Genomic DNA, 72,089 nt, shown 5'->3' with positions numbered 1-72,089 from the left:
CCCAGGGATACACAGCCCTACAGGAAATTCTTTAAAAACCAGAGGGTGGAGAGGAGGAACAAGATGGCGGAGGAGTAGGAGATCTAAATTTCATCTGGTCCCAGGAATTCAGCTAGATAGGGATCAAACCATTCTGAACAACTACAAACTCAACAGGAGATTGAAGAAAAGAAGAGCAGCAACTCTCTGAACAGAAAAGCAACCACTTTCTGGAACGTAAGACGTGTGGAGAAGTGAATCCGAGGTGATATTAGGGAGGATAGATGTCAGGGGAGTGGGTCTCCGTCCACCGCTACTGGCAAGTGATGGGGAAGTGGAGCACAAAATCGGAACTTTTAGAGGTCTGCTATGCTGAGGGATGTCGCTCCAGTGGCTAAGCCAGGGGGTGGAACACTTGCTGGGACAGTGTGGTCTCAGGACCCTTGGGGTCACAGAATGACAGGGGGCGCCTGAGTGCAGCAGAGCTCCCAGGTATTGGAGCGGGGAAGCTGGCTGCAGAAACGGAGCTGAGGAGTGGGCTCTCAGCTCGGGGTTGCCATAAACCGTGATCCCTGGCACAGTTGGGCCACTGCGCTTCCAGCGGGGACCCAACAAGTGGCAGATCCAGAGAGACTCCCCTTCCTCCCCTGGGAGAAGCGGCACAGGAGCACACTGCAGGGATCTGCTGGGTTTGGAGACTCCACATGTGGTCGTGTGCCAGAGATAGAAACGCTTGTCACAGGTCGGGTGAGCACAGAGTATGGCCGGAGACCGGGGAGATGGGAGTGATTGCTTTTCTCTGGGGGCTCACTGAGGAATGGGGACCCGAGTTCTCAGCTCCTCTGGGGCAGAGATTGCCAGGCTACCATTTCACTCTCATCCTCCAAAGCGGTACGGAAAGCTTGCAGGGAACAAAAGCTCCCGAAAGCAAACCCGAGCTGATTACTTAGCCCGGACCCAGCAAGGGCAGGGCAATCTCGCCTCTGGCAAAGACATTTGGAAACCACAGAAACAGGCCCTTCCCCAAGAAGATCAGCAAGAACAGCCAGCCAAGACCAAATTTACAGATCAGTGAGAATGGCAGAACGCCAGCACTAGGGGAATACAGCACATAGAATTCATGGCTTTTTTCCCCATGATTCTTTAGTCTTTCAAAGTTAATTTTTTAATTTTCTTTTTTTCTTTTTCTGTTTTTTTAATTTTTCTTTTTCCCTTTTTCAACCAACATCTTAACAATCTGTTTTTTAAAAATCTTTTTTATTTTTCATTTCTAGAGTCATATTCTATTCTTTCATTGTAGTTGATCTTATTACATACATATATATATGTGTGTATATATAATATATACATATATTTATTTCTCCTTTTAAAATTTTGGGATACAGTTTCTTCTAATAGACCAAAATATACTCTAAATCTCTAGTGTATGGCTTTGTTCTAGTCTCCTGCCTGATCACATTTTCTTCCTTTTTTTTTATTTCACTTTTCTTTTTTCAACCAACTTTTTATCAATTCCTTTTCTAAAATCTTTTATAATTTTAATCTTTATAATCATATTCAATCCCTTCATCGTATTTATGCTTATTTTTGAAAATATATAAGTTTTTCTTTCTTTAAAATTTTGGGAGGCAGTTTCTTCTAACAGACCAAAATACACCCAAAATCTAGTGAATGGCACTGATCTATTCACCAGCCTGATCATATTTGATCATATCCTTTTTTTCTTCTTTTTTATTTTCTTTTTTCTTTCTTTCTCTTTCTTTTCCCCACGTTTTGGGTCTCTTCTGATTTGTTCAGTGTATATATTTCTGGGGATGTTGTTACCCTGTTAGCATTTTGTTCTCTCATTCATCTATTCTCTGGACAAACTGACAGATGGAAAAACCGTCTCACCTCAAAAAAAAGAACAAGAGGCAATACTGACTGCCAGGGACCTAATCAATATGTACATTAGTAAGATGTCAGACCTAGAGTTCAGAATGACGATTATAAAGATACTAGCGGGGCTTGAAAAAAGCATGGAAGATAATAGAGAAACACTTTCTGGAAAAATAAAAGAACTAAATTCTTACCAAGTCGAAATCAAAAAGGCTATTAATGAGGTGCAATAAAAAATGGAGCCTCTATTGTGGACATTTCTGCTTTAACATAGGGGTGCACATACCCCCTCTGTTGAATCACAGACCTGTACCTCTGAAACAAATAACGCATTATACATTGAAACAAAAAAAAAGGAAGATAGCAGAAAGGGAAAAATGAAGGGGGGAAATTCAGAGGGGGAGACGAACCATGAGAAACTATGTACTCTGAGAAACAAACTGAGGGTTCTAGAGGGGAGGGGGATAGGGGGATGGGTTAGACTGCTAATGGGTATTAAAGAGGGCACGTACTGAATGGAGCACTGGGTGTTATACACAAGCACTGAATCATAGAACACTATATCAAAAACTAATGATGTAATGTATGGTGATTAACAAAACATAATAAAAAAAGAAAAAAAAGAAACTTCAGGAGGAACCAACCTTATAAACACCTTAATCTCTGACTTCTATTGCCCAGAATTGTGAGAGAACACAGTTCTACTGTTTTTTTTTTTAAAGATCTTATTTATTTGAGAGAGAGAGTGAGAGAGAGAGCACATGAGAGGGGGGAGGGTCAGGGGGAGAAGCAGACTCCCTGCTGAGCAGGGAGCCCGATGCGGAACTCGATCCTGGGACTCCGAGATCATGACCTGAGCTGAAGGCAGTTGCTTAACCAACTGAGCCACCCAGGCACCCCAGTTCTACTGTTTCAAGCTTCTGAAAAAAAAAAAAAAATGAGGATCTAATTGCTAGGGTAAGTGTGGCAGAAGAGAGAATTAGTGATATAGAAGACCAAATGATGGACAATAAAGAAGCTGAGAAAAGAAAGATAAACAACTACTGGATCACAAAGGCAGAATTCGAGAGATAAGTGATATCATAAGATGAAACGATATTAGAATAATTGGGATCCCAGAAGAAGAAGAGAGAGAGGGGCAGAAGGTATACTGGAGCAAATTATAGCAGAGAAATTCCCTAATTTGGGGAAGGAAACAGGCATCAAAATCCAGGAGGCACAGAGAACCCCCCTCAAAATCAATAAAAATAGGTCAACACCCCAACATCTAATAGTAAAACTTACGAATCTCAGAACAAAGAGAAAACCCTGAAAGCTCTGGAGAAGAGATCTGTAACCTACAATGGTAGAAACATTACATTGGCAACAGACCTATCCACAGAGACCTGGCAAGCCAGAAAGGACTGGCATGATATATACTAAACGAGAAAAATATGCAGCCAAGAATACTATATCCAGCTAGGCTGTCATTGAAAATAGAAGGAGAGATCAAAAGCTTCCAGGACAAACAAAAACTAAAGGAATTTGCAAACATAAAACCAGCTCTACAAGAAATATTGAAAGGGGTGCTCTAAGCAGAGAGAGAGCCTAAAAGTAACATAGACCAGAAAGAACACAGACAATATACAGTAATAGTCACCTTACAGGCAATACAATGGCACTAAATTCATATCTTTCAATAGTTACCTTGAATGGAAATGGGCTAAATGCCCCAATCAAAAGACACAGAGTACCAGACTGGATAAAGAAACAAGACCCATCAATATGATGTCAGGAAGAGACTCACTTTAGACACAAAGACACCTCCATATTGAAAGTGAGGAGGTGGAAAACGATTTACCATGCTAATGGACATCAAAAGAAAGCTAGGGTGGCAATCCTTATAACAGACAAATTAGATTTTAAACCAAAGACTATAATAAGAGATGAGGAAGAACACTGTATCCTACTTAAAGGGTCTATCCAACAAGAAGATCTAATAATTGTAAATACCCCTGCCCCTAACATAGCAGCAGCCAATTATTTAAGCCAATTAATAACAAAATAAAAGAAACACATCGACAATACAATAATAGTAGGTTACTTTAACACTCGCCTTACTGTAATGGACAGATCATCTAAGCAAAGTATCAACAAGGAAATAAAGGCTTTAAATGACACACTGGACCAGATGGACTTCACAGATATATTCAGAACATTCCATCCCAAAGCAACAGAATACACATTCTTCTCTAGTGCCCATGGAACATTCTCCAGAATAGATCACATCCTAGGTCACAAATCAGGTCTCAACTGGTACCAAAAGATTGGGATCATTCCCTGAATATTTTCAGACCACAGTGCTTTGAAACTAGAACTCAATCACAAGAGGAAAGTCAAAAGAACTCAAATACATGAAGGCTAAAGAGCATCCTACTAAAGAATGAATAGGTCAGCCAGGAAATTAAAGAAGAATTTTAAAAATTCATGGAAACAAAGGGAAATGACAACACAACTGTTCAAAATCTTTGGGATGCAGCAAAGGCAGTCCTAAGCAATACAAGCCTTTCTCAAGAAAAAAGAAAGGTCTCAAATACACAACCTAACCCTACACCTAAAGGAGCTGGAGAAAGAACAGCAAATAAAACCTAAACCCAGCAGGAGAAGAGAAATCATAAAGATCAGAGCAGAAATCAGTGAAATAGAAACCAAAAGAACAGTAGAACAGATCAACGAAACTAGGAGCTTGTTCGTTGAAAGAATTAACAAGATTGATAAACCCCTGGCCAGACTAATCAAAAAGAAAAGAGAAATGACCCAAATAAATAAAATCATGACTGAAAGAAGAGAGATCACAACCAACACCAAAGAAATGCAAACAATTATAAGAACATATTATGAGGAACTCTATGCCAGCAAATTAGATAATCTGGAAGAAATGGGTGCATTCCTAGAGATGTATCAACTACCAAAACTGAACCAAGAAGAAAGAAAACTTGCACAGACCCATAACCAGTAAGGAAATTGAAGCAATCATCAAAAATCTCCCAACAAACAAGAGCCCAGGGACAAATGGCTTCCCAGGGGAATTCTACCAAACATTTCAAAAAGAATTAACACCTATTCTTCTGAAACTGTTCCAAAAAAAAAAAAAAATGGAAGGAAAACGTCCAAACTCATTTTACAAGGCTAGTATTACCTTGATCCCAAAACCGAAGACCCCATCAAAAAGGAGAATTACAGACCAATATCTTTGATGAACATGGATGAAAAATTCTTACTAAATTACTAGCCAATAGGATCCAACAGTCCATTAAAAGGATTATTCACCACGATGAAGTGGGATTTATTCCTGGGCTTCAAGGTTGGTTCAATATCCACAAATCAATCAATGTGATACATTAATAAAAGAAAGAACAAGAATCATATGATCCTCTCAATAGATGCAGAAAAAGCATTTGACAAAGTACAGCATCCTTTCTTAATCAAAACTCTTCAGAGTATAGGCATAGAGGGTACATACCTCAATATCATAAAAGCCATCTATGAAAAACCCACAGCAAATATCATTCTCAATGGGGAAAAACTGAGAGCTTTCCCCCTAAGGTCAGGAACACGGCAGGGATTCCACTATCACCACTGCTATTCATCATAGTACTAGAAGTCCTAGCCACAGCAATCAGACAACAAAAAGAAATCAAAGGCATCCAAATCAGCAAAGAAGAAGCCAAACTCTCACTCTTTGCAGATGATATGATACTTTATGCAGAAAACCCAGAAGACTCCAACCCAAAACTGCTAGAACTCATACAGGAATTCAGTAAAGTAGCAGGATATAAAATCAATGCACAGAAATCAGTGGCATTCCCATACACCAACAACAAGATAGAATAAAAAATAAATAAGGAGTTGATCCCATTTACAATTGCACCCAAAACCATAAGATACTAGGGATAAATCTAACCAAAGAGGCAAAGAATCTGTACTCAGAAAACTATAGAATACTCATGAAAGAATAGAGGAAGAAACAAAGAAATGGAAAAACATTCCATGCTCATGGATAGGAAGAACAAATATTGTGAAGATGTCCATGTTACCTAGAGCAATCTACATCCTTAATGCAATCCCTATCAAAATACCATCCACTTTTTTCAAAGGAATGGAACAAATAATCCTAAAATTTGTATGGAACCGGAAAAGACTCCAAATAGCCAGAGGAATGTTGGAAAAGCAAAGCAAAGCTGGTGGCATCACAATTCCGGACTTCAAGCTCTATTACAAAGCTGTCATCATCAAGACAGGATGGTACTGGCATGAAAACAGACACATAGATCAATGGAACAGAATAGAGAGCCCAGAAATGGATCCTCAACTCTATGGTCAACTAATCTTTGAGAAAGCAGGAAAGAATATCCAATGGAAAAAAGACAGTCTCTTCAACAAATGGTGTTGGGAAAATTGGACAGCCACATGCAGAAGAATGAAACTGGACCATGTTCTTACACCACACACAAAAATAGACTCAAAAGGGATGAAAGACCTAAATGTGAGACAGGAGTCCATCAAAATCCTATAGAAGAACACAGGCAGCAACCTCTTTGACCTCAGCCGCAACAACTTCTTCCTAGAAACATCACCAAAGCCAAGGGAAACCTGGGGAAAAAATGAACTATTGGGACTTCATCAAGATAAAAAGCTTTTGCACAGCAAAGGAAACAGTCAACAAAACCAAAAGACAACCGACAGAATGGGAGAAGATATTTGCAAATGACATATCAGATAAAGGGCTAGTATCCAAAATCTATAAAGAACTTATCAAACTCAACACCCAAAGAACAAATAATCCAATCAAGAAATGGGCAGAAGACACGTAGAGACATTTTTCCAAAGAAGACATCCAAATGGCCAACAGACACATGAAAAAGTGCTCAACATCTCTCGGCATCAGGGAATTCCAAATCAAAACCTCAATGAGATACCACCTCACACCAGTCAGAATGGCTAAAATTAACAAGTCAGGAAATCACAGATTTTGGTGGGGCTGCGGAGGGTTCCCACCCTCCAACACTGTTGGTGGGAATGCAAGCTGGTGTAGCCACTCTGGAAAACAGTATGGAGGCTCCTCAAAAAGTTGAAAATAGAGCTACTCTATGACCCAATAATTGCACTACTGAGTATTTACCCCAAAGATACGAATGTAGTGATCTGAAGGGGTACATGCACCCCAATGTTTATAGCAGCAATGTTCTCAATAGCCAAACTATGAAAAGAGCCTATATGTCCATCAACAGATGAATGGATAAAGAAGATGTGGTGTATATATATATATAATGGAATATTATGCAGGCATTAAAAAAACAACAAAATCTTGCCATTTGCAACAATGTGGATAGTACTAGAAGGTATTAAGCTAAGCGAAATAAGTCAATCAGAGAAAGACATGTATCATATGATCTCACTGATATGAGGAGTTCTTGATGTCAGGAAACAAACGGGGTTGCTGGAGTGCTGGGGGTAGGAGGGATGGGGTGGGGGGGTGATTGACATTGGGGAGGTTATGTGCTATGGTAGCACTGTGAATTGTATAAGACTGATGAATCACAGACCTGTACCTCTGAAACAAATAATACATTACATGTTTAAAAAAAAAAGTAGGAAGGGAAAAATGAAGCGGGGGAGATCAGTGGGAGAGATGAACCATGAGAGACTATGGACTCTGAGAAACAAACTGAGGGTTCTAGAGGGGAGGGGGGTGGGGAATGGGTTAGCCTGGTGATGGGTATTAAAGAGGGCACGTATTGAATGGAGCACTGGGTGTTATATGCAAACAATCATGGAACGCTACATCAAAAAATAAATAAATAAATTAGTTAAAAAAACAACAACAGAGGGTAAAGAAAATCCCAGGAAAAGAGGTGATTCAGTGCTTAGAATGTAGATATGTGTATGATTGTTTAGTACAAAGGTATTTATATTGCCCTGGCCTCCCCCAATAGATTATGGCCTGCCTGATTATAAAGCAATCACTGCTTCATGATCTGCTGTGGATGCACACAATGGCTATATTTTATCAATATTAGCTATGAAGCTCACATACCTGGAAAATACATTCTGAAATAAATTAGGACTTGGAAACTTGACAGAATTGTGCTACAATTTAGCTTATTTAAGGTTAAACAAATCATCCCATGTACTCCCAAAATACAAGAAATTAATAGAACATAAATTCCAAATAGACCAGTGAGGTATACACTAGCTCTAGCACTATCATTCATTTGTCCAATACATGTTTATCAAGTAACTGTTATGTACCAAGCACTGTTCTAGGCCCTGAGGTTTCAGTTATGGACAAAGCAGACACATATCCATGCCCTTCTAAGGCTTATACTCTAAAGGGGAATTGTCAGACAATAAACAAGATAAGGATGTAAAATATTGTATGTACACAGTAATAAGGGTTAAAAAGAAGAATAGAGCAGGGATAGAAGATAGAAAGTGTCAGAGATGTGGAAAATTTTAATAATGTAGCCAAAGAAGTATACATGTTAAAAGTAAAATCTGGGTAAAGACCTAAAAGAAGAGAATGAGTTGTGCAAATATCTACAGAAAGAACATTCTAGGTAAAGGCAAAACCAGATGCAAAGCCCCTGGGGCAGACTTCTGCTTCATATGTTAAGGAACAGCAAGGAAGCTAGTGTGGCAAAACTGGGGAGAGAGGAAGTGATGTCAAGGGATAGTACAATCATGTGGATTCTTTTTGGACTTTAACAAACTGGGCTTTATTATCACAGGAGAGTGATTTTCCAGAAGAGTTTTCAATAGAAGACAGACATGCAATGACCAGCATTTCATCAAGAATTAGGGCACAAAGGCAGAACTGAGGGGGCAGTTAGGAAATGACTGCAAAAATCCTGGTGGGAGAGATGACAGGGGCTTGGATCAGGAGACATGGCCCTATCAGTGGAGAGAATTAGTGGAAGATTGGGCAGAAAAGTATGCGGTCAGATCTGACTTGGGATGTGAAGGAAAGATAAGGCTCAATGAAGACACTAAGGTTTTTGGCAGGAGCCAATAAAAGATGGTACCACGTTGACTGAGGTGGAGAAACCTGCGGAGGAGCAGATTTGGGTGGACTTAACAGAAATTAGTTTTGATGTGTCAATTTTTAGATACCTCTTAGAAATTCAAGAAGAGACATTTATAAGCAGGTGGATATAGGAGGCTAAATTTCTGAGAGAGGTCTGCATAGGAGATATAAATGGGGGAAGCATCACTATCCAGGTACTATTTTTTGTAAACCATGAAACTAAATGAAATCACCTAGAAAGTGCAGATAGAAAGGAAACTAGTTGTGAGACTGAGTCCCAGGGAATTCTAATGGTTAAGTTCCCAGAGATAAGAAGAAACCAGCAAAGGAGACCAGAAAAATTTTTGATATAATTTAAAATATAAATATGATATAAATATAAAATACTGAGTGTGTACGCATGCATGGAATCTGGAAACATACACACTGACATTAATAGCATGTTCTCTGAGTGGTGGGAATATGTGTAACTTTTCATTTCTTCTTTGTCTTTATCTATGTTTTCTAAATTTCTACATTTACTGTGAAAATATATTATTTGTGATATTAGTTTAAGTGTGGGACTGAGGGATCTGCCTTCTAAATTTCTGCCCCAGTGTCCCTTGTGGCTCTTATCTCCCTTGAATCTGCCCTTCCTTCAGAGTCTACTAGTCAAGCAAATTTGTGTTCCTTCCAGGTATACACTGCTTTACCCAATGGTTTTGTTCATGCTGCTTCTGATCCCTGACCTACTCTTGCTTCAGTAGCCTTTATGGCAGTTTTTAAGAGCATGGGCTGGAATCAAGTGGACCTGGGTTTGAATCCTAATACTGCCATTTGTTGGCTATGTGCCCTTGGTCACTTAGCCTCTCTGAGCCTAATTGGAATGACAATAGTATCACTTAAAGAGTTTTAATGAGGATTGAATGAGATAATATTTTAAAATAGTCCTTTTATAAAATCATCCCAGATCCTTCACCTTGTAGTATTTGCTCTATTCCCTGAATTCATGTGACATTTTTATTGATACTAAGCTAACATTATAGCTATTTATACATGTTTTATCTTCCAACAGACTTTGGATCCCTTAAAGGTTAAATTGGTACTATATATAGCACCTGGTATAATCCTTGCACAAAACAGATGTTCAATAAATTCTGCTGAATGAATAATATAGTGAATTGCCTCCACTGGGCTTTCTGGTCAACTACCTGATTGAGGTTCCAAGATAGCATCCCTCGCCCCACCCTGGAAAATTGAAAGATGGATAATAAAACTCCCTCATCCAATGGGTTCAGGCAACAGAGGTCCTCAAAAAGAGAAGCAGGGACTGACAATGTAGCAGGCAGAAACCTTCAGTGTTCCTCATGGCTTTTCAAAATATTAAAGAAAATAGCATCACAGAACAGAGAGAGCCCTGTAGATAATTCAGTTTAATTGAGACTCACAAAGATTAAATGATTTTTGGCAGGCCTGGGACCAGAACCCAGCAAAATGCCATCTCAAAACCCAGGTTTAATCACATTCTACAACTTGGTATCTGCTCTTCCATTATTTGCTAAGCATATAATTTTTTTTATCATATTTTAAAATCCAAATAGTGTTAGTATGAAATCTATATCAATATATTTTATTCTTCTCTATATATTGTAAATATCTTTCCATAATGGTTCATTTTGTTGATGGGGATAACAATAATTAAAATACAGAGAGAGATTACCACATGCTAGGCACTATGTTTAGTGTTTCACGTGAAATATCAATTGTCATAAAAAGCTGTAAGATAAATAATTTTATGCATATTTTATAGATGAGAGATCTGAGGCTCTGACAGATGGGATGGTTTGGTTAATATTCTAAAGCAAGTGACTGTCAGAGCCAAGATTCACACTCAGAACATCCATTTCTTTTTAACAACTGTATAGCATTCAACTATATTATTATACCAAAAGTTATTTAATTATCTCCTATTAGTAGATATTTAGATTGTTTATAGATTTTCCTACTGTTATAAATAATATTGTACTTAACTTACTTTTGAAAGTATTTCTATAGGACAAATGCATGATATTGCTGGCATAAGCATTTTCACATTTTACTATCAATTTAGATTTTAATAGGTAACATCAACTTCCTACACAAGTTCATGGGTGAGGCCATTTCTCCTTAGCTATCTCACCAGGAGGTATATTCATTTACTTAACAAGAGTCTTGGAGAAAAAAAAAAGGGATGGAAAATAGTAATACCACATTACTTTTTCTTCTTTTTTATACTTTTCTTTGTTTTTTAGATTTTATTTATTTATTCATGAGAGACAGACAGAGAGAGAGAGAGAGAGGCAGAGGGAGAAGCAGGCTCCCAAGGAGCAGGGAGCCCGATGCAGGACCTGATTCCAGGACTCTGGGATCATGACCTGAGCTGAAGGCAGACACTTAACCATCTGAGCCACCCAGGTGCCCACCACATTACTTTTTCAATTTATAGAATCTTTTCCCATTATTAATCCCACTTCAACCTACAACAAAATTACTGCCAAGAACATCTGATTATCCCATTTCATATATCAGGAGATAGAGTCTCCAAGAGAATAAATTATTTGCTTTAAGTTATAATTCTGAGGTGGTAGAGGTTATAGATGGGTAGCAAAAAAAAATTAGGTTCTTGTTATAGATAAGGAAGAGGATTTAAAAAGCTTTCAAAATGTTATAGATCTACAACCTAAAATATGGAGAGCTTTAATTCAATCAAAAGCAGTAAATGATAGTTTACATAAATAGTGTAACTTACATAATAGGTTGGTTTAGGGTCTTATTTTCAGAACCACCAGTCTGCTGTGTTCAATAGTATATTTCTTGGCTCATAGCATAAAAAAATTAATCACTACCCCATTATAGAAAACAGTAGACATATACTTAATATGCATAAAAGTATTTTGCTTCCGGTAATCATACAGTCTTATTGTATCCTAAATAAAGAAAATTGTTGGTGGGTAGAATCTGCATAAATGGCAACTTACACTGCAACCAGATTCACAGCTCACATTGTCTTTTATTTTCAACAATCTTCTCAAACATTGACCATCTTTCTGGCACAGATGTCTCTTATATAACTTAATCCCCACACAAGCAAATCACACAGTTCAGGACATCAACACTAAAATGATTCCTTCTGCCTGAGCAATAGCCTCATCCCAAATAGACAGGGGTGTCAATATTGCATATGCCATGAATGCATTTGATGTATTTTCCTGAAAACAAGTGCATCCCATAGATAAGAGACACTTTGAGGTATGACACCATATAGTCTAGGAAAGCTCTATTGTTGTAGCTATCGCAAGCACACATCTGTGACCTTGTAAACAAGAAAGCCCAGCACTCTCTCTGTTTAGCCCAGATCCAAAAATATGCCATATTTTCAACAAAACCCTCTTAAACCAAAAAGGGCCATAAAATAACATTGTACAAAAGTGAAATCTGTTATTTTCTGTATTAATTAAAAGGTGCTGGCACTAGAATAAAACTCACTAAATCATTGTAAATCATTAAATAACTGGTTTAGTAGTCTATGAAGACCCGAAAGAGCCTTCTACAGCAAAGCAATAAAAATGATGTAATCTACTGTTAACTAGTCTCAATTTAATTATCAAGCAGGGATTCCAGGCGTCTTCCCATTTTGCAGCCTTCAGCTGCTTTCTTGTTATTTATGGCATACCTCGGAAGACTGTAAAGCATTATCGTGCATATTATATCATCAGGTGCTTGAAAATGTGCTTTTGCATTTCTAACTCGATCTCTAGTTACTTATTAATAGCTAATATTTATTGGGTGACTACTTTGTGCTACATAATATATAAGCGGTATTTAACGTAAGTCTCAAAATGACCCTGTGAGGTAGATATGACTACTACCTACATTAAATATCTGTAGAAACCGAGGTTTCGAGGTGAAGAATCATGCCAGGAGTCTCATACCTAATATAAATGGCAGAACCAGGACATGAACCCAATTCTCTCTGGCTCCAAAGCCCACACTCAACATAATCAGATGATAATGTCTCCCAAAAGACCAAATGGGTTGGCTGGTTAAACCTTACGCATTGATTGCAAAACATTCTGTAGACTCTCTCTGCTTTCCATTACAAGTTTATGTAATGCCAGCCAACTACATTTAAAAGCCATACAAACCAACTAAATAGAGGTAACTCTATTTCCTGGAATCATTTAGATCACAGTTCCCCAACCTTAGCACTGTTGACATATTGTTGTGGAGGTTTACTGTCCTGTGCATTGCAGATGTTTAGCAGCATCCCCACTCTACAGATGCCAATAGCAAACACACCTCCTCTTAGTTGTAACAAATGAAAATGTCCCCAGACACTGCCAAATGTCTCCTGCAGGTCAAAGTCATCCAGCTCAAAACTGCCGATTTATATCCTGGCAAGGTCTACATAAGCATCAAAAAAGAATATAACTAAGAGCTAATCATCTGGATTTGTCAGTCCCAGAAAACTTTTTCCTGAAACATCCTAATAATTTAAGGAGAGTAGTTTGGAATAGGTTTGTCTTATCCCTTCTTTACTTTGTAACTTGTTTCTGGCTGTATTATATTGTTTTGAACTTGCAATTTCAATTTGAAAAATACAGATTAAACCCTGAGAGTGAAGGATGATACTGCCTTACATTAAATAAGTATGGTTCTGAGTAGCCATAAGTTGTAATAAATGAATGAGAAGAGTATCCTGTGATACACTTTATCGTTTCAAAGACCATTTTTAATATGAAATATCAAGTTCATTTTAATTTTAACAAGACAAAGAATATTTTATACAGTAATTATACATTGGTTTTTCAAAATCTTTTTTATTTTTAAAAAGGTAATTATTATGTTATTTACTTTTTTCTCAGTCTTTAAAGAGTTCTACGTTATTGTGCAAATTGATTTTTAAGAAATATTTTTCAATTATTCCTCTGTAAAATATTATAAATGTAAACAGGCTACATTATTATTATTATTATTACAGTGCCCATTAGCAGCATTTTGATTATGATCTTTTAATTTTCCTTAGAACATTTATGTTTAAAAGCATGAAGTTTAAGAGCAAAGTTTAAGAGCAATGGCCTACAGCCAGTTACTGTGAAAACTGATCATTAGGGAATTATTCATAGGTCTGATATTTTTATAAGACCAACAGAATAATATCTACATTAAATACATTTTTTCACATCTAAATCTTTCCTTCAAATTTCCTAACTAGTTTGACCAAAATAAGAGAAGATATTCGAAACAGCAATTATGTACCAACTACAGGGTTGCTGAGAAGATTAAATTCAGGAACAAGGGAAAGCTAGGAAACATTTGATATTCAAAGGCCTGGATGAGATTAATAGTCACAACTACCATTTCTACACTGTTAATTGTGGGTCTGGAACTTTGCTTATATTTGTGCAATTAATTCACTGTAATTATTCAATGTGCCTTAGAGAACAACCTGTTCCCCATTTTTTTTTTTTTTAAGTAGGCTCCATACCCAGCATGGAGCATGGAGCCCAACGTGGGGCTTGAGCTTATGGCCCTGAGATCAAGACCTGAGCTAACATCAAGAGTCAGATGCTTAACTGACTGAGCCACCCAATTGCCCCCTCCCTCCCTAAGCAACCCCCACTCCCCATTTGAAAAATGAGGAAAGCAGAGGCAGAGCAATGTTAAGTAACTCACCCTAGGTTACATAGCTAGTAATCTCATACAGAGATGGGATTCAAACTCAGGTAATCTTGTGCAACGGTCTGCCCTCCCAACCATACCACAACTCACTGGAAACCACAACGAAACAATTCCATGATGTTTAGTCACACCATAGATGAAAAAAGTTACCTAATGTAACGAGAGAGGGTAAGTTTGATTTCCAAACCAATCGGATGTGTGTATTTATTTATTTTTTCCATTTCCTTGTCATATGACAGTGGAAGAAAAAAAACAACTCATTTTTAACAACAGAGAACTAGGAATATTGCCTTGCATAATTGTCATGAGGATTAAATAACATCAATGCGTGGCATGATGCCCGACATACTCAAGAAAGGGTAGTTGTTGGAGCAGGGATGAGCCTGAACCAAGACTTTTGCTTGGTTCCCCTTCTGACTAAAGGTAGATATATAATTCAGACAAGACTAGAACTGATAAAATCTAGATTTTTTTTCTTCCTCTGTGAATTTAAAGGAAATGAAAGCAAGCCTATGGCATAATGTTTTTTAGAACTACGTTTTAACTGACTGAGATGAAGAAATACGAAGAAGATATTGCCTTTTACAAATAGTTGAAAATTCAAAATCAAAATTCAAATTTTATTTTTCACATCATGAACTAAAAAATATTTCTTTTGATGCTCCTATCTTATGTCCTCCTTAGCTCCACTCATTAATGAAAATGATTAAATGATGGTTCGGGAAAGCATTAATATTTCTCTGAATTTTAAAAATAACACATATTTTTAAACTATAGGATGTTCCTCTTTGTAGTAATACACCTTCAGCATAACCAAACTCCAAACAAACTGATTAGCTTTAGCATATCCCAATATAAATAAAAAATAGTTCTCAGTATTTTATAAAGTTAGTTTATAGTCTATTAAAATAACAGAGCAAAGAGTATAAGGAAGAATAGTTGGATGCATCTCTTTCTTCATCCTATGAAGACAGAAAGTCTGGGAGTGAATGGTATACAAATAAGTACAATATTTTTCATTATTAGTGTTATCTCATGTTTTCTACCTGTAATTTCACCTATGCTTTATTGGCATTTACTTTAGTTTTTTAAATCTAAAATGCTCTGAAAAATTCCATAAAAGATAATGTAAGACTCCTATAAAATCTTTAATGTGTTTTGAACAAAAATGAGAACATTAGAATTATTAAAATCCTTTAGTCACAAAAGTAATCCATATTTTGTGTTGGTTGGACAAAGTTTTCACTTTGGTGTTTGTCACCATGTCTATACATGGACTATGAAGTGATGGCAGAGGCCTTTGTCTCCCTATGGAAGTAAGTACTTGGATTGTTCAAACATCACCCCTTCTCCCAAATAATCTGAATAAATCCTTTAACAAATCAACATTGCAGTTTGGTTTCTCTTTGAGTTCAGTCCACAGCGAAAATACTGCCATGTGATAGCAGAGATCTAAGGGGTGCAATGAAAATATCCAAATGATACATTTTGTCAAGCAGAGTGTAAATGACTAAGGAAAGCTTTTCTCTTAAAAGAAGCAGTTATGTGGAAAGTATTATACCCACATTATTGTCCTAAGAAACCCTGAAGGATCTGTCCGGAGTGCTGAAAATGTCCCTGCTGGAGAAGGCTTTATAGGATGTGCCTGATGAGTTCAGGAAGCAGTATTTTTAAGTCCCAAACTAAACATCCTTTTAAACAGAAACTGAAATCTATAAAGGACAGAAATAGTCACAACTGATTCTTAAATGTGTAATTCATAGATATAAGAGAGAAATTAAAGGAGAAAATTCCTTGTGTTCTATGATGGTAATGAGGGGCACAAAGCACACCTAACAAGCCATAGCATTCCTGAACATGCCAAAACCCAAAAGAATGTCTAGAATGTTTTATAACTAAGAGAATTCTACAGAAAACCTTGGCTTAGCCCCACTCGGGTAAGAGTCTGAACATAGTAAAAGGCAATGTTAACTTGGCTGTCTCAAATGGCCAGAACCTAACATTAAGAATACAGATTAGCTCTGTCCCAGTCTCAAGGGACTCAGAACAATAAAACAATATGTGGGGAATGAAGAAAAAGGTGGAAGGGAGATAGTGCCTTCCCACCAGCCTGTGTCAATTTCTTAGCGGGAAGTAAGGTGTTGGAGAATCTATCTGTCTGGTTACTCAAGCTTACAGTTCAACTGAGGCAGCACCAGGATTGTTCCTAAATAAGCACAAGTTCTTGTTAACCTCTCCTCAATTTCCCTTCCCCACAGCACCTGCTCCGGAGGGAAATGAGGGCAGTTGGAAATTCGAGCACTAGTTCCAAGAACCTTCCAGGCCGACTCTTCACTCCCCTTTGTGAGGTCCCAAGTCTGGGTTAGGCTCTGGTCACCGGCTAGCTCATGGGCCTGACTGGGGTTCTTTCCCCAAGTCGCTGTAGCCTGGGTTCCCTCCTTGGTACGATGCTCATGCTGCCACTCCCGGGTAACTAGCAGGCTGTGTTTCCAAAAGGAAAGATGCATCCACAGGAGAAGAGCGGGAGGGCGCAGACTGGGGTTCAGAAAGAAGCACGCTAGGCTGAGTGAGAGCTGTTGCTTTCAGCACCACCCGCTGTTCCCCCTCCTCCTGCCGCAGGCGCCACGGTCGCGGCATCTTACCGATCTATTGGGAAGCGATTCTCCTTCCTTCCCTCTGCACCTTTGCTTCTCCCAATTCAGAGCCCTCCGGTGCTTTGGGGCAGCACAATCTGCATTCTAAACACGCACACCTGGCCTTAGGGAGTGAGAACTCGGATCCAAAGGCATGCAGGATCCCTTTCTCAATCCTTGCATTCATTCCCTCCTTTATACCCCATTGCTCTCGCCTTTTCTCCCAACAGGTTTAGCTAAGGCCATCAGCAAATGGAGCGGACTTCAAGCTCAAGGTCTAGCCAGCCCTGCTCCACGCTCTTCCCACTCCCAAACCAAACTGTGAGCTACCCAGAAAGCTGATAGCTCCTACATCCTTCCCGGGAGCGGGGACACTTGGGCACACAGACCCTTATCAAGCTTACCCCCCTGTTGGCTGCGCAGCGGGCAGTGAGATGCAGTCTAGCTAGCTCCCCATAAAGTTGGGCTGTGCTGATCAGCGGGGCAGAGCCGGCCTCTCCATTCCCGGGCTCCCCACCAAGAAGATCTTAAGCTCATCTCCTGTGCTCAGTGCGCATAGAACAGCAGAGCTGAGGGTGGCGTGTGCAGCAATCTCCCTGCTACTGAGAAAGGGGGAAAGGGGGGAAGGGGAACTCGAGGAGGAGGGAGGGGTGGTAGTTTGTATTTATAGAGAACAGAGTTCTCAGCGCAACTTTTTGGTGCCACCAAGTGGCACAGTGAGTTCCTTTAGGAACACAGACTTCGGGTCGAATCTGGATGGGTGAACCAGCTCTGAAGCCAGATGCTCATATGATAAAGGGATCAGGGGCAGCCCTAGGACTGCTGTACAGGACATGTGCACCTTCATATCTCAGCACCTGGGATGCAGATCCCTGAGTTCTAGGAATGAGCTTGCATTGAGGGGAAGAAGAACCTGTACCCGCCTCGGACAAGTGGCAGAGTTGTCAAGGACAATGAGCAGATGCCAGTTGCCTCCTAGGAGTCTAGGAACCCTTGTCTCAGGAAGAATAGACATTCTCCTTTCCCTCCTAACCCCTCTGCCCAGATTACAGTATTCTCAGATCTCACTCTAAAACCTTCCTGCCATCTGGAGTGCCCAACCTTTCAAGTAAGATGCCATTCATTTTCGTTGTTTTAGAATCAATTCCAGATTATTTCCCAAACCCTCAGATTCAAAGAACTTCACAGCTTGCCACCAAACCTCCTTCTTTATTTGTTACCTTAAAAAGCAAGTGACTTTGAATCTCTCCAAACAGCACTCAGAACTCTAGGTTCCCTTGGTTATAGTCTAGGTGTCTGATTGTCCTTCTCAACCATTTCCACAAACCTCTCAGCATGCATTACACCAACAGTACAGCCAGGAGCTTGCAAATGTCTTTGATACTTTGAGGGAGAATGCCCTGAAGCTTCATTTTATCTGGATTTTCTGAGTGCTCTTCCTTCCTTGTATGCAGATCCAAAAACCCATATGCTCACGGACAGACAATACTGCACGGAACTTTTGTGCCCTCAAACACAGAAGAATCTCTACATTTTACAGAAATGGAGGAAATGGAGAAACTGAGTACACAAAGGTTAAGGGACTTTTTCAAGGTCACACATTTTCCTAGAGACCAACCCAGGAACTACCCAGGGTGGGACTAAATGAACACAATGATGCTAAACCTGACTTCCAGGCTTCCACTCCTTCTACCACCCCATCCACTCATACTCAACTCCCTTTCCTCCCCCACCCCCACCCGTCCCTCTCTCTGACCCCATCCTTTGCCAAAGTTCCATAAAGAAACCTAGTGTAAGGATGTTTCCTTATCCCCATTGGGAGTATATGAACCTGAGCTTATAGGTCCAGAGTTACAGTTGTACCCCCTTAAAAATGGCCCCCTGTTCTAGAAAACCTCTCCCTCCTCTAATGCCGTCATGGAACTGTCATTTTAGAAATGGAACACTGGCATTCACACCCAACCAGGGTACTCTTTTCAGGGTAAAGCATTAGCAAATGCTCTTACTAGCCTCCAAACACCTAATGGTCTCAAAGATAGATAAGCGCCCCCCCGCCCCGTTATGCACCCTTTTGTGCACATGTATCGGTATGCTAGAGAGGGAGAGAGATCGAAATCCAAACGCCTCCTTTGGCTCAGATCTCTATTTTCTCCTCTGATTTTTTTTAGTTCGTTTTCTATGGAAACAAACCCACTTAAGTCCCTCACTTATGCAAATAAAAGCAAAATTATCTTCATAAACCTTTCGTTGGAGCGACGCCGCGGTAGCCTGGGCTGCCGACTAGAAATTCGTGTCTGATTCACACAGCACACGTCCTTGCAGGGTGACTTTTCTAAACTTGCAAGGACCTCGCAGTGTCCCTGGCTCCACCAGTCCTCCACCTGCCCACCACCTGCCCTCCTGGGTCCCTTTCGCCCGCGCTCCCGCCCCTCGCCGGAATGCTCTCAGTCCCTGTGCTGGGGGAGGGGCTCCGGCGGTATCCTACATCCGTGGTGACTCTCGAGCTGAAAGAAAGAAACGGCGCTGTGCTTACCAGGTGCGCGCCCTGAACCTGGCGCCCCCCCAGCCAGCCTCTCCTCGCGGGCTTCCTGTGCTCGCGTGCCGGCCTGGGCTGCAGCTGGAGCGCGAGTGGCGGCGGCTGAGGCAGCGGCGGCAGGAAACTGAGCGGCTCCGGGGCCCGCGGCGGTGGCGTTCGCTCTCTCGCTCCAGCGCCGGGAGCACGTGCCGCGCTCGGGCAGACGCAGCTAGAAGCGCAGCGCAGGGCCGCTTCCTACTCCTGCAGCGCGCGACGGGGGGCCGGGGGGCGGACCAGAGCACAGACTCTGTGGGTAACCTGGAGCCTGGAGCCTCGTAGTCTCGGGGTGCAGGCGACAGTAGCCTCGGGCTCCCTCTGCAGCTCTTCAGCTTCCCTCTGGGAGCCGCGGAAGGAGAAGAGCTGTGCGTGGAGGCGTCGGTGGTGTGTCACTCAGAGAAAAACCGGGGAAGCAGGTAGATAATAAGCTTCATCCTGACGATGACACTTAAACTCCTGACAGTGATTGGGAGAAGGGGCGTCACTGCTGGAGGGTACAGAGAACCAGGAAGTCAGGGAACCCCAAGATGATTCGGAGGTGTGAGTGCTTAGAAAGAACGGTCTCTTTAATGGCATTACTTATTAATAATGCCATTTCACATTTGTCTGCACTTCTTACAAACGATTATTTCTACATCCATTAAAATTTCTCTCTCCGTAGTAGTTAAGTATGTTTTACTTATTCAAATGACTTTCCTTTCCCTCCCCTCCACCCCCATAACTACCAAGACTGCAAAAAATGCTGAAGTTATCTTTAAATTCCAAAAACAGACTTCATTTCTGCCTCTGAAAAAGAGATTGGTATAAATTAATTGCATGGCATAATTTAAAGAAAAGAAAGACATTGCAGTAATAGGATTATTACTATTCCCATTTTATTTCCCTAGCTGAATTTTAGGAGCCAGGTGCTTGCAGCCCTTGGATGAAAGACTGAAAGCTGAGGACACTCAAGTTGAGGGGGTTGGTCCTGATGAATACATTACTAATGTAGATTCCCACCAGACCCTTGAAAACAAAAGTTGTTCTTTGATAGCTTCGGGATTCAACAAGGAAAAGATATGTTATCTACCACACCTTGTTGATCTTCACAATGGCATCTTTCTTCTCCACATTTTCCTGTGTACTCTGCTGGTGGCATTGTTAATTTCTCAGATTCTTTGATTGCAATCCCGGAAGCAAGCTTTAGTACTTTGTAGACAGGCTAGCAAAGTTGTGGTTGATCTTCCTGAATGAGAAAGATGAGAAAGATGGTGAAATACAAAATACAAAATATAAAAATAGTGAGAGTTCCTAGGAAAATAATGGGGAGCTAGTGGCTAGCTGAATTCTGCAGATGTGATTAAGTTTGATGTACAAAATGATTTGTTAGCCCAGCTATCTGGGGCACTGATGATAAGGACAAGGTCACAAATTTGATCTTGGCCTGGACTACTTAACTTTGAGTAAGCATAGGACACACTAAGTTCCCCATCCTTCTTCATCAATTGGAACTAGCTCAAAGCACATCAGTGAGTGAGCTCAAATCTAAGTAAGAAGGGGTTCTCATGGTGGCTACTCAGTTACTTAAACTCTTCAATTTCCTATGCATATTTCCTGCCCAGCTATCTGCCAGGGTTGTGGAGAGTATGGGATGAAATAAGACATGTCAGAGCATGTCAGAAATGATAAAGTACTCCATAAATGGAATACATAGTTTACCAAGACATATCCACTTCTAAAAGTTAAAATGCAAAGGACATTCCCCATGTTGAACAATAGTGATATTTTCAGCTGAGAAGGAAAACACAGTTATATAATCATGAATTGCTCAGTGACATTTTACAATATAGCTTTACCTCATAATGGTAATGTGCTGAATTAGGCAAAATAAAAATTTAAAGAAGCAAAGAAACAATGTTTTAAGCCCCCCAAATAAGTTTTTATGGTAAAACATTCAAAGGTGTTTCTTTTGCCTTAGGATGAGCTATTAATAATCAAAATATTGTAAATCTTATGTAGAATAGTATAAAAGAATGAAAAAGTTATTTATACTTATAACTTATTAAGTATAAAACTTGGAATTTTCATTCATTCCTTACTTTCTCTCACACATGATAATTGGTCAGAAAATGGCTCTACCTTTGAAATGTATCCAAGAATGTTATCACTTCTAACTACCTTCAGAGATACTGTGTTGAATCAAGCCATCATCATCTTTTACCTGCTTACAGCAATAGCTTCCAAACTGGTCTTTCAACTTCTTCACTTTTTCTCTATAGACACAGCAGCCAGAGTGGTTTCTGTTTGTTTGTTTGTTTTTTAAGGAATTTAGCTTAAATCAAAACCCTCCAATAAATTTCCATTTTACTCGGAGTCAACACCCAAGTCTTTACCATGACTCCACATAATCTGTCCCTGCTTCATTACCTTTCTGACTTCATTTCCTAGTACTCTTCCCTTTTCTTTGCTCCTTCTGCTCCAGCCACCAAGACTCCCTTGCTATTTCTTAAACATGCTTGACATGCTCCAATCTAATGGTCTTTGCATCATTAGCTGTTTCTTCTGCTTGGAATGCTCTGTTCACAAGTAATCATTGAGCTAAATTCTCTCCTTCAAATCTTTGCTAAAATCTTATCCCAAATAAGTCCTTCCCAGACTACCCTATTTAATACTACAGACTATTTTCCCTCATGATCTCGGTGTCTCTGATCCCCTTTACCCAATTCTGTTTTCCTCCATAGCTCTTAATACAGTCCAGTGTACTATATAATTTCTCATTTGTTAGGATTATTCTTTATTGTCTGCCTATTCCCCTCCCTCCCATTAAATGTAAATGCCTCAAGAAAAGGAATCTTTGTTATTGATATATTCCAAACACTGAGAAGAAAATTCTAGCACATAGAAGCCACTCAATAAACATGTTTGAATGTTTAAATGAATCCGTAAATAGAGGTATACATTGCACACACTGCCCTTCATTTTCCTAGTAGGCATCACTGATAGTAAGTCATGGGAATGTTTGCAGGAGATCTGCAAGCCTACTGAGGGACAGCCTTTGTGCCCAACCTGGGCACACTTCACCTCTTACCCTCTTCTGTCTTTGCATTTGTGCTTCTTAGACTTAGCCAGCTCATGTTCTAGACTCCAGAAGGATTAGTGTAATCCTAAATGTTTCACAACTATCTGGTTATCTGAATCCATCAACTAACAGATCATAAGTAGCCTTTTAAAATAATTGGTCCAAGTGAATTTATTTTCATTCCTTTAATGGTAACTCATCAAGCATCTATTTTTTTTTTTTTTGGCCTGTTACTATAAAAAAGACTGCAATAGAATGATGAACAAAATACTGGCTTGACTTTAGAAAACCTAAAGTTCTTAAGTATGTGTGTATGAGCATATATATGTTTATTGATTTGTTCATACCATTTATTGTATATTTATTAAACTACAATGTACCAGGCATGGCTAAGTGTTAGAGATGCAATGGTGAAGGAACTATAATGGGTCTTTGTCCTTATGGAGCTTAAAGTCAAGTAAGGGTTGGGTCACACAAACAACCTAATATGTCTTGCAACTTGTGGGACAGGCAATGAAGAATTGAACAAGGTAAGTTATAAAGAATAGCATGGCATGAAGAAGGGCCTGGATATCTTTCTATAGAACATTAAAAAATAAATGAAACATAAAAAAATTCTCTCTGAGATAGTAATATTAAAGATCCGAAAGAGTCATCTATGCAAAGAATGTTGCATGTGTGTTTGTGTTTGTGTGGGTTGGAGGTAAGGGAGAAATGGTTGACCAGTGAGAGTGAAAAAAGGAAGGGGTTTATAGGCATAGGGAACAACAGCTGGAACTTCTGAGGCAGGAGAACACTTGCCATGTTTTAGAAACTGAAAAGACATTGGTGTCAGTGAACTAGAGCTTGGAAAACCTTCACTGTATCTCAGTATGCTCAACTGCAAAATGGAGGTTGTTATTTTATTGAATAAATTTCAACTATTTTCTTTTTTTATTTTGATTTAAATTTAATTAATTAACATATAATGTATTAGGTGTTTCAGGGTACAGGTCAGTGATTCATCAGTCTTATATAATATGTAGTGCTCATTACAACACATACCCTCCCTAATGTCCATCACCTAGCTACCCCATCCCTCCCACCCCCTCCACTCCAGCAACCTTCAATTTGTTTCCTAAGATTAAGAGTCTCTTATGGTTTGTCTCCCTCTCTGGTTTCATCTTGTTTTATTTTTATCCTCTCTTCCCCTATGATCCTCTGTCTTATTTCTTAAATTCCACATATCTGTGAAATCATATAATTGTCTTTCTCTGATTGACTTATGTGAACGAGGCAATTATATATAAAAGTCATTAGAAATAGAAAATGAAAGCCATGCAGAAAGAGGAGGTGACACACACTCCAGTATTTTTGACTAGTGCAGGATCTGTGGTCTACCAGAAAATACTGAATTATGAGTTCACTAGGAAACAAAAAGAAGAGGGCAGATGTCTTACCTAATTATTATTATCTAATGTAAGAACATGAGTTTGTTCTTCGAAAAAAATTTTTATTAGTGAATGCTAATATCATTCCATAGACACTTGTATAAACTGTCCTTAAAGACTCAAGGCCTTCAACAAGGATTTTACAACAAAAATACAAACCTTTTTCGTATTACATGGTCTTAATATAAAACTCCAATCTAGGTTCCAGGCAAAATAGGGAAATTTAACTCAAAGAAGTTGTAACTTATGGGTCTAGTGTTACTTATCTATTCTCTAAGCAGGCCAGATTTAGAATATGGCCCCAGGAATTTTTTTTATTTGTCTGATACTGGGTTAAAAAATAATAAAAGCTTTATTTCTCAGTACTTGAGAAACTATAAGTATTTCAGTCAGTGTTTTCCAGGACAAAGTCCTGTCCAACCAGTGTTCTTGGAAACATCTCCACTCTGTGATCATTGGCCATGCTTCACTCTGTCATCATGATAGGCAAAACACTTTCTTTCCTGGAAGCCCAGAGTGAATAACCAGATCTAATTAGACTTTGAGCCTAAACCGAAAAGGTGTTTCATAGTGCTTTCTGGATTTCAAGCCTAACAGATTCACACTTGAAAACTGGCTCTGGCTTTTTGGGCCAGAGGGGATTGGGCATGCTACTAAACCTCATTTCCTAATGTGGAAATGAGAAAATGGAAAATATAATTAAAAAAATACCTTGTTCTCTCGGTTATATATGTAGTCACTTTGCAAACCAAAAAGTATTATAGCAAATCATGGTTCTTTTTTCTCACATTACTTTACAATCTGACTTTATTGTTCCAGGACAAAAGTATGCATAGGCAAGATTTTTGATAATGGTGTCGGATTACTAGGGTCTTAAATAGCAAAATAAAATTCCTCTCCGAGTTATCTTTTTATACTGACTAGAAATTTCTTATTTCCCCTCTCTATAATATAGATAATAATATCTTTCTAGTCAGGTTGCTGCTAAGATATTAGCAATATTGGGGTAAGGCGATTGTATAGTTCCCGAAACATGGTAAGTACATGGTATTTGGTGATGTAATGATACAAATGAGGATTCATTAATTTTAATTTCCAGTTATTTACATCCTGTACATTAGAATGGGCAAAGCAGTAGACATATCGCTTGGAACTTGAGGCTCACTCTTGAAGACACTTGGAAATTTGAAAACCACTTTCTAGTCTGGTGGGGTTTGTTTCTTTGTAAATGTATTTAAATTGCAGGGCAAGGTCTTGGGGTAACTCTTATTAGTTAATACTTTTGGCAAAGAAAGTGATTTGTTTCAACTACAATCAAAAATATATTAAATATAATGGCAGCATTCTCATTCTGTTTTTTTTTAATTTTTTATTGTTATGTTAATCACCATATATTACATAATTTGTTTTGGTGTACTGTTCCATGATTCATTGTTTGTTCATAACACCCAGTGCTCCATGCAGAATGTGCCCTCCTCAATACCCATCACCAGGCTAACCCATCCCTCCACCCTCCTCCCCTCCAGAAACCTCAGTTTGTTTTTCAGAGTCCATCATCTCTCCTGGTTCGTCTCCCCCTCTGACTTACTCCCCTTCATTCTTCCTCTCCTGCTATCTTCTTCTTTTTCTTTTTTCTTAACATATGTTGCGTTATTTGTTTCAGAAGTACAGATCTGTGATTCAACAGTCTTACACAATTCACAGCGCTCACCGTAGCACATATCTTCCCCAATGTCCATCACCCAGCCACCCCATCCCTCCCACCCCCGACCACTCCAGCAACCCTCAGTTTGTTCCTGAGATTAAGAATTCCTCATATCAGTGAGGTCATATGATTGGCGGGGATGTGGAGAAAGGGGAACCCTCCTACACTGTTGGTGGGAATGCAAGCTGGTGCAACCCCTCTGGAAAACAGTATGGAGGTTCCTCAAACAGTTGAAATTAGAGCTACCATTCGATCCAGCAATTGCACTACTGGGTATTTACCTCATTCTGTTTTGCATTTAAATGACCAAGTAAAGTTACACAGATTTTATCTTTCAAAACAGGGTTTGGAATCATTGCTTAATAGAATCCCTGGAAACTTTGCATCATATACATAACAGACAATTATGCTCTTAATGGTATGCATACAACTGTTGCAATTATTCATAATACATTTAAATATAAAGAGTCCTAACCACTTAAAATCTAACATTATATCTAACATTCACCGTAGTGATTTAGGAGTTTTCTGTTGTTTTTCAATGTTTCATCTTCTTATAAGTAGTTTATTGAGCTACAATCAATAATTTAAAGTTATGTAGTAATCAGTGCAATGCCAGAAACTTGAAAATTGATGAACTGACACTTCTTTTATTCTGCTAAATATTTGGTTTTTGTATCTCTTCAAGATTTAGCAGGAATGTTGAGCTGTGCTAGGCATGTGGATCTATCAAGAATATTGACTGATGGCCCAAGAGCCCATGTGCTAGAGTTGAAGGAATAAAGCATTCACTTCTGCTCCTTAACTTCCGCAATCTATAAAATGGGGAAAATACAAGTTCCATGGGTTAATTGTGAAAACTCAATACGCTATACTTGTAAAGCACAGATATTGGCACATGGTAAGCATTCAACACATTGTTAATCATAAGTACTGAAGATGAGAAGCCAGATAGGCACTACCTGAGTAAGAGCACAATCTCTGGTTTCAATCTGCATGGATTTGACTCTTGGTTGTGTTGCTTACTGGCTGTGTATAAAGTAATTATTTAAACTTTCTGTGCCTTAGTTTCTTTATTATAATGTAGTAAGAGAGGAATGGTAACTATTTCATAAGACCATTGTTAGTATTAAAGGAATTAACTACCGTTAAGTTTTTAGAACAGTGCCTTGCACATTAGTTACCATGTAGTATTCACTATTATTGGTATAATTTAGTAAGCATTTTAATCCATAGTTACTCATTTAGGTTCCCATCTTCTCTGATATAATGCAAACTTTTGGGAGTAGGCATCATATTTTATGAATTCCCCAACCTTAGTATTGTGCCTAGCATGCAGTGGTTACCAAACATATTTAATGAATAAATTAACAAATACGTTCTATCAATCCATCCAGATTCTCATAAGCTAGGTTCTAAAGCAGCCTAAAGTGAATTCAGATCCATATACTTTTGAGTTTAGGGGTTCACACATTAGAACGTAGGCTACACATTAGAATCATTTAGGAGAGCTTTTTAAAGCACTGATTTAATTAGTATCATGCGGTGGGGACCCAGGGAATTCGTTTTTTAAGAGCACCACAGATGATTCTAATGTTCAGCCAATATTCAGAACAACTGCCCAGTCTATTTAAGCCCTTTATGTTCATTTTATTTTATTTTATTTTATTTTTTTTATTTTATTTTTTTTACTTCGGTCAAGCAGGATTTATTTTCATTTTTAAGACAACCCTCCTGAAACAGGTAGGTTTACTCAATTCTCTTTAAAAAAATGGTGGCATTCTTTTAAAGTATTCTTTCCAAAGCCAGTTAAATAAATGGAATATTGGATTCAACCTAAAATTGTGGTTCCTACTTAACACTGTTCTGCATATGATCATGATTAAAGACTAGAATACTCTTCACACTTCCAAGCAAAATCCAATTTAAAAAGCTCTTTCTTTCCAAACCCCTAATAACAACAGCCATTTGAGAGTAAACCAGAGCATTACATCACCCCAATGAAGCTGCAGGTTTCATTACATGCACCAACAAATCTACATGGCTAGCTTCTGCATTCCACTTTTACAGAATTTATTTTACACCTATTATACCAAACAGCATTTTAAACACTGACATATAAACTCCCTAATAAGATAAAGCAAAGACAAAAGCATTTATCTTATTAGAAACAAGATACACCATCACTTAAAGTCTTCAAACATTATTGCACTTTAACTTTCATAATTTGACAATGCATTCATGGAACAATGTGCAGACAACTCAATTTAACAGACAAATTAAAGAACACTTTTAAGCAGACATGACTGTCCTAAATTGTTTATTAGGTAAGATTTTTTACAAACATTACTTATATTAGCGGTAACGGTGGAGCTGGAGAGTATTGCGTCTTCTCCATGCCGCGCGGCGAGAACCACCAATAGTGTGGTGGAACTTGTGACCCTTTCCAAGGCCACGGCTCTTGCGGCCTGCAGATGTCAGCCCTCGCATCTCCCTGTGCTTGTGGACTGGTTTGGTGATCCACTGGGTGTCAGGATTTCTTCTGATAGCTTTATGGAATGGATCAATGAGGATGACCTCAAAGAATTTGTACGTGGAATCTTCGCCAACCCAGTAAGAATTCAAGACTCTCAGAGCCCCACAGTGGCGCCCAGCTCTCTCCTCTGCAACAGACTGAAGGCTTCGGGCAAACTTTAGCTGGTTAACACCATGATGGACAGGCTTGCCGTAGGTAGCACCCTTAGGAACTGGGCGTTTGCGGCCACCACGACGCACACGAATCCGATATATGACATAACCTTGCTTGGCCTTGTACCCCAGCCTGCGCGCTTTATCGGGCCGGGTTGGGCGGGGAGCCCTGTGGAGCGCAGAGAGCTGGCGATATTGCCAGCAGCGCACCCTGAGAAGAAAGCGCATTACATCGGACTGCTTCTTCCTCCATAGCTCCTGGATGTACTTGTAAGCGCCCATCTTGGCCTACCTTTGAGCTGATGGCTGCCGCCGGACGGAAAGCCCTTTATGTTCATTTTAAATTAATATGGCATAAATTATATCATAAATAAGAGTAATAAGAGTATAGGTACCGTATTTTAAGCAAAGCATAATTTGAAAATAAGTTCTATGAGATTCATGGCCTGTTAGCCCTTGTTGAGAATGGGAATCTTTTAAAATAAACTCCTGAATTTCACATTTATAAAGACTTTAAAGGCATACTTTATATCAGAAACACATATATCATCTCCAGATATTCTTCATACCAATTGTGGGAAATAGATGGTAAAACCCAGAGAAGTGAAGTAGCTTGCCCTTATCACACAAATTTAAAATAGCTACTTGAAAAAATAAAATAACATCCTGAAACCCAACACTTGTGCTATTTACAGTATTTCATGCTGCCTCTTATCCCTGCAAACACCCCTATACTTGGACATATAAATTGTGTAAATTGTGGATATTGACATACTTGTTTCATATATTCTAGAACAAAATGTTTTTATTATAAAATCTCAATTAAAGGGGTACCTGGATGGCTTAGTTAGTGATGGATCTCACTCTTGATTCCAGCTCAGGTCGTGATCTCAGGGTCATGGGATCAAGCCCTGCCTTGGGCTCTGAGCTGGGCTAAGAACCTGCTTGGGATTCTCTTTCTCCCTCCCCCTCTGTTACCCGCCCTCCACACACACATGTGCACTCACTCACATGCTCTCTCTCTCTCAAGAAAGAAAGAAAGAAAGAAAGAAAGAAAGAAAGAAAGAAAGAAAGAAAGGAAGGAAGAAAGAAAGAAAGAAAGAAGGAAAAAGTCTCAAACAGGTATCACTGCACTTCTAGGAAAATAAAAGAAAGCAAAATAAAAACATATTAGCAATTCATTTTATGAATGTACATTCAGGAATAATTGTGTTGAAAATATTGCAAGATCATTGATTCAATGTTGTATGTAAAGACAAAGAAACAAAGAAAAATATTTTTATTGTCCAGTAACTTCAAAATCAACTAGCTTTATTTATTTGCATTTTATTTTCAACTTTTTAAATTATATATATGTGTGCATGCATGTGTGTATATGTTTTGATGTATTTATAGACTCTCAAGCAAATATTAATTGAGCAGTTGTTACATGTCAGAATTTGCACTGTGTACAAAGGTTACATGGTACAACAACCTCTAGGTTCTGAAAGTCTAGTTAGATTTATATGATACATGAATATAAATTTTATTCTGATTGTCTTATTTGAAATTTTTCTAAACAATTTCCTGTATTAGTAATTATACTGGATGACAATTATTTTTCCACTATATTCTATTTGTAATCATATGTAATTATATAAGGAAATCCTCAAGAAAGGGTCAAAATTTTAGAAAAACTGTGAGTTCACTCTTACTAGCTGGAATATTCACTTAGAATATTAAATGATCTATTTTCTAATTATTGCTCTCTTTTTAGATTTTAATGTTGTATTATTTTTCTTAGTTCTTAGTAATATTCTTCAGTTAGAAAAGCCAGTGGAGGGCGCCTGGGTGGCTCAGTCATTAAGCGTCTGCCTTCAGCTCAGGTCATGGTCCCGGGGTCCTGGGATCGAGCCCCACATTGGTCATGATCCTGGGGTCCTGGGATCAAGCCCCACAATGGGCTCCCACATTGGGCAGGAAGCCTGATTCTCCGTCTCCCACTCCCCCTACTTGTGTTCCCTCTCTTGCTGTGTCTCTCTCTGTCAAATAAATAAAATCTTAAAAAAAAGAAAAAGAAAAGCCAACGGAGTTTTGTCCTACCTTCTTTTTTTCACATTTCCCACCATAGATCTTCACCCAAAAAATAAGATGAAAAAAATGGAGGAAGAGAAGAAAAAAAGAAAAAAGAGTAAATAAAGAAAGGAAGAAAAAGAGCTAAGGAGAGAGAAAAAAGGAAGGGATGGAAGGAGAGGAAAAAGAGAAAGAAAACAGTACAAGTAGAATTTTACAAAAATTGTCAAGTCTCAAGACTGCATAATCTAAAATAAATCATATAACTTATAAAGAAGTTATCCTCAAATGAAGGTTAAAATCTATGTCAGCATTCCAAATTTAAGACTCAGCTCAAGACCTCTCTTCTTGATCTCTTAATGTTCCATGGACTCATGTCTGGTTTCCATGGTGACCATTTTCATGAGTCCTTTAAATAATAAGAAAAATTTCTTTTCTCTCATCATTTATTTCCAGAATCTTTGAATTAGAATCTTTCCTCTCTTCTTGGCATCCCAAGGAAGACTGTCTTTAACTTAAACATTAAATTATCATCTCAAGAAAGAAGTGCAAGAAAGAGAAATAAACATGCATTGGGCATTACAAATTAAAGTTTTAGACAGATAGATGATAGACAATAGATGAGTGGACCAGCCTTATCTTTATTTCTCTGATGAAATGCATATAAACATATATCTCCTTCCATGGAAACATAAGATCTGTAACACCAATAAAGAGCTAGGGAGGAAATAGAACTTAAGGGCATAAGCTGAGCTTCAGGGGAATTAAGTTAATAACCTATAGCTGATTTCCAAGTTCAAAACATTCTAAATATTACTTTCTTGCACCAAATAATATGCAAAATATAATTAAGAAGTTCCCTAGAAACCTTGGCATTTTCTGCTATAAATATATTCTACCTAAATTTAAGCTCTCAATTTTGTCAGATCCATTATTGTTACTTCAAAATTTTAATCCAATCCTTTTTTATTTGATTATATTATGTATTTTATTATGAATTATTGATTTCCAATTGGAAACAAATAATACATTGAATATATGAATATATATGTTTTTGTAGTTTTATATATATAAAACTATATATATATAGTTTTTATTTTTATGTATAAATGTAAGTATAAAGGCAGAATTCCCAGACAACAATATTTGATAATAGGATTGGTATAATGTTGATTTTTAAAATTATCATTGCTAGTGATTAAACTGTGTCCTTTAGTTAAATAACATTTAAAGACAGAATTATAAAACCTTCAGGTTATAAGACATCTTTAAAGTAGTGTTATCTGACAAAATACAGGAAACCAACTTAAATTTGAATTTCAGATTAATGAATTATTTTTTCTAATATAAGTATGTGCCAAATATGTCATGGGACATACACTAAAAAACTGTTTTTGTTTTCCTAAAATTAAAATTTAACTGGGTGTCCTTTTTTTTTTTATTTGCTAAATCTGGCAAACCAATTTTTAAGCCATATACTCAAACTGCCCTGTGTTCTGAGAATCTCACAGTGGAGTGGGGAACATGGGGGAGAAAACAGTGACAAATGGTTGGATGAGTGCTAGGATAGAGCATTGTATAAGCTGCTACTTGAGGGCTGTTTATAGGGGCTTTGAAAGCCCCCAGGAGACACAAATTTAAGATCTGGCGATCAAATGTTAGAAAGTTACAGTTATACACTGTTACATGTTCTAAAAATCAAATAGGTGTACATGGGAAGCAAGAGCAGGATCACAAAGGAAACAGCCCTTTTTCCTCTTGAAGATGCCTCCTGGGCCTACAGTTCATGATATCAAAGAGCCTCCATCCTGCCTTAATTACTTACAGTAGATATCAAAGAGGCATCATCAAAAAGCAACACCCAGACTAATACAACGTAGCTGTTGATGATTTTTTTTAATGCATGTAAGTATCAGTTATGAAGCCTCTGGCAGTTTCTATGAAAATCTGAAACTAATTTTGATAAAAGTTTAATATATCTGAGTGCTTGAGAACAGCAACTGGGCCTTACTCATGTCATATTTCTAACACAGCACAGTGTCTGGCAATCAAAACATTTTAGAATAAATAAATTAATACCTCTTCACTCCCCTAGTGATTCTGCTTATCTGTTCCGCTTTATCTAATTCTTGGCCTGCTTCCTTTCTTATGTTGGCTGGTATTCTTTCAGCCAAGAGGCTAACTCAGAGACTGTAGAAGATGATCATGTGATAAAGCTTGCCTCAAGGAGTCAGTACAACTAGAATCTCTTTCTACCATGACCAGAGAAGGGTAACAAAGTCATGTGGGATTTGGGTGGGCATCACCATCTAGCCGTACCTGTCTGGCATGTATATAAGGGCCACCTGAAGTGTCTGATGATCCTTGATGTAAGGTAGATGGACACAGTCTAGTGTCAGATGATCTACTGGGGCTCCGAAGAGAAGCAAACATCCTGTATGCCTCTCCTGAAAATGGTCGAGCCAGGGTTACACAATTGTCACTATTAGACAGGTGTAGTGGGATTCATGGCAAGACTCAACCTAGCAAGAAACTTCAGTATGGATACTACATAGGTAATATGACATGAAGGTAGAGGGAAAGAATGTCATCCACTGGATACTGTGTGTGACAAGTTACTGCAGGATGAATTAAGACCTAAAAAGGGTCTCCAGAGAATAAAATGATTAAGGTGTACACCCATAAAAGACTCAAAATAAGATCAATAACTATCTGTAAAAACAGTGTGAAAAGTCCTACAGAGTTCCTATTTATTCCAATGATAGCTGCCTCAACATTTATTTTCCTAGAGCAGGTATAAAATATAAAATAAATTTTAAAGAAGGGTGGATATTTGCCATGTCCCTGAAATGTCCATAATTAGTTTTCCATTTGAGTAACATAAGACTGGGTCTAAGATGACAAAATTAATTGTATCTAGTAAGTCCCTTCCTACTGACGAAGTGACGGTAGTAAGATGACCCCTCCATTGGTTAGGGATGACTCTGAGACAGGTGACTCCAATCAGAGGGTCAGCAGAACAGCCACACTGGATATACTCAGTTTGCTGACTCTGGATGATTTCAGCTACTATGCCTTTATTGCATTTTAAAATTGTGTGTACTCATTTGGAATATTTTTAAATGCATATGATATACCATTTCAAAGGTATGATGAGTGAAAGTGATACATAAAACTAGGTATCCCTCCTCTTATTCGTGTCCTTTCAAATGTAGTCTGAAATGCTTGTGTTATTTTTATTTTTACACAGAGTACAGCATATTAAGTGCACTGCTTTGCGCCATTTTTTTCTTTATCAGTACAAATTGTCCTCTTTGACTTTTTTCATTGCTGCATAGTATTTCTTTGTATAAATGTACTATAATTTTTAACCAGTATCTATAAGTAAACAATTAAGTTGTTTACAGAATTTTGGTATTGCCAATCAGATCATAAAAAATACTCTTATTGAACCTAACGTTTCACACAACTGTGAATATGTATTGAGGATATACCCAAAGAACATTTTCAGTTATAATTTTGAAAGATATTCCTAATACTCCTTCTAGTTCTAGTTAATACTTCAGAAGGATATATATATTTTTGAAATCCTCTTAATTTTATCCTCTTCTTTTCCTAATGGGTGCATCTTTATCCTTCAAGATAAACTTGCTTCCCTACACATTTACTAAGATAGTATGTTCATCACACGTACGATCTTGACAAATACAGTAGAAGAAAAAAAATGACATCTCAGTATGGTTCTAATTTGCATGTCTCTTGTTAGGACTAAGACAAAGTATCGTTTTGTATACTTATGAGTCAGTTGTAGTTCAATCAGCTATCCCTACCCTTTGCTTCCTTTTCCCTTGAGCTCATTATTCTTTCCTTATTGATTTGTAAAAACTCTTTTCATAACAAGAAAAGTAGATCTTTGTGATATGAATTGTAATTATTTTTCCAGTTTTTCGTTTGTCTGTTGAATTTGTTTTTTTGTGTTGATTCAATGAGATTTTTTAAAGATTTAAGGAATCAAATTTGTCAGAATTTTCTAATATCACTTCTGGGTTTGTATCCTATTTTGAAAGATTATTTTTATTTTTTTAAGATTTTATTTATTTATTTGACAGAGAGAGACACAGCAAGAGAGGGAACACCAGCAGGGGGAGTGGGAGAGGGAGAAGCAGGCCTCCCGTGGAGCAGGGGGCCCGATGCGGGGCTCGATCCCAGGACCCCAGGATCAAGACCTGAGCCGAAGGCAGATGCCTAATGACTGAGCCACCCAGGTGCCCCAGAAAGATTATTTTTATGAACCAAACTTCTCCTTTATTTTTTTCTTGTACTTTTATGGTTTCTATTCTATTTCTGCTTTTATTTTAAGCTTTGGTTTATCAGACTTTATTCTGCTCTATATTTTTATTTTTTGATAAATCATGAGGTAGACATCCAATTTTATTTATTCCAGAAAGCTATCCAGTTGTAACAACCATAATATTTAATATCTATCTTTTCTCCACTGATTTGAAAGGCCACCTTTTTCATATACTAAATAAGTAGTCAATTTTATTTGGATTTATTTTTATATCAATAGTTTTCAACTAATGGCAACTTTGTCCCTTGGGGAATATTTGGAAATGTCTGGAGATGTTTCGATTGTCATACCTTGAAGTGGTACTGGCAGGTGTTGCTTAGAGGCCACATTTGTTGCTAAACGTCCTACACGACACCTGGCAACAATTATGTATCCTAAGAGGTCACTAATGCAGAAATTGAGAAACCCTGTTCTTGATTTATATTCTAGTCCATTGAGCTGTCCACGAACCACTCTATCAGAGAAAACTATCACAGTTTTCTGATGTAATATCTGATAAAGTTAATTCCTTTTCAGTATATATCTTTCCTTGGAATTTTACTGGTTATTCCTGATTGTTTATTTTACAAAAAACAATCTGTTTCTCTAAACTCCCCTGACACCCAATAAATCTCAAGGCATTTTTATTGGCATTGTGTTAAATTTTAAGCAACTTGGGCAGAATTGCTGTCTTTATATTTTGCTTTCCTTAAAAACCTAATCCCTTAATTGTCCTCTAATTTTTTTTTTTTTTTCTAAATTTTTTCTATTAATAAATTTACTTTCTTTTATTTTTTTTTTAAAATGTGAGTCTTTCACTATATATATATATATATATATATATATATATATATATATAGTGTCCTTTTTTTGAAACTAATGGGTTTTTATAAAGTAATTTTCAAGGTGCCTGGGTGGCTCAGTTGGTTAAGCAACTGCCTTCGGCTCAGGTCATGATCCTGGAGTCCCAGAATCGAGTCCCGCATCGGGCTCCCTGATCAGCAGGCAGTCTGCTTCTCCCTCTGACCCAACCCCCTCTCATGCTCTCTCTCTCTCTCTCTCTCTCTCTCTCATTCTCTCTCTCAAATAAATAAACAAAATCTTTAAAAAGTTAATTAATTAATTAATTTTCAGCTTAATAAATTCTCTTATTTTTTGTAAATATTTTTATTTGACTTTAAACAGTTCTGCAAAATTGATTTGCTTTTACATAAACAGTTATATGATATCCAGAGAATAATAATTTTATAGCTTTTCTAATTTGTATACCTCTTCTTCCTGCCTTTCTCCAACTGCACTGCCTAATAACTTGCAATGATGCTACATAATAGTGATAACAAATGGTGACTTTGTTTTATTTCTGATTTTAACAAGAAAATGTTTTCCAGCAAACATGATGCATGCCTATCTACTGCTATTCCATCAAGAATAGATGTTGAATTCTGACAATTTTGCAACATTTTTGGAAATTATTTGTCACTCTTGGTAAAATTAGGTAGTGTTACCCAAACATAAGACATTTTTTTTATTTCTAGAATAAGCTCCATTTGGTAATGCTTTCTTATACTTTTACTATTTTGTGGAATTCTATTTATTAATCTTTTATTTAGAATCTGCGTTAATACTCTATTGGATTTGACCAAACAGAGAAAAATATTGTTTTCATTGTACTATATGGGCATGGTACAGCATTAGGTCATATGTTACTAGCAGCATTTTTTCCTTATGAGATTTGAATTCTAAATGGTCCCATCCAATAATGCCATTGCTCTGCAAAAGACCAAGAATCCACAGATAAATTAATTTGTGTTAGCATAACTAACCCTAGCTCCTGTAACAGATAAATCCGTAAACCTCAAAAAATCTTATTGTTTGTTCGAGTTAGTCAGCAGGGGTTGAGAGGCAAGAAGTGGTGTTTTTTTCTGCTACATATTAATTTAGGGAGCAGGTAGTTTCTATCTTGTGGCACTGCTATTTTCAATACATAGTTTCCAAAAGTCTATGGAGTGGGAAAGGGGAAAGTGAGGGTTTTATGATCCTAAATATGGTGTGTATCAATTCCACCCACATTCTGTTGGCCAGAATGAAGTCAAATGGCCCAACTTAATTATGAGGCAGATTGGAAAACATAATCTTCCTTTACACCCAGGAGGAAAATGAAACAAGTTGTTGAACACATTGGCAATGGCAAACAAAGCAAAACAAAACAAAACTTTATCATCTAATCCACAAGAAAAGTGAGGGATCTGAGAGTCAATGACAAAACCAATAACAACAACAAAAGTCATACACCTTAACTTTTTCTATGTCTGTTCATAATATAGCTTTTTAAATGCTATCTTGACCGAATTTTGAGGCTCCAGCTGGTAAAAATGTACTACCAAGGGACAGGTTTCACTTCAGTACTCAAGTCCATTCCCCAACTAGCTCCGTATCAGATTCTCATGCTCCAGACCACTAACGCCTGCCCTAATTGTCCCAAGACTAGGTACCAGGTAACCAGGGACAGCCCCTATTCCTCAGAGCATGCTGAAATTATCCAAAGTAGCTCATCCCAAACTTGTTTCCCCATGGAAACCACATTAAGGCACTTGCCCACAGTTCTCATCTTTCCTTCTGCTTTGTGGCCAATCTGGTGTTTCCCCTGAGTAGGCCTGTTCAGCATGCTGTGTTCTCCCCAGGGAACTGTGAGAAACAAACTGTAAAACTTTCAGTTTTCTCTCTCCTGATCTGTGGTTGGTTTCATGATACCTCACCCAAGATGATATGCTTAAAACACTCTTAAAAGGGCATACGGCGTGGATGGAGCTAGAGAGAATTATGCTAAGTGAAATAAGTCAGAGAAAGACAAATACCATATGATTTCACTCATATGTGGAATTTAAGAAACAAAACAAATGAGCAAAGGAAAAAAGAGAGAGGGAAAAGTCAAGAAACAGACTCTTAACTATAGAGAACACACTGATGGTTACCAGAGGGTAAGTGGGTGGGGGATGGGTTAAACGGGTCATGCGGATTAAGGACAGCACTTATCATGATGAGCCCTGCGTAATGTATAGAATTGTTGAATCACTATGTTGTACACCTAACACTACTATAATACTATATGTTAATAATACTGGAATTAAAATAAAATAAAATGAATTTTTTTAAAAAAGGTCATATAAATGTTCAATCCATTTTCAGGAAAGCATTATTCAGTTTCAGAGCCTAATCAGCTGAAATGTCTCACAGCATCTTATTTGTCAACATGACACTATTAGTTAGTCTGGGTCCAAACTGACAAAGGAAATTGAGATATTTACTTCCATTATCCAAGGGAGAAAGCCCAAAGAGTTGAATTAGTTGAATGCCTCTGTCCAAGCCAGTTCTCCAGTGAAAATCCATGCAATGTCATCAGCCTATAGGAGGATTGTTTACAATTCTGAAAAAGAAAAAGGAAATATGTTTCTAACTGACAAGAACATTTATGTTTTGATAGTTTCAAAACTATATAAGAACACTTACCTCAAATTTGTTGTAAGCTATTTCCTCTAAAATGTGCAAGTGTATCAAACTAAGAAAATATACCACAAACTAAATGAAATAATAACTGTCTAGTTTATAAAACTAGCTGAAGGTTGGGTGCTGGTTCATTTAATGGCTATTTTTCATTTCTTGTTTCAGTGCATCGTTTCCTGAGGTTTTTCATTTATTTGTTTATTTATTATTTTTAGAGAGAGAATATGCAAGCAAGAAGGGAGAGGCAGATAGAGAGGAGAGAGAGATTCCTAAGTAGCCTTCACGGTCAGGGTGAGCCCCATGTAGAGCTCAATCCCCTGAGATCATGACCTGAGCTGAAATCCAGAGTCCAACGCCCAGCTGACTGAGCCACCCAGGCGCCGCTCCTGAGGTTTATCTTTGAAGTGACTTAAGACAGAGGAAGGAAAGAGGGACAGGACATAATTCTTTCCTAGAGCTCTCCTTCAACCTCTTCCGTAGCAGTTGTGTTTCCGAGGCATTGATGTGGTTTCAGGTTTGACATCATAACACCATGAATCACTGTTAAATGTAATTATCAAATTGTGTTATTAACCTAGATTTAAAGGTCTCAGTAAGAAAGTACTACCAAAATAATTTATAATTTGATTTGAATTCTACCCATAACCTGGAGTATCAGGTATTATGGATTCCTTACTCTACTAGATAAGCCATATCTTGGTATGTCTAGCACATTTTTGTCAAATATTATTTAGCTACTTTTGTATTTATAGGAATGCTACACCAAGTTCCCTGGAAGAAAGAACAAAGCAGAAGACCTCTAGATTAGTGTGTGGTTAACATCAAGGATCTGACTTGAATTTGAATTCTAGTTCGTAGATTTAAATAGCTCTTGCAAGCTTGATCTGATCACTTAAAATCTATCAATAAGTTTCATATCTTTAAAATATCAACAATGATATCTTTCTTCTAGCCATGTCAGAATTTAAAGAGCTAATGCATATGAAATACTTCATATAAAGTCTTCCAAGCAGGAGGTGCTGGATATTTGAAGGAATTGGGCGCACCCAGTTTGTACATGTCTACATTCTAATGTCAATTTAAGCATAAAGGAAAGATCTGTCTATCAATGCCTGACCTTCAATGATATCCTAGGCCTAAATATGCTATCTCAGACACCCTGCAGACCATGTTTCCTGATACATTGAACATAAGTGCTTGCCCAAGTTTTTGACACAGAAGTAATTGTTGTTAAACAAAATAAAAAATAGTAATGTTACCATTGATTGGGCATACAATAAGTGCCAAGCATTTTACTAAGCATTTTGCTTTCATCTCCATAACAATCCCGTGGTTAAAAGATACAAATGTAGGGACCCGAAGGGGTACGTGTACCCCAATGTTTATAGCAGCAATGTCCACAATAGCCAAACTGTGGAAAGAGCCAAGATGCCCATCGATAGATGAATGGATAAAGAAGATGTGGTATATATACACAATGGAATATTATGCAGCCATCAAAAGGAATGAGATCTTGCCATTTGCAACGACGTGGATGGAACTGGAGGGTGTTATGCTGAGTGAAATAAGTCAATCAGAGAAAGACATGTATCACATGACCTCACTGATATGAGGAATTCTTAATCTCAGGAAACAAACTGAGTGTTACTGGAGTGGTTGGGAGTGGGAGGGAGGGGGTGGCTGGGTGATAGACATTGGGGAGGGTATGTGCTACGGTGAGCGCTGTGAATTGTGCAAGACTGTTGAATCACAGATCTGTACTTCTGAAACAAATAACGCAACATATTTTAAGAAAAAAGAAAAAGAAGAAGATAACAGGAGAGGAAGAAAAGGGGAGTATGTCAGAGGGGGAGACAAACCATGAGAGATGATGGACTCTGAGAAACAAACTGAGGGTTCTAGAGGGGAGGGGGGTAGGGGGATGGGTTAGCCTGGTGATGGGTATTGAGGAGGGCACATTCTGCATGGAGCACTGGGTGTTATGAACAAACAATGAATCATGGAACACTGCATCAAAAACTAATGATGTAATATATGGTGATTAACATAACAATAAAAAAATTAAAAAAAAACAATCCCGTGGTTAGGTATTCATGAGTCAATTCTTTCCCTTTTTCCCTTTCTCTTTCCTCCCTTCCATTCTTTCTTCCTTCTGTCTTTCCTTCTGTACCTATACCCCATCACCCCCTTTTTATTTTCCATGTAGTGTTCCCACAGAAAAGAACACCTGGCCCTCCTTGTGCACAAGTTAGAACTTGGTTAGAAGCTACTTACCTAATTAACAATCTATGCAAGCTAAAGCACATGGTTCATAGATTGTAACTTTAAAAATGAACAAATTAAAATAGTAAATAGTAAATTTTTCCATTTAACACACCTTCAAAGGAAAGCTGTGCATGTTCCATGAAATAGTTGCCTAGGAAACAAATAATTTCATCTTATTTTCAGCATAGAAGTGTAGGTGTATAAATGCTCTGAATCAGTCCCCACACAGCATGAAAGCTGGTATTTATGAAGCCAGCAAAACAGTAAAGGAACTTCTACCTTATGGTACCTTAGGAAATCCAGAGAGGAAATGAGGTCTAAAATTTTTCTAAGAATTCTTTGAGAGATCAACTGGACACAAACATCCCTTCAAGTTACTCAGAGAAGGTAAGAAGGATTACAATAGATATTTCTCCAGAGAAGATATTACAAATGGCCAATAAATATATGAAAAGATGATCAACATCACTAATCATCAGAGAAATGGAAATCAAAACCATAATGAGATATCCCCTTTAACCAATTAGGATGGCCAGTATGAATAATAATAATAATAAAAAATGTGTTGATGAAGGGGTGAAGAAATCAGAACTCTTGTACACTGTTGGTGGGGTGTAAAATGGTGCAGCCACTATGGAAAACAGATGGAGGTTTCTCAAAAAATTAAAAGTAGAACTTCTTTATGATTCAGCAATCCCACATCTGGGTATTTACCTAAAAGCATAGAAAAAATTCCTAAAGAAGTATTTACACATGCCAGTCTCATTGCAGTATGATTCACAGTAGCCAAGAAGTGAAAGCAACCTGAATATTCATTCTTGAATGGATGGATAAAGAAAATGTGATATATACATACAATGGAATATTATTCAACCTTTAAAAAGGAGGAAATCTTGTCATCTACCACAACATGGATAAATCTTGAGAACACTGTAATGAATGAAATAAGCCTGTCAGGAAAAGACAAATATCACATGATTCTATTTATAGTAAGTATCTAAACTAGTCAAACTCTTAGTAGAATTGTAGTTGCCAGAAGCTGAGGAGAGGTGGAAAAAGGAATAATTAAATGAGTATAGGTCTTCAGTTTTGCAAGATGAAAAAGTTCTAGAGATCCATTGTAGTAACATATGCATATAATTAACATTATTGCACTGTATAGTTAAAAATGGCTAAGAGGGTAAATTTTATTTTATTTTTTTTACCATAATAAAAAAATTATAAAACAATTTTGGACTATTCAGATCCTTTGCCTTTTCATATAAATTATTGTCTCTTAATAAGTGTGGTGTCTTTTTTATTCTTAATATTGATAATTTGTATTTTTTCAATCTGTCTAGTGATTTATCAAGTTTAATCATCTTTTCAAAGACCTAACCTATGGTTTCATTGAATTTTCTCTATTATTTTTCAGATTTCTATTTCATTGATTTTTACTTCATTGATTTCTTCCCTTACACTTATTATTTCTTTCTCTCCAGTTGTTTTGAGCTTAATTTGGTCTTCTTTTAATAGTTTCTTAAGTTGGAATCTTAGAACTTTAATTTGAGGCTTTTCTTGTGTTTTAGTGCTATAAATTTCACTGTAAGCTATATCCAACAAATTTTGATATAATATACTTCCATTTTGACTTGTTTAAAATGTTTTCTAATTTCCCTTGAGCTTTATTTTTTATCCATGAGTTATTTACAAGTGTGTTCTCTAATTTTTGAATACTTGGAAATGTACCTTATTTTTCTGTAGTTTAATTCCATTGTGGTTTACATACATACTCTTATGATTTCAAACCTTTTAAATTTGTTGAAACTTTTTTTAGGGTCAGAATCTGACCTATCTTGATGTGTTCTGCACACAGTTAAAAAAATGTATTTTATGTTTTGTTGGTTATGGGATTCCATAAAAACAATCCTAGGCCAAATTTGTTGATAACTCAGTACGGGTCTTACAAATTTTTGTCAACTTCTTTTATCATTATTATGAGAGAAGTACAAAAGTCTACAGTATAATTGTGGATTTTTCTATTTCTCTTTTTGGCTCTATTAGTTTTTTGCTTTTTGCATTTTGAATCTCTGTGTATGCATACCCATTTCAGATCATTATATATTCTTGTTGAATTGAACCTTTGTAATCATATCATGCCCATCTTTGTCACTTAATTGTGAAGTCAATTAGCATCAAATTTGGCTAATATTTTCCTGGTGTATGAAAACAAGTTGAGTCCATCAATATATTAAAAAGCATAACATATCATGATAAGTAGGTTTCATCTCATAAACAAAGCATTATGTCAACACTGGAAAATAATTCAGTATATGAACAAAATATGAAAAGAGGAAAATTTTATAATGGTCTCAAAAGATGTATTAAAATATTTGACAAAAATTAAACATTTATTTATAGTAAAAACTCTCAGTGCACTATAAATAAAAAGGAATTTTCTCAACCTGAAAAAGAGCATCTATGAAAAACTTTCCCCTAAGAGCAAAGGATTAAATGCTTTCTCCTTCAAAAATCAAAAACAGGTAAAAAATGTCTTCTGTTGCTAAATCTATTGAATATTTTACATAGATCTTAACTAAAGCAATATGACAAGATAAAAACAAACAATGCATATGAATTGAAAAGGAAGAAATTAGTATTTATAGATGACATTATAGTCTACACGGGAAAATCACCAAAAATATACCCAAAAAAGCTTCTAGAAATAATAAGTGAGTTTTACAAAATTACAGGACATAATTCAATATATAAAATTTGGTTGCATTTTACATACAATTCAGGGAATATTAAGGTGAGACAAAAGAGTCACCTAGGATATAAAATTTAAGATGGCACTCATTTTTAGGATTGTGGGACTAGCAATAAAAAATATGAGATTCAAATAAGGAAATAATATTCATAATAGCACCGAAAGTCTGAAATACTTAGTGGTGAATCTAATAATATGTATAAGATTTGTATGCTAAAAATTGCAAAACATTGCCAAGAGAAATTAATAAAGATTTAAGTTGAATAAATAGTGTTGATCAATTAGAAGACCCAAATTCTCCTCAGATTGATCTATAGATTAAATTCAAGCTACATAAATCTCTCAGCAAGCCTTTTAACTTTTGGTAGAAATATATTAGCTTAATCTAAAATTTGTTTGGAAAGTGAAAGAACTGGAACAGGCAAAACACTCAATAAAAAAACAAAGTCAGAGGACTGAAACTCACTCTCTGATTTCAGTGTTTACTGTAAAGCTACAGAAATCAAGACACAAAAGGCAACATAAAGCATGATTCCATTTATATAAATTCTGGAAAAGGCAAAACTATAAGGATAGAATCAGATCATCTTTTGGCAAGGGCTTGTGGTAGGGGAAAGGGAATAATTGCAAAATCGCACCACGGAATGTTTTGGATGATGGCAAGTTTCTCTATCTTGATTGTGGAAGGGTTTACACAACTACATGTAGTTGGTCACATTATATATGTACTATATGATGATCACTGTGAATAGTAGGTAAACCTAAGAGCAGTAGAAGAATCATGGACTGCAGATTCAGGATTTATTTTATTTAAGTAACAGCTCACCTCTTTCCTGCCAGTGTAAGCTCAGGGACTTATATAGTGGGTGATTCTCATTTTTCTCATCTGTAAAATAATGATGGTAATAGTAAACTCTGTGTAAAGGTCTCGTGGCACAGTGCCTGGCACATGCACGTGATATATGTATTTTAATTTCCCTTCACTTCCTTTCCTTTTATGCCAATATTTCTCAAAGTCTGACTTTTGAGCTTCTGACATCAGAGTCACTTGTATATTAAAATGTAATCTTTGAGAATAAGATTGCAGAAAGTATATTTAACAAGGGCTGAAATTGAGCAGGCAATGATGCTCTGCCACCCTCAGGCTTCACTTGTTCCCAGCCTCTGCACCTCCTCTTTTCCATAGGCAAAATTCCCACCTGCAGGATCTTCCTCAATCTCTAGGAATGATTTTAATCTGGAGCCATGAAGGATTTATTTGTTTTCTCAGAGTGTCATCTGAGGACTTTATGTATCAGAATATCCTGAGGGTGCTTGTTAAAAATCCAGATTTTTGAACTCCAATCCATACCTACTGAATTATAATTTCTAGGGATAAGGATTCAGGAATTTGCATTTAAACAAGCTTCCCAGGCGGTTCTTGTAAACTGTAATATTTAAGAACTCTAGCCAAACCACCAATCGCACTTACTCAAAGTGTGACTAATATTGGGTTCAGTTTGGGTAACTCTATTCATCTCTACTGTCCTGTGGCTGGTTCTCACTTCCAAGCAGCAGGAATGGAGGACTTCTCTGTATTTGTGTTGGGCAGATTCTGCCCCAACCTGCACCCTAATGATCAGGTTCTGATTCCTACTGATATTTCTTTATTCTGCAAGTGTTTGTTGAGCAATTAGTAAGTGTCAGGCCCTAATCTATGTGTTGGGGATACAGCAGTGACTACAAAAAAAAAAAAAAAGAAAAAGAAAAAAATTCCTAAAGAGTATTCTGTAATGCATATCCATACAATTAACAAAATTAAGCAGTTAAGGATAGCCTGTTAGATGATTAAACATTACTATGGAGAAAAATGAAACAAGGATGGAAATAGAAGTGTGATGATTATAATTTTATTTTTATTTTTTTAAAGACTTCATTTATTTATTTGAGAGAAAGAATGAGATAGAGAGAGAGATCATGAGGGTCAGAGGGAGAAGCAGACTCCCCGCTGAGCAGGGAGCCAGATGCGGGACTCAATCCCGGGACTCCAGGATCATGACCTGAGCTGAAGGCAGTCGCTTAACCAACTGAGCCACCCAGGCGCCCCATGATTATAATTTTAAATGGGATGATCAGAAGTCTCACAAGAAGATGCTGCTCTACCTGCTTCTTGTGCTTCTTAATATGGCCTAAGAAAAATAATCTTTTCATTACCAATGTCAAGCTTACCCCCTTTTAGGAAACATTCCTAAAAGAGGTAACACAGAGGTAACGGTTACCATCATGGGTCACTGGCCCGTTCAGGACTCTTTGGCTAGCCCACCATCTAAAGTCTCTTACCATAGCCTTCAGATGTCAAATTCTGGGACAGGACTTGGTTGCCTAGAGCCTGGAGCTGGGTCTGGCTATAACATCTGCCCCAGGTCATTTTTCCTTATTCAGCCATTGCGAACCACACCTAGAGATTCACCTAGATTTGAAGGACTAATTGCAGTAATAGACTCCCACCAGAAGAGGGTAGCAGAGGGTTGCAGAGTAAGAGCTTCTGCGGTCATAGGTCTTCCCCCGCGGAGGCTATGTTCAAACAGAGCATTAATGTAGTCAAAGTCAAGAGGTTAGTTCACAAAGTAAAGCACTGGCCTGAGAAAAACGTCATTTGTAAGAGCTGGGTCTAATCTGGAATTACACATGCCCTGGAAGAAAGGGAAATCAAAGTGTATCACAGCGACAATTTTAGAGCAGTTTTCTAATAAGATCTCTTACCTGCTAATAAAACTTTGATTTTTTGCTAGATGAAGTAAAGCCCATGACATAAATGTACTGTGGCCCTTATTTATTCAGGTTCCGCTCCTGCCACGCTCACATACTCCACTCCTGTAAGTTCTACCCCATTCTACCCACAATGGCCTCTACACATGCCATGAGATCTCAAGACTCAAACTTTCTTTTCCTTTTCCTCTGTGATAAACATTTACTTCAGTTCTTTGCTTAAGTTGATCATATAAAGGATTAAAACTGAAGGCTCAGAGAGTTCCCTTATTTGAGAATAACCTAAAAAAAAAGGGAACAAAATCTCCTATGGGGTTCTTGTCTACAACTCCAGCAACTAGCACAGCGCCTGTACATTATAGACACTCAATATTTTTTTTTATTGTAAGCATTCATTGTATTATTACAGATGGCAATTAATTGAGATGGCAATTTTTACAGCCTTCTTCTTAAGGGGTTGGCAGTATGATGAATTTCATTTCTACCTTATGCTCTACAGAAAACAGATATAATGCCTCCTTTGTCAGCAGTACCAAGCAAAAAACCTGTCACCTACTGATCTCTTTGGGTAGTAAGCTGACAGTGATATCAAACAGATGAAGCTAAAAAGGCATCACCGGAAGGCAGAATGTTCTTACAACGATCATTCCCATGAGAATTGGTCCAAACAAGGCCAAAGGTCAGTACTATCCCCTGTGCTTCCAATGGCCAGGACACTAACACCTGTCAGCTATAGCAGATTTACCAACATCTCTCTCAGGACTTGAACTAACAGATAATATTCTTGACTCCTAGAGCCAAATATATGAGAAAGGAAAAGGAATGGGATTCACTGAGCTTGTTCTTTTCAACAATGCTGTGAAAAAAATATTCAAAAGCATTATTTTTCTTAGCTTTTTTAACAGATCTGTAGAAAGTTATTATTATTTGCCTCATTTTTAGGAGGCAGTGAACTAAAGGGGGGGTAAAAGGACTTGCTTAACATCACCAGTTTTATTGACGTTAGTGTCCATATTTTTTTCTATTCTGCCATGCTTTACCAATTCAATTCAATGTAACCCATGTATCATGTTTTATAATTTACAAAATATGTTAATATTGATTTTCTAATTTATCCGGCATGAGCACCATATTGGAGAGGTAAAATATTTAGTTGTCTCTTTGGATAGATAAGGATATTAAGACCAGAATGGGGATACATGAATTTTGACTCTAAATCTTATCTTCCTTAAACAAATGGCTTGTCCTGTAAAATAGTTCAGGCTACTCAAATTATAATGAAGAACAGGCAAAAATTTCAAGATAAGATCTGTCCTTTTCATCTTAGATAAGTGCTTAATAATAATTCAACCTATCCACACATAAGGTGATAAAAACCTAAACAAAATTGCTTCTCCCTTACTCAAAATGCTGGGGGGAAAAATCAGAAATAAACTTTGTCCTTTTAAACACAAAATAATCATGGTCCTTGCTGTTTTCTTACATGGGTAAGATGGGCTGAGAGGGCAGGGGCAGGTGGCAGTGACATAACTATAATTAGAAAAGGAGGAGAGAGACAGAAACCAGGTAGGGTCAGTCCAGTTGTTTGGCGGAGTACATTAAGGAGTTTTTTATGATATGGTTATAAAAATACTGAAATTTAGGGCTAAGTTTGGCAGTAGAATCTAGTAAGAACTAAACCTGTTATATGAGAAAATTAGGGGAATGTGCTTTGTTTTGCTAAAATTACCACTAAACAGCAATAAAGTAAAAATCCTGAAATTAATACCAAAGGGCAATGTTTAACAGACATGAAATCCAGAGCGAAACATGACTATGAGAATAGACCTCCCTCAGAATTTCAGAAATATTGGAGAAGAAATTTGGTATGTAACCATACCAAATAGCAAGGGGAACTAAACTGATGTCTATATTATACTTGCCATTCACAATATGATTAACCAATGTTTATTGAGCAATTATTACATGTCAGCGTTGTTTAATGCATTTTCATACATGGTTTTATCTAATTCTCACAGCTCTATTAAGTGAATGTGATGATCATCAACATCTCACAGATGAACAATGAGACTTAGAGGTATTATGCAATTTTTCTCAAAGTCCCATGAGAAATAGAATCAGGATAGATCAGATAGGTGTATTTGATACCAGTGTCTATGACCTTAAAAATTCTTCCATGACATAACTTCAAGAACCTGCAAATTATAGTCACAGCAGAAACTTCTTATCTCTAAATTATTCATTAATTTAGATTCAACTCTGTCACATAGAGTTAACAAGATTTCTAAGAAATGTGCTAATAGAGCCATTACTTAGGATGCTTCCTTATTATCACCATTTAAAATATAATCAAAATGAGCTATTCTGAAGAAACCCTCACAGTTTGCAAACTTCTCCTTATTATATCCAGGAAATAAATGTATATGTCAAGGAAAAACTTTGGTTCCTATCTAACTTTTAGAAATGTTAACCCCTAAGAATAAATTAGTGTATAGAATTGTTTAATAAAAACCCCTCAGGTTTTTTGCACTTATATCATGGAAGTGTGATGCACCTTGAAATATGTGAAGGGATAAGGGATGGGGATAAGGCTATGTTTTATACTTGAAGGTAGTTTGGAAATAATTCAATAAGCATGTTCTCTGAGCTGGGCTCTTACTGATTGGGAGGTGGGATTGGGGGGGTAAGAGAAATTGAGTAAATAGAAGATTGGGGCCCTATCCAAAAGGGATTTATATTTCAAATAAGAATACTAGTTCATTACATATTAAAATAACTGGGAGGGGGAAGGTTCAAGAAAATCCACTAGGAAATGATAATACAATGCTAGAACACATAAACAGCTACTAATGATGAGTGATTTCTATCACCAGGTACTATGGAAGAACATCTTTATACATGGTTGTGTTCATTCTTCACAACAGCTTTATAAAGTCATTGTTATTTACTTCCATTGTACCAATGAAATGGCGACTCTCATGAGAGTGGAGATAAAGGGAATGGAAGGTACAGGCTTGCAGTCTGTCCAGGAAGCTGCTGTCTTCTTCCTTACTCCCAATCTGGAATCTAGCGAGCCTTTGAGATATTATCTTCTGAACCAAATATGGTACTACTGCCCACTATCAAAACCATCATGCCATGTAATGTCTGCTACATCTTAGCCATTCTGGAAAGGCTTTGTTGGGTGGTTACCAGATAATCAGGAATATTTCTGGATACAAGTAAATAAAACTTGTTAAATAGTGACTTAAGATACATGGATACATGGACTATGACTCTCATATAACCTGCAGTCTTGCAATAAGATACTGCTGGCATGGTTCAAAGACTCAGTGAAGACAAGGTGGGCGTATCTATCATCATATTTTTCTCTTGGCCTTTTCCCAAAATCACATGGAGGCTCTCCTAACTTCAGATATCATGTTGGCATTCATGGCAGTATAAAGCATAAAGGACTAAGTTCATCTTTGTGGGTCTCCAGGTAGATAAGAGTAGTAACAATAATAATAACTATAATAGGAGCAGTAATTATAACTTCAAAGCATTTGTTGCTGCATTTGTGCCAGGCTGTATAATATTTCTCCATAGATGGTCATACATAATCCTTATGACAACCTAGGCAGTATTAGTATTACCTTCATTTTATATATGATAACATTGAGACCCAGGAACTAACACCATATATTCAAGGCCACATAATTAGTAAGAAGGAAAAGCAGGATTCCAGATGTTCTTCTGATTCTGACTGATGTGCTTATTCCTACGCTAGCTACCTTGATGCTTATAATCAATGAATGAGTGATTGAATATATGTGTGTGTGTGTCTACACTTCAAAACCTCTTTCAGATGCCACATTCTCTATCATGCCTTTTATGACCCACAATTCTTCTGAAGTCCTCTTTCTCAGTTTCTATTTATTTGTTATATCTCTTACACCATCTTATTCATCCTTCTATCAAAGTCATTTTCCACATTTCCTTATTTTTGTATTCAATTGTAAGAACCTAATGGGCAGGGTCCATGTCCATTATTAAGCTCAAGCACATGGTAGGTGTTTAGTAAATGTGTGTTGAGAAGTCAACTGAATCCCTCTCCCTGGCCATACTATTTAATGAAGCATGCTGGAATCAGGGATTCAATTCAGCTAAGTCCAATTGCTTGGACTCTCTTTGGTCATTGCTAAGTATGTCAGTCATGAAACAGTTTATGATCTCTGGAAATATAAATAAGGACCCAACAGTTTTATAACTATTACACTCAACTAGTCCTACCAAAAATCTCCAGAATATAAAACACAGCTCTCCCCCACCCCACAGGAATAAAAGTCCAGTTCTATTCCATAATAAATCAAGTGGTCTGTATTTGTGATATGTTAAATATTTGTAATTTTTAAGGTACTAATATTTTAGAAACAGTATAATAATAATTGCCACTACCGAGTTGCATATTACATCTCTTTATTCTAGAACTTCAAGCTATTAAACCTTTATTGTATATTTCATATTCTTCAGTTATTTTCAGAGTGTTGTCTCATCTTTTCATCTCTCTTTAACCCAGAAAATACTTTATAATAACGCCTTTCCTGTGCATAGCACTATATGAAGCACTGGGAATATAGAGATATAGTATGATAGACATTAGGAAGAATTATATTCAAGGTGCATTAATAGACAAAAGAAGGAGTCAATTTTCTTGAAAGCATTATAGAAGGTGTTATAGAAGAGGAAATATTGGGACAAGGTCTTGGAGGATGAGAAGTTTATCAGCTGGACAAGAGGACATTAGGGTAAAAGAAAAATCAGATACAAACATTGGGGAATTATAAATAAAAGAAGCTTCTGGCTTGCTCACGTTTTCTCTCTCCCTTGCTTGAGTCAGTCACTCTGGGAAAGCCAGCTGCAACTATATTATCTTCAGAGGCCTAAAATTTTCAAAACAATCAAATCTCAGTTTTGCCTTCCCTTCCTTTTATTTACCACTCTTCTTTTTCACTATAGCTACAGAGAAAAAAGGAGGCATTTATAACATTTTGCCCAGAAAACTCCCTAGCTGTATCATCCAGTTTAATAAGCATATTTTCTGCTTTCCATATTACTGTAGACGAAAATGTTCCTCAAATTTCAGCTACCACATAAGTAGGATCTTCCTTCCTCTGTTTTCCAATGTTATCCTCACATCCCTTTAAGCCATCACAAGAAGCATTCTCAAAGTCCATCATGTTTGGCAGACAGTTTCCTCATTGGTACTCTTCCTACTATTATTCCAGCTTCGACCCACTGCCTGGTCCCAAAGCCACTCCCATGTTTTTAGATATGTGGTATGACAGCATTCCCACATCCAAGTACTGAAGTTATCTAGTCTGTGTAAAAAATCACTCCAAAATTTGATGATCTAAAATGTGAAACATTTGACATCTAACACAGTTTCTGAATATCAGGAAACTAGGAGCATTTTACCTGGGTGGTTCTGACTTAAGATCACTCATGAGGTTGTATTCAAATGTATGCTGCAGAGGCAATCATCTAAAAGCATGACTGGGGCAGGAGGATCCACTTCCAAGTCACTCATGTGGCTGTTGGCAGGAGACCTCTGTTCCTTGTGACATGAACCTCCCTGTATGACTTCTCAAACAGGTGTAGCTGGCTTTTCCAGAGTGACTGACTCAAGCAAGAGAGAGAGAAGACATGAGCAAGCCAGAAACTTCTTTTATTAACTATTGTCTCCATAGTTACAGGCTGTCATTTCTTTATTTCTGCTTTCCTCTCTTGAGCATACAGACAAACCCTGATATATTGTTGAAGGCAGATAAGCAGGGTCATGAGTAGCAGGAGGGAGGATCCATGGGCTCCATTTGGAGGCTGGCTACTACACATGGACCTAGTTGCACACTTTCTTTGATACCTTTATATGTGAAGGGAGCCCACTTACATGCGATGTATGAAGCATGGATAAGTCATTCACTACTCTCATTCTGTTTAATTTACGTGCAATTTGGGGAGAAGGGTAAAAGTTGTGAGTCCAGTCCAACAAAGCATAGTGGAAAGTATGTCTTGCTGCTACATTTTTAAGATGAAGATTTTAAGGGAGTGAATTATGCTCCATTCCTTACCTCTAAAAATAATGGCACCCTATCAGCTACAGTGCATACTCAAATTATCCTAATTTATTCTTGAGTAAGGGAAAGGAATAGAGGACAGAAAAAAACATTTGTCAAGCCATTAATAAGTAGAGACATTATACCATGTTCACAACATGGTCAATCTCATTTAATCTTCACAAAAACCTGGTAAGGTATCCCTTCATTTTACACTTGAAGCCACAATTTGGGAGGGACAGGTACCAGAGCAAAGAAAGCCACACAGAGTAGAGAAAACTATATAGAGGGCTGAAAAAATCTACAGAGAATTCCCCTTGAATCTTCAGCTAAGTGTGGCGCTGTGTATGAGTGTGAGGAATTCCTCAGGGTCAGGGAAAGGACTGCCCTAAAGGTGGAAGGGAAGGTGGAAGACTCTGTGGAGCTCACAAATGGCCAGAAATTGTTTGTCTTCACTAGCCAGAGCAGAAAAGGTAATCTTCAGGAGGCATCAGGTAGAGGACTTAGAATGATAATACCCAAATAATGTTGAAAAACTTGGACTTGCTCAAGACCAACTCAACAAAGATAAAAAGCAAGTCTCACAGGATGAGATTGATCTTAAGAAAATTAATTGCATCCCAGAATAAAAGTTAGGAATATTTTAAAAATCCAGTTACTCAACCAGATCAAACCTATCATACCTGCCATCTAATAAAAAAAAATAACAGGTATGAAAAAAGCAGAAAATATACACTAATAAGGAGAAAATTGATAGAAACGAAAAAGACAGGTAATAGAATAAATAAGGACATAACAGAGAGTTATAAGTATATCCCATATGTTCAAGAAAGTCGACAAAATCATGACCATGTTAATATGCAAAATTGAATTTCTAGATGTAAAAATATATTGTCTGAGATGAAAACTGTACTAGATTGAGTTAAAAGCACAGTAAACCTTGTAGGGAAAGATATTAGTGAACTTGATGCATAGGAAAAGAAAATACCCAAATGAAACACAATGGTAAAAGTAGTTTTCAAAAAATGGACAAACTAATTCAACCTAAAATTATGCATAAACAGAGTCTTAGGAAGAGGAAAGCATAAAAAGTATTTGAAAAAATAATGGTTAAGGTGTATCAAATTGCTTCAACAGTAGTAAAGAGAAAACTTTAAGAGCAGCCAGATATAAAAGAGACATATTATGTACCGAGACACAAAGAGAAAAATGACAAGGAACTTATTTATTGTCAGAAACAGCGTTAGTCAGAACATAAAGGAACAAAACCCTGAAACAACTATCCAGTGAGAATTCTGTATCCAGTACAAATATCCATCAAGAATGAAGGTGAAATGACAATTTTTTCTGACATACAAATGTTGAAAGAAACTATCGTTAACAGACATGCACTACAATGTACAGGAACATTAAAGGAAGTTGCTCAGACAGAAGAAAAAAATAACAGATGGTAAATACATGGGCGATTATAATTTTTCCTTTTATTTACTTAATTTTAAAGATTTATTTATTTGATAGAGAAAGAGCAAGAGTGCGGGGGAAGAGGGACAGAGGAGGAGGGTGAGAGAAACTCTAAGCGGTCTCAACACAGAGCATGGAACTCGACGTGGGGCTCAATCTCATAACCCTGAGATCACAGGAGCTGAAATCAAGAGTCAGGTGCTTAACCGACTTGCTCCTTCCAGGCACCCCTATAATTTTTCCTTTTAAAAAATTCTCTTTGAAAAATAGTTGACTGAATAAAATAAAAATGCATTATAAAATTTATGACCTATTTAGAAACGAACTGTATATTAATAATATAAGCATGAGAGAGGAGAAATGGAGTGTTCTGGTGTTATCACCTCACATATAGTATATTACTAAAATAGTTAAGGAAGTTAAAGATGTGTAATATCAACCCAAAAGAACAGCTAAATATGCAAATAAATAGTTAAAAGTAATAAGTTAGGAAAGAAGGTAAAATGGAATGATAAAAAAATACTGAATTAATACAAAACAAGGCAGAAGTTGAGAAAAATTGTGATTAATTACAAAGAGGACCAACTGAAACAAATAGCAAGATGGGAGATTTAATCCAAACCATATCAACCAACATTGAATGTAAATGATGTAAACACCCAATCAAAGAACAGAAAAGTCATATTGAATTTTATAAAGAGGCCCAGCTCTTTGCTGCCTAAAAGAAATTCACTTCATAAGGACACAAATCAAATGAAAGGATGGAAAAAGATATATCATGTTAATGCTAGCAAAAGAAAGGTAGAACGGCAAATTTATTATCAAAATCTATTTCACAGTAAAGATTATTACCAGGAATAAAAGGATCATGTTATAATGATAAAGGAGTTAATTCATAACAATTTCTGTTACTAAGTGAAAAAGATATAACAATTTTCAATGCTTTTGCACTTAATAACAGAGCTTTAAAGTACACATGAAGCATAAATTTATACAAATAAAAAGAGAAACAAGTCCACAAATATATTTGAGGATATCTCTCAATTTTTATGAAACAAATACACATAAAATCAGTAAATATATGGAAGAATTTCACTTCCTTATCAACTAACCAAACCTATTAGACATTTATATAACATTCTATACAATGCCATCAGGAAACACATATTTTATAAGTGCACATGCAACATTACTAAGAGAGACCATATTCTGGTCCATAAGACAAGTCTTATTAATATAAGCATGTTTTCTAATTACAATGAAATTTAAATAAAAATTAATGAGGGGCGCCTGGGTGGCTCAGTCCGTTAAGCTTCTGCCTTTGGCTCAGGTCATGATCTCAGGGTCCTGGGATCAAGCCTCGTATCCAGCTCTCTCCTCAGTGGGGAATCTGCTCGTCCCTCTCCCCCTCTCTCTAGCTTTCTGTCAAATAAGTAAATAAAATCTTTAAAAAATTGCAGGCATTCTAGCAGGTGTATAGTATTAATTCATTGTGCTTTTAATTTACATGTTCCTAAGGACTGAAATTGAGTGCTCTTTTATGTATTTATTTTCCATATATACATCTTCTATGGAGTGTCTGTTCAAAATTTGCCTATTGTAAAATCAGCTGTTTATTACTGATGTGTTCTCTCTATATTCTACATATAAGTTCTTTGTCAAATGCATGTTTTGCAAATATTTTCTTTCAGTCCGTGACTGACTTTTTTCCCTTTCATTAATGGAGTCTTCTAAAGTGTAAAATTTTTTAAATTTTGATGAAGCTGAATGGATCCTTTTATATCTCTTGCTTTTTCATGTCCTATTTAAATATCTTTGTTGAATCAAGGTCTTCTATGTTTTCTTGTGGATGTTTGATAGTTTTTAGTTCTTAAATTTTAGGTCTGTAATCCACTTCGAGTTAATTTTTGCATATGAAATGAAGAAAGTGTCTCCATCACACATGTTGCAAATATTTTCTTTGTTGCTTTATAAAAAAAATTTTCACTTTGTTTATAATGGTTTTGTGGATCACAAAAAAAATGTACTTTTTAGTTCAGCCAAATTTTCAATCTTATTTTTTATTCTGGATTTTGACTTATAGCTGGAATGCCTTTATCTGCACCTAGGTTAAAGAGGAATGCATTTTAAATTAAAAAATTTTTTGATAGGGATGAATAAAATCTTTTAAATCATATATACCTCTAGAATTTGTATGGCTTGCTGTTTACTATTATATTGCTGATCCATTTAGAGCTTATTTTTTTGTGTAAGGTGAGGGATGGATCCAAGTTTATAATTTTTTTTTCAAATGGCCACCCAGTTGTTCTGGGCCCATCTTTGTCTTTGAACCAGCAATTTGAGCTGCCACTCTTCTCACGTATTGGAGTTCCACATTATTTGGGCTATATTTTTATATTTTATTTTTCTATTCCACAGGCCTCTTTACTCTTGTTGCCAGTACCACACACGCTTAGTCAATTCCCATTAACGCATGATTTGATGTTTCATATATGTAAGATTTACAGTCTTTCCACTAACCTGCAGGAAAGTCTTTGCCAAATTGACGCTCCTTCCTGGATTACTGCTATAAAACTACATCCAAAATTTAACTTTGTACCTGTTCCCTCTCCTCATTTGCCATGTGAGTCTACAGATTTCCTCTTTAGAGATCCTGAAAAATAGCAGTCCTATAACTTCACTACTTTACAGTAAAACCACTTACCACAGAAGGAATACTTCTCCCAGGTGAGGTGGCCTCATCAGTAATTAGTGTCTCCTAGATACTCTTCTCTTCTTAACATTGTTGCAGAGTTCCCAGTGGTTCAGCTTCTATCCAGCAGGTTTCTGGAACAAAAATTCAGGGCTGGTGCTTGATGGCAAGATGAAATTTGGAGTGGTGACCCTATCGATTTTGGGCATGTATAGATGGAAAGGGTCTGAAAATCCATACACATCATTCAAAATGACTTTTGTCTGCTTATTCACTGATAGGTGTTACAATTGCTTCTTCAGTTGTTAGCACACAAAAAGGGAGTGGCCAATTCAGCCAGACATTAAGCAGCAGAGAAAATCTTAGATGTGGTATTATTTTCTGCAGTATTGGTTGGTCTCACAGAAGAAATACAGATTACTTAGATTAAGGTGTTAGTTATTTTCTATTTTGTTGTTCAGTGTCTAGGAACCCATGTATTAAATTCTTTTTGAAATTCAGTGCCGGAAAAAATATTTACTCTTCCCAAGACCAAATAAATACATTGCATCTAAATAGATTATTTTCTAAGATTTGTCAAATCTTTTTTTTTTCTTTTTTGGAGTGGGAGTATGGAGTATAAAGGAACTAACCAAATAAATAAACTGTTCTTATGGTAACGGGAAATAGGTTAATATTCCCTTGTTTAACATTATCACTGAGAGGAGTACCATGGTAGCAGGACAAAGAGAGAAATCTTCCAAGAGAAAATTAAATGGACCATGAGAGGTAAAATCAGGCAAATTAATTATTCTGACACTACAAAGCCAAGCACACCTAAAGGCCTATATCACTAAAAAAAAAATAATAAATCTTTCTCATAAAACAAAATTGCTCTAGGTTTGAATTCACTGGAAAAGGATTAGTCAAAATGTTAAATGACAAGTATATTAAACTTATTTATGCTTTCCACAATGGTAGAAGGTAGATTTTCAAATTGTTGCATACAGTATCAAGATTAGTGTAAACACAAGAAGCAAAATGACTAATTATGTAGACTAGCTACTTTAGGACTAGACATGTCACTCGATAATTAAAGTGTCAGTGAAATCAAGATTTATAAGTCTTGTGTAATGAAATTATAACCTGAGAAATGTTGATTTTCCATATAAATGGTGTCTTAGAATGACACGTGCATTTGCCACATAAATTTATTTAATACATGTTAATATTTATACTATCAGTGTTCTATACTACTTCAGGATCAAATCTTTAGAATAGAGAGGATAAATATTGTAAGAAATGTTATACTATGTTATCAAAAATGGGGGTGAAGGGGCCAAGATTCTACATCCTTATATTTATTCTACGCCCTTTTCTTGGGAAAGCTTACCCATTTAATATTACCTCAATCCCATCTTCAAAATTGATATCTTTTGCCTTCATTTTTTGTGTGTGAACTATCAACACCAATTTTCAGTTGTCTGTTGGATATCTGCAATAGCGTGCAAAGTAACTCCTGCAAGTTTCACTATAGCAACTTCCAATTTCTGGTCTAGCATGTACGAAACTTGGAAATCACTCTTACATCCCTACAACCTGTGAAAAACTGAGCAACCTGAAAACTCAAGAACTCCTTTTATATCCATAAGAAAGTGAGGTCACAGGGAAAACCATTGTACCCAGAGTTAGATGGACAGGCAGGCAGAACAGAGAATCATAACTTGCTGGAGCAGAAACCTTTAGAGGAACCAGTGCTGGACTAACACCTTCTGTCCTCGGGAGAAACTATTTAACCAGAGTCTAATGTAATGGGGTTTTTTTTGGAGCCTAACTGACCCAGGAAAAGGGAAATACTTAACTCCAGCAACTCTAGCCTTCCAGAGAGAGGAAGAGAAATACACACATCTAAACACTTCTAGCCTTATATATGGGATAAAGGAAATACACAGCTCCAAACCATTCTAGCCACCTTTTCCCATGTAAGGGGAAGAGGAATTGAGAAGCGCTTCTGAAGTTCACAGTGCCATGGCACAAACCAACTAAAAGACCAAGACCTACTCATAGGACTATAGAATGTTTCCCCTCCCCCAACAACTCACCACCACATTACTAAAACCCTATTTACAGCAGTTCCTAAACCCAGTACATCATGTCCAGCTACCAAGAAAAAAGTACAAGGTATACAAAAAGGCAAAAAAACCCACAGTATTTTTTTTATTTTATTATGTTATATTAATCACCATACATTACATCATTAGTTTTTGATGTAATGCTCCATGATTCATTGTTTTCCTATAACACACAGTGTTCCATGCAGAACATGCACTCTTTAATACCCACCAACAGGCTAACCCATCCCCCCACCCCCCTCCCCTATAGAACCCTCAGATTGTTTCTCAGAGTACACAGTCTCTCATGGTTCATGTCCCCCTCCGATTCCCCCCCATTCATTTTTCCCTTCCTGCTATCATCATCTTTTTTCTTTTTTTTAACATATAATGTATTTTTTGTATCAGAGGTACAGGTCTATGATTCAACAGTCTTATACAATTCACAGCGCTCACAATAGCACATCCCCCCCCATGTCTATTACAGAGCCACCCATCCCTCCCACCACACACCACTCCAGCAACACTCAGTTTGTTTCCTGAGATTAAGAATTCCTCATATCAGTGAGATCATATGATACATGTCTTTCTCTGATTGACTTATTTCACTCAGCATAAAACCTTCCAGTTCCGTCCATGTCGTTGCAAATGGCAAGATTTCATTTCTTTTGATGGCTGCATAATATTCCATTGTATATATATACTACTTCTTCTTTATCCATTCATCTGTTGATGGACATCTTGGCTCTTTCCACAGTTTGGCTATTGTGGAAATTCCTGCTATAAACATCGGAGTGCACATACCCTTTCTGATCCCTACATTTGCATCTTTGGGGTAAATACCAGTAGTGCAATTGCTGGTCATATGGTAGCTCTATTTTCAACTTTTTGAGGAACCTCCATACTGTTTTCCAGAGTGGCTGCCCCAGCTTGCATTCCCACCAATAGTGTAGGAGGGTACCCTTTCTCTGCATCCCTGCCAACATCTGTCATTTCTTGACTAGTTAATTTTAGCCATTCTGACTGGTGTGAGGTAGTATCTCATTGAGGATTTGATTTGGATTTCCCTGATGCCGAGTGATGTTGAACACTTTTTCATGTGTCTCTTGGCCATTTGGATGTCTTCTTTGAAAAATATCTGTGCATGTCTTCTGACCATTTCTTGATTGGGTCATTTGTTCTTTGGGTGTAGAGTTTGATAAGTTCTTTATAGATTTTGGATACTAGCCCTTTATCTGATATGTCATTTGCAAATATCTTCTCCCATTCTGTTGGTTGTCTTTTGGTTTTTTTGACTGTTTCTTTTGCTGTGCAAATATTTTTATCTTGATGAAATCCCAATAGTTCATTATTGCCCTTGCATCCTGGCCTTTGGTGATGTTTCTAGGAAGAAGTTGCTGCAGCTGAGGTAGAAGAGGTTGCTGCCTGTGTTCTCCTCTAGGATTTTGATGGACTCCTGTCTCACATTTAGGTCTTTCATCCCTTTTGAGTCTATTTTTGTGTGTGGTGTAAGGAAATGGTCCAGTTTCATTCTTCTGCATGTGACTGTCCAATATTCCCAACACCATTTGTTGAAGAGACTGTCTTTTTTCCATTGGACATTCTTTGCTGCTTTGTTGAAGATGAATTGACCATAGAGTTAAGGGTCCATTTCTGGGCTCTCTATTCTGTTCCATTGATCTATGTGTCTGTTTTTGTGCCAGTACCATACTGTCTTGAGGATGACAGCTTTGTAATAGAGCTGGAAGTCCAGAATTGTGATGCCGCCAGCTTTGCTTTTCTTTTTCAACATTCCTCTGGCTATTTGGGGTCTTTTCTGGTTCCATACAAATTTTAGGATTATTTGTTCCATTTCTTTGAAAAAAGTGGTTGGTATTTTGATGGGAATTGCATTGAAAGTGTAGATTGCTCTAGGTAGCATTGATCTTCACAATATTTGTTCCTCCAATCCATGAGCATGGAACGTTTTTTCATTTCTTTGTGTCTTCCTCATTTTCTTTCATGAGTATTTTATAGTTTTCTGAGTACAGATCCTTTGCCTCTTTGGTTAGATTTATTCCTAGGTATCTTATGGTTTTGGGTGCAATTGTAAATGGGGTCAACTCCTTAAATTCTCTTTCTTCTGTCCTGGTGGTGGTATATATAAATGCCAGTGATTACTGTGCATTGATTTTATATCCTGCCAATTTACTGAATTTCTGTATGACTTCTAGCAGTTTTGAAATGGAGTCTTTCCACATAAAGTATCATATCAACTGCAAAAAGTGAGAGTTTGACTTCTTTGCCAATTTGGATGCCTTTTTTTTCTTTTTGTTGTCTGATTGCTGTGGTTAGGACTTCTAATACTATGTTGAGTAGCAGTGATGATAGTGGGCAACCCTGACATGTTCCTGACCTTAGGGGGAAAGCTCTTAGTTTTTCCCCATTGAGAATGATATTCACTGTGGGTTTTTCATAGATGGCTTTTATGATATTGAGGTATGTACCCTCTATCCCTATACTCTGAAGAGTTTTGATCAAGAAAGGATGCTGTACTTTGTCAAATGCTTTTTCTGCATCTATAGAGAGGATCATATGGTTCTTGTTCTTTCTTTTATTAATGTATTGTATCACAATGATTGATTTGTAGATGTTGAACCAACCTTGCAGCCCAGGGATAAATCCCACTTGGTCGTGGTGAATAATCCTTTTAATGTACTGTTGGATCCTATTAACCAGTAATTTGGTGAGAATTTTTGCACCCATGTTCATCAGGAATATTGTCTGTAATTCTCCTTTTTGATGGGGTCTTTGTTTCATTTGGGGATCAAGGTAATGGTGGCCTCATAAAATGAATTTGGAAGTTTTCCTTCCATTTCTATTTTTTGGAACAGTTTCAGAAAAATAGGTATTCATTCTTCTTTAAATGTTTGGTAGAATTCCCCTGGGAAGCCATCTGGCCCTGGGCTCTTGTTTTTTGGGAGAGTTTTGATGACTGCTTCAATTTCCTCCATGGTTATAGGTCTGTTCAGGTTTTCTATTTCTTCCTGGTTCAGTTTTGGCAGTTGATACATCTCTAGGAATGCATCCATTTCTTCCAGATTATCTAATTTGCTGGCATAGAGTTCCTCATAATATGTTCTTATAATTGTATTTCTTTGTTGTTGGTTGTGATCTCTCCTCTTTCATTCATGATTTTGTTGATTTGGGTCATTTCTCTTTTCTTTTTGATAAGTCTGGCCAGGGGTTTATCAATCTTGTTAATTCTTTCAAAGAACCAGCTCCTAGTTTCATTGATCTGTTCTCTGTTCTTTTGGTTTCTATTTCATTATTCTAATATTGTTTCATCTTATGGTATCACTTGTCTCTCAAATTCCGCCCTCATGATCCAGGAGTTGTTTATCTGATTTTTTTCAGCTTCTTTATTTTCCATCATTTGGTCTTCTATATCTAGAATTCTTTCTTCTGCCTCACTTATCCTAGCAGTTAGAGCCTCCATTTCTGATTGCACCTCATTAATAGCCTTTTTGATTTCGACTTGATTAGATTTTAGTTCTTTTATTTCCCCAGAAAGGGTTTCTCTAATAACTTCCATGCTTTTTTCAAGCCCAGCTAGGATATTTAAAACTGTCAGTCTGAACTCTAGTTCTGATATCTTACTAATGTCTGTATTGATTAGGTCCCTGGCAGTCCGTACTGCCTTTCTTTCTTTTTTTTTTTTTTTTGAGGTGATTTTTTCCATCTTGTCATTTTGTCCAGAGGAGAATAGATGAATGAGAGAACAAAATGTTAACAGGGTAAAAATGACCCCAGAAAAATATACACTAAACAAATCAAAAGAGACCTGAAACCAAGGGAAAAGAAAGGGAAAGAAAGAAAAAAGAAAAAAAATTAAAAAATTAACTATCAAAGACTAAGTATTCATGGGAAAGAAGCCATGAATTCTATGTGCAGTATTCCCCTAGTCCTGGAGTTCTACTGTTCTCATTGACTGGTAAACTTGATCTTGGGGGACTGTTCTTGCTGATCTTCTGGGGGAGGGGCCTGTTGCAGTGGTTCTCAGATGTCTTTGCCGGAGGCAGAATTGCCCCCCCCTTGCCAGCTTCAGGCTAAGTAATCAGCTTGGGTTTGCTCTCGGGAGGTTTTGTTCCCTGCAAGCTTTCTGTACAGCTTTGGAGGACAAGAGTAAAAATGGCAGCCTCCCAATCTCCACCCCAGAAGGGCCGAGAACTCGGGGCCCCACTCCTCAGTGCGCCCCCAGAGAAAAGCATTCAATCACTCCCGTCTCTCCAGTCTCTGGCTGCACTCCGTGCTCATCTGGCCTGTGACCGAGCATTTCTATCTCCGGCACACGACCCGTGTGGAGTCTCCAAACCCCGCCGATCCCTGTGGTGCGCTCCTGCGCCATTCCTCCCAGGGAAGGAAGGGGTATCTCTCTGGATCTGCCTTTTTGGGTCCCTGCTGGAAGAGCAGTGGCCTGACTGCGCCGCAGATCATGGTTTATGGCAACCCCGAGCTGAGCGCCCACTCCTCAGCTCCGTCTCTGCAGCTGACCTCCCTGCTCCAATACCTGTGAGCTCTGCCACTCTCAGTCACCCTTGGTCTTTCTGTGACTCCAAGGGCCCTGAGACCACACTGTCCCATGAGGGTTCCACCCCCCGCTTAGCCACTGGAGCGACGTCCCTCAGTGGAGCTGACTTCTAAAAGTTCTGATTTTGAGCTCTGCTGCTCTATCACTTGCCAGTAGTGGCCAACGGAAGCCCCCTCCCCCACCATCTATCTTCCTGAATATCGCCTCGGATTCACTTCTCCTCATATCCTACCTTCCAGAAAGTGGTCGCTTTTCTGTTCAGAAAGTTGCTGCTATTCTTTTCTTCGATCTCCTGTTGAGTTTGTAGGTGTTCAGGATGTTTTAAGAGACAGAGCAGATAATACAACCAGATTACGATATAGCACACATTACAGAATGATCAGACTAAGAATTTAAAACAACCATGATTAATATGTTCATAACTCTAATGGATAAAGTAGACAGTGTTCAAGAATAGATGGTGCAAGATAAGCAGAGAGATGGAATTTCTAAGAAAGAATAAAAAAAAGTTGTAGTAGAGATAAATGAAAAAATAAAGAATGTCTTTTGGGGTGCCTGGGTGGCTTAGTCAGTTAAGCATCCAACTCTGGATTTCACCTTAGGTCATGATCTCAGGGTCCTGAGATTGAGCCCCACGTTGGACTCCTCGCTCAGCTGAGAAGTCTGCTTGGATTCTCTCTTCTTCTGCCCCTCCCCCACCTGTGGGCACACTCTCTCTCAAAATAATAGATAAATAAATCTTAAAAAAAAAAGAATGTCTTTATTGGGTTTATTTGTAGAATGGACAGCTGAGGAAAGACTCTCTGAACTTGAGATAGCTAAATAGAAACTACTTAAACTGAAAACAAAGAGAAAAGAAAGACTTTCAGTTATATCCCATAACTGTGGGACAGCTATAAGGGTATAACATACATGTAATGGGAATACCAGAAGGAGAAGAAAGAAAAGAACATAAAAAAATCTGAAGCAATAAAAACTGAAAATTTCCCCCAATTTAATGTCAGACATCAAATCACAGATCCAGGAAGCTCTGAGAACACCAAGCAGCATGAATGCCAAAAACTTTCACCTAGGCATATTATAATTAAATTACATGGTGCCTAACTGGCTCAGATGGAAGAACATGAGACATTTGATCTTGGGGTCATGATTTTGAGCCCCATGATGGGTGTAGAGATTACTTAAATAAATAAATAAATAAATAAATAACAACAACAACAACAAAAATTTAAAAAAAGAAGTCTGAAAGAAGCCAAAGAGATAAATATCCAACTTCTCATCCGAAACCAGGTAAGCAAGAAGAGAGTGAAGGGAAATGAGAGATGAAGTGAGAGACTTGATGAGAGGAAAAAAAACCTACTAATTTAGAATTCTTTATCCTGCAAAATGATCCTTCAAAGGCAAAAAATGAAAAAATAAAGACTCTTGTGTTTTTCAGTATGATGTGTAAGGCAGAGAATGGTGGGAGACGATGCTAGTGAGGCAGACAAAATCCAGATTAAAGGGGGTTAGGCAAGTCATGTAAAAATTCAGCTTAATCCCAGGATGCCTGAGTGGCTCAGTCAGTTAGTGTCTGATGCTTGGTTTTGGCTCAGGTCATGATCTCAGGATCCTGAGATTGAGCCCCACATCAGGCTCCATGCTGAGCATGAAGCCTGCTTAAGATTCTTTCTCTTTCCCTCTCCCTCTGCCCATCCCCCCTACTTGTGCCCTCTCTCTCTCTCTAAAAAAAAAAAAAAATCAACTTAATTCTATAGTAAATGGTACTAGCCAGTACTTATTAAGTGCTTATCATTTCCTGAGTATTGTGGTATTTTTTATATATATAATCTTATTTAAATCCTTACACAACCCAAGCAAGAAAATTGGGACGCAGAAAAATTAAGCAATTTCTTAATAACAATGCAATGGGGAGTCATTAGAAGTTTTTAAGCAATAAAATGATGTTGCTATGCATATATTCTTTGCCTCTTTAACTGACTCCTTAATGGATTCAGGAAATATTAAAGCTAAAATTGATTTGAGAGACTATCTAGCTCAACTAGTTTAATTTACCGAACAAGGAACAGAAGCCCAGAGAAGCACATTAACTTGGTCAGGCCCTGCAGATTCAGTCGTAGAGTATGATTAGAATCTAGGACTCCAGGCTGACTCTACAACTTCATGGCACATTCCTTCCATTAACAGTCTCTCTTTGGACTTTAAAGGTCATCGATTCAAACCAATAGCAATGACTGTTACCCTAACCCTAATAACATCTTCTTTCCTTCTTTTTCTACATTTACCATATCTGAAATGTACTGTAAGACAGAAAATAAGCAGACATTGGTTTTCTATCATGTGGAATTAGAATAGTTGAAGTTCTTTGATGCTCACTTAGTCATTTCAAAAAGAATTAATTTCATTTTATTACAGCTTTTAGGCTAAACTCTTGATAATTGCCTCATTAAATTTCACTCCTCCAACATGCTCCCTGGCAAACTGTGGAGCAGTTGTCTCTGAAATGGCATAGAGAAAAGATTGTGGACTTAGGAGCCAAGATAACAGGGCTCATGATCAAGTTCCATTATTTGTAAGTCAAGTGATCTTGGACAAATTACTTAAATATTTTGGTGAATTAGTGGCAGCATTAATAACAACCTTGCCAAATTGTTGTGAGGATTAAATCCTATCATGATAAATAGGCATATTTTTGATGTTCAAATGTTTTAGGAAAAAAACTAATTTTTATTTTTCTTTCTTTCTTTTTTTGTAGTCCACTAACTTGCTGAAAGCTAGTGGTAATAGAAGCAGATAATGAGAAAGGATAGCTGAGAATCTGCTAGTTTAAAATCTTTTTTTAATTTACTTTTAAGTGAGAGAATTTGTCACTTTAAAGCTATTAGCTACACAGTGTACAACTTTAGAGTGAGTCAGATAAAATCCAAAATGTGGAAATAACACAAAAATATGTTTTAGATTTTTCAGTGTCATATTCAGGCATGTGTAACAGACCCATCTAAAAGTTCAAAGACTATTTGAGAAATAAAGATGTATCTAGTCAGTAAGAAAACTAATGCAGAAATAAGTTCACTAAATTAAAGGCAAAACCCAGGATTATTTTATTTCTTAGATGAATGTATATTTGACTTACTATTTACTATTGATTAGGGCCCTGTTTACAGATTCTGTGTAGTTGTAAACTTTTTAAAACTTTTAGAAAATTGCTGAATTACAAATATTTTTTGGTCCAGAAAAAAATTAAAATAATTCTTATCTAGGAGAAAAGATAACCCCAAAGGTTATAGTTTTATTGACATGCAGGGTATTAGCCACTTTTGTATCTAATACAGCAAATGTATTTATACATTTCTCTTCCAGCTGAATAGATAAATATGTTCTACACATGTTCTTTGTCTTTGGGGGGAGGGGAATTATGTGTAAGTGTTAGATCAATGAATTTTCACAAATTGAACCTACCCAATGGAACCGGCACTCAAGTCAGGATGCAGACCATGACTGCCATTCTAGAAGCCCCTCCAGTCACAGCCGAGACATAAAAGGGTAACCACTATCTGACTTCTAATCACATAGATTAGTTTTGCATTTATATATATGTAAGTATTACATGCATTTTATGTATATGTGCAATGCAAAACTTATCTATGTCATATATATCATCATATATACACTATATTTGATTATAGTAATCATACAGTATGTGCTCTTTCCTTTCTGACTTCTTTAAAAATTCAACATTAAATTTGTGCGATTCATCCAAGTTGGTGTGTTTAGTCATAGTTTGTTTATTCTTATTGCTGTATAGAATTCCATTGTATGAATCTTTTTTAAAAGATCTATAATTGATATATAACCTTTTATTAATTTCAGATGACAACACGATTCAATATTTGTATATATTGCAAAATGATCATCACAATAAATCTTTTTTATCACAGTAAATCTTAACATGCATCACCATACATAGTTACCATTTGTTTATGATGAGAATTTTTAAGATGCACTCTTTTAGCAACTTTCAAATATGCTATGCAATATTATTAATTATAGTCACCATACTTTATATTACATCCCCAAGACTTTTTAATCTTATAACTGGAAATTTGTATTTTTCATTTGCCTTCATCCATTTTGCCCACCCCCCACTTCCTATCTCTGGCAAACAACAATCTGTTCTCTGTTTCTATGAGATACAATGAGTAAATGTTCTTTGAACCAGCTTTACCATTTTGCTGTTTCCCTTAAATAATCAAATTTTTGAAATATGTTTGATATATATTTATACAAGAATCATCATTTTTTAACATTTAAAAAATATTGTTTTGAAGGAGTGGGCCTTTTTGATGTGAATATTTTTCTAGGAAGAATCCCTTGAATGTTCCCTCCAGCTAAGGTCACAAAAGGAAAGGAGGCCCTTGCCACTCCAGCAAAAAAGTGGACTGAACCATTATTGGGGAGTTGTTGTGGTTGATTGATAACCTCTATCTATTTTATATCATTACTATGGGGGTCAACATATCTACATAGAAGCAAAGAGACTCAGAGACACAAATGTAGGCTAGAGCCTATATTGAACCCCTCTCCTTTTGCAGCTCAATTTTATTAAAATCTCTCGATTCCATGGCTTGAAATCAACAGGTGAGGAATGCTGGCAGAAAGAATATTAAGGTCATACAAGGGATACTCACTTGGAATAGTCAGGGTGAGTGAATCAGGCTCACTTCCAGGGCTGAATGACTGTGGAAAAAGGTAGTGTCACAAAGGAAAAACTGTGTGGAAAGGACCAAAAAACCTTCTGCCCTCCTCTTGTTGCTCCCCCAATTGCTCTGATACAGAAGCAGTGCTCTGGGAAGAGTCACTCAGCATATAAGGCTAAATAAAACATAGTAATCCTGGAGACCCAAATGCAGAGTGCTTCTGGCTATTCTCCAGCTCAGCATTACCACAGACTGTGAGGGGATCTACATCCATGGCTTGTTCAGGGACAGTCAACTTGACAGACCAAACTGTCTATACGGCTACCACAGGCAAACATCATACTTAGACAAAATCCTCTCTTTCTCCCATTTCCTATAGCCTTAGAAACTCCTGCCTGACCAGCCACTGGAGTAGTGGACAATGAGAATATCCTGCCTATCTGGGACATCTTACAACAGCAGACTGAGAGCCTGTGACAGAAGAAATGGCAGCAGGAGAGAAAGGCCATTACTGGACTGTCTGAATTCATTAGCTTTCTTGCTCTGAATATTCTCAGGCAGTCCCTCTGGACTGAATAAATTGTGGGATCCTGAAAATACGCAACACAAGGGAGGAAGCCTCATAAGAAAGGATCGTACATTTTCTACTAACATAGAAAGGGTGAAAGAAGAGTGGATTATTCAGAAGAGATAGGAACTTTAAGTATCTGCAGCTAAAGTTTCAGTGAGACCTATTCTAGTTGTTATGGGTCAAGTTGTGTCCCTCAAAATTTCGTATGTTGAAGTCATAACCCCCAACACCCCAAATGTACCTTATTGGAAATAGAGTCTTTACAGAACTAATCAAGTTAGAATGAGTCATTTGGGTGAAACTTTATCCAATATAACTGGTGTTAAACAAAGGAGAAATTTGGACACAGACATTTAAGTGCACAGGGAGAATTGCATGTGAATACGAAGATGGCTATCTGCAACGCAAGGAGAGGGGTCTGGAACCAATCTTTCCCCCACAGCCCTCAGAGGAAACTAATCCTGACAATATGCTGATTTTAGAAGTCCAGACTCCAAAACTGTGAGACAAATTTCTGTTGTTTAAGCCACTCTGTAGTATTTTGTTATAGCAGCCCTAGCAAACCAATACAAAAGTTTTTATTTGAACAAGTGAGTTATCTTGATCTGTAAGAAGACATAAATGCATACTGTATAAAATATTAATGTCTAGGGACACCTGGGTGGCTCAGTTGTTAAGCATCTGCCTTCAGCTCAGGTCATGATCCCAGGGTCCTGGGATCAAGCCCCGCATTGGGCTCCCTGCTCAGCGGGAAGCCTGCTTCTCCCTTTCCCACTCCCCCTGCTTGTGTTCCCTCTCATGCTGTCTCTTTCTCTGTCAAATAAAATAAATAAAATCTTTCAAAAAATCTTAACGTCTATTTTTTATATCATTAATATAACAAACAGTATATGTACAAATGTTATCCACTTAAAGTGGAGGGAGCTCACTTACATGAATATGCAGCCCTTTAATCAAAACCATTTGGGGACTTAGTGTAATCATTGGCATCGAATACTCTTCTTTGCTGCTTCTTGGGTCATAGAACAAGACTCAAGCACAAGCACAAATGTGAATATGTGCCCAAGACTAGACAATCATATTATCCCCAGAACTTAGCCATCACAATCTATCTGGTCATGAAATGTATTTAAAAGTAAATGCCTCCGGGAACACCTGCGTGGCTCAGTCAATTAAGCATCTGACTTTTGATTTTGGCTCGGGTCATTGTCTCAGGGTTCTGAGATCAAGCCCCAAGGTGGGCTCCATGCTTAGCGGGGGTCTGCTTAGGATTCTCTCTCTCCCTCTGCCTCTGCCCTTCCCCTGCTCTCTCTCTCTCTCTCAAATAAATAAATAAATAAATAAATAAATAAATCTTTAAAAAAAATAAATGCCTTCTTACCTTCCAAGAAATTCCTCCTCCACCTATTTTATTGATTTACTTTAAATTGTGTTTCTGTCACTTACAACTGAAATTACAAAGTTTTATTCAATGCATTTTTTAAAATTTCCTTCAGATTAATACTCCCACTGATTAAGTGTAGACTATAAATCTTAGATTTTTAGAGGGGAGTCATTTGGCTTTATAGAATTAGACATTTGGATGACTCAGCTATGCTCACACAGTTGTAAGTGGAATCAAAACAAAAACATAGGCCTTGTAATAGATAAAATAACAAATTAATGAGTTTTGGGAGCTGAAAACAGCAGTGAAACTCACCTAAACTAATTCCATCTAATACTTGAATGTTCTTGATGATATTTCTAATAAGTAACAAATTAAAAAGTGTCATGTTTATTATAACACATTGTTTTTCATAACGATGAGAATAATAAATTGTATTTAATTCTAAGTATACTAAATAAGGGATATAGTAATGTTATTTGGCACCGGACATATGGTATGTCTATAAAATAATGGATTTGCTTTCCTATGGGGCTATAAATAGATTTTATGAAGTTCAGAATCTTCAGAGATGCTGTATTTTCTTGATTGGATAGCTAACTTCCAAGTTCCTCATGTAGAAATAATTAATATACATAATTATAATGACAATGATACTTACTATATCTGAGGCTGAAGCCTCACACAGATGGAATACTTTTCACTTCTAACAAACTAAGTTAGCATGCTGTAATTGTGTCAACTAGCAAGTCCTTTATTGCATACCTAGTACTGTGGGAGAAACAGCTATGAATTCCACTTTATTAGATTAGATAATTCTTACCAATGCAGAATTCAAACAAGTTATTTATAAAACGAAGAAAACAATGTTACATGGAATAATTAATTTATAATTGTGTTATATGTGTATGCAAATCTGAAAAGTAAAATGTAATATACATATATTCATACATCTACATTTAATCAATTAGGTTTGAGTTGAGAACTATACAAAAAAACCTTAAGTAAAGCATAAATTGTACTGTAAATCATTTCCCAAAATGTAATCTGATGATCTGATAGCAGTAAATATATAAAATCTCCTGCAAGTTAGAGATTCTACTACCTGAAATTACTTACAATTTATACCTTAAGCATGATCTACTTGAGGTCTTTGTACATGGCTCTCAACTCAAATCTAATTGATTAAATGCATGTGTGTAGGTATGATTATATGCAGATATAATGTTTTTATAAGGTTAGGTGTGCAACAAAAATTAAGGAAAATGCCACGGCATGAGTATACAACATTAATAAGTTAATCAGGGTTAGAAACATTCAGACACTAAAGAGAATTAAATTATTGCAACTAACATTTCCATGAACAATAGTAATAAACAAAGTACACATCCAGCCACAATCTGCAATTGCATTCACCACAGACACCACAGACTCCCTTTTGCTTGGAGCAAACAGACCACAAACAACAATACTTGTGAAATCCATCCCACCAGACCATGTCAGCCTACAGTGACACTGATAAGGCCCCTGCAGTGACTGCTCAGCATGCCTGGTATTGCAGAGAATGCACCAGATAAAAAATTTGAGACAGTTGTTCATCGATGTGAAAGAGAATTATGATCTTAACAATTCACAGTGTATTTTCTCTTAGGGAGTGAGTTATACAGGCATTTCATATTTTATTTGGTCTATCCATACCTGATTTTAAGTAATTTGTGTTGCTTTAGAGAGAATCTGAGCAGCTTACATTCTCATACTCATAATTATCCTCCTTATTGACAATGAACTTAGCTTGTCAAATGGCCTCTCTGCATTTGGAGTAAGTTCTTTTCCAAAAGGTTCCTCAATGGATCCCTGGTGGGCTAGCTACACTGGCTGTCCAGAAAGTTTAATTACCTTAAATTCTCTAAGGGTAAGCAACATGAAATTCAATCTGGGCTCCCAGTTTGTTTGTTCCCAGTTCCAAAGATGGCCCATGTTTAATTTCTAGAGATTAATCTCAGGGAGGTTGAAGAAGTTGTTTTCCTTGTTAATCATGTCTCCCCTTGTAATAGTACTGGGGAGATAGGGATTCAAATTTAACACTTTTATAGAGCAATTGCAACGTGACAACATGTCCAGGGAAAGCAGGCCAGGGGAAGGGATGGGAAAAGGATGGATCGAAAGATGAAATGA

The 72,089-nt window shown here is 37.2% G+C and overlaps 2 protein-coding genes across 5 annotated transcripts in view; both read right to left on the bottom strand.

Moving 5' to 3' along the window:
* Window positions 1-20,077, bottom strand: part of GRM5 (glutamate metabotropic receptor 5) — a 665,424-nt gene extending 645,347 nt beyond the window's left edge. For 2 of the 4 annotated variants that reach the window (XM_025893393.2, XM_073888710.1), the window contains exon 1: window positions 17,661-17,782. The gene's annotated coding sequence lies outside the window, so the exon portion shown is untranslated. Of the gene's footprint in view, window positions 1-17,660; window positions 17,783-19,497; window positions 19,590-19,789 lie in introns of those variants that run through there. The other 2 variants (XM_073888708.1, XM_073888709.1) reach the window with 2 other exon arrangements.
* An 8,247-nt stretch (window positions 20,078-28,324) lies between these two features.
* On the bottom strand, window positions 28,325-29,030 carry LOC112840168 (large ribosomal subunit protein eL15). The gene has a single exon (XM_025893394.2). It carries the CDS (start codon window positions 28,989-28,991, stop codon window positions 28,377-28,379), a length of 615 nt encoding a protein of 204 aa, XP_025749179.1. The 5' UTR covers window positions 28,992-29,030; the 3' UTR covers window positions 28,325-28,376.
* Window positions 29,031-72,089: the final 43,059 nt, after the last annotated feature.

Source organism: Callorhinus ursinus, unplaced genomic scaffold, assembly GCF_003265705.2.
Source record: "Callorhinus ursinus isolate GAN/ISIS: 27379988/994484 unplaced genomic scaffold, GSC_fseal_2.0 scaffold93, whole genome shotgun sequence".
Classification (NCBI taxonomy): domain Eukaryota; kingdom Metazoa; phylum Chordata; class Mammalia; order Carnivora; family Otariidae; genus Callorhinus; species Callorhinus ursinus.
Note: the sequence above shows the minus strand (reverse complement) of the source record. Positions and strands in the feature narration are given on the sequence as shown.

Bases quoted from the DNA above. Each gene is read 5' to 3' on its own strand.
- LOC112840168 (XM_025893394.2), bottom strand. From the start codon at position 28,991: ATGGGCGCTTACAAGTACATCCAGGAGCTATGGAGGAAGAAGCAGTCC.